At 32.1% G+C, this 58,993-nt stretch overlaps 4 protein-coding genes across 8 annotated transcripts; 2 read left to right on the top strand and 2 right to left on the bottom strand.

The window, feature by feature from the left end:
* Positions 1–1,756: 1,756 nt before the first annotated feature.
* Positions 1,757–16,274, bottom strand: LOC134712143 (thioredoxin-related transmembrane protein 1-like). Of its 2 annotated transcripts, none has more exons than XM_063573327.1 (8): positions 16,085–16,274; positions 14,214–14,329; positions 7,925–7,970; positions 6,966–7,094; positions 6,534–6,579; positions 5,533–5,634; positions 5,180–5,271; positions 1,757–4,355 (listed from the first exon to the last, which is right to left on the bottom strand). In XM_063573327.1, the coding sequence occupies exons 1-8, from the start codon at positions 16,210–16,212 to the stop codon at positions 4,184–4,186; spliced, it is 831 nt and encodes a 276-aa protein (XP_063429397.1). In that variant the 5' UTR covers positions 16,213–16,274; the 3' UTR covers positions 1,757–4,183. The 2 variants fall into 2 exon arrangements, with proteins under 2 accessions (XP_063429397.1, XP_063429396.1); XM_063573326.1 differs by having other exon boundaries at positions 1,757–4,360; positions 5,182–5,271.
* A 198-nt stretch (positions 16,275–16,472) lies between these two features.
* LOC134712141 (protein IWS1 homolog A-like) lies at positions 16,473–22,096 on the top strand. Of its 3 annotated transcripts, none has more exons than XM_063573325.1 (2): positions 16,473–16,510; positions 19,708–22,096. In XM_063573325.1, exon 2 carries the CDS (start codon positions 19,710–19,712, stop codon positions 22,062–22,064), a length of 2,355 nt encoding a protein of 784 aa, XP_063429395.1. In that variant the 5' UTR covers positions 16,473–16,510; positions 19,708–19,709; the 3' UTR covers positions 22,065–22,096. The 3 variants fall into 3 exon arrangements, with proteins under 3 accessions (XP_063429395.1, XP_063429393.1, XP_063429394.1); XM_063573323.1 differs by having other exon boundaries at positions 16,481–16,713; XM_063573324.1 differs by lacking the exon at positions 16,473–16,510 and adding an exon at positions 17,158–17,220.
* Positions 22,097–29,905: 7,809 nt separating this feature from the next.
* On the top strand, positions 29,906–39,903 carry LOC134709644 (uncharacterized). Its single transcript, XM_063569796.1, has 5 exons — positions 29,906–30,034; positions 36,091–36,266; positions 36,685–36,798; positions 37,142–37,300; positions 39,473–39,903. The coding sequence occupies exons 1-5, from the start codon at positions 30,023–30,025 to the stop codon at positions 39,687–39,689; spliced, it is 678 nt and encodes a 225-aa protein (XP_063425866.1). The 5' UTR covers positions 29,906–30,022; the 3' UTR covers positions 39,690–39,903.
* Positions 39,904–41,376: 1,473 nt separating this feature from the next.
* LOC134712140 (beclin 1-associated autophagy-related key regulator-like) lies at positions 41,377–54,959 on the bottom strand. Of its 2 annotated transcripts, XM_063573321.1 has the most exons (9): positions 54,719–54,958; positions 52,121–52,183; positions 51,521–51,563; positions 49,116–49,197; positions 47,549–47,783; positions 46,783–46,955; positions 43,874–44,024; positions 43,526–43,699; positions 41,377–43,006 (listed from the first exon to the last, which is right to left on the bottom strand). In XM_063573321.1, the coding sequence occupies exons 1-9, from the start codon at positions 54,913–54,915 to the stop codon at positions 42,721–42,723; spliced, it is 1,404 nt and encodes a 467-aa protein (XP_063429391.1). In that variant the 5' UTR covers positions 54,916–54,958; the 3' UTR covers positions 41,377–42,720. The 2 variants fall into 2 exon arrangements, with proteins under 2 accessions (XP_063429391.1, XP_063429392.1); XM_063573322.1 differs by lacking the exon at positions 52,121–52,183 and having other exon boundaries at positions 54,719–54,959.
* Between the last annotated feature and the right edge of the window lie 4,034 nt (positions 54,960–58,993).

The raw sequence follows: 58,993 nt of genomic DNA, 5'->3' as shown, positions 1-58,993 counted from the left end.
ATCCAAGTTTTGTAGAAATCCAGGATAGTTAAAAGAAGTTAAAAAAAATTCAGAAACCGTAACCTTTATAAGGGATGTTGACGACAGAATGTAAGATCACTATGTCTTGCATTTGCGACATAATTTGCAGGCTTAACAAAAATGATTTCATGGTTCAGCTTTGGTAATGTTTATGTTCTCTTATGAGTAAAAGTATAACTATATTTGGTATGTGCGTACCTTGCAAGGTCCTCATGCCCTTTGGCAAGTTTTCACTCGACCTCAACCTCATTTCATGGATCAGTGAATAAGGTCAAGCATATCTCAGATACTATAGGCAAAAGGACTAGTATATTTGGTGGATGGAAGGATTATAAGGTGTACATTTTCAACTGGCAGGTGTCATCTGACCTTGACCTCATTTTCATTGTTCATTGGTCAATGTTAAATTTTTTAGTAGTTTTTTTCTCTCTCGAATACTATATGCATAAGGTCAACTGTATTTGGTGTATGGAAATATTTTATGATGTACATGTCAGTCATGCAGGTTATATTTGACATTGACCTCATTTTCACAGTTCATTGCTCACTGTTACTTTTAGTGTTCTTGTCTGTTTTTCTTAAAACTATAAGCAATAGTCCCAACTATATTTGTTGCATGAAAGGATTGTAAGCTGTCTGCCTGGCATGGTTTATCTGACCTTGACCTCATTTTCATGGTTCATTGGTCAATGTTTAGTTTTCGTGGGTTAAGTCTGTTTCTAAGAATCTAAGCAATAGGTCAACTATATGTATTGTATATATTGAATGATTGTAAGGTGTACATATAATTCTCATTTGGTTTATATGACCTTGACCTCATTTTCTTGGATCATGTTAAGTTTATGGGATAGTTGTAGTAAAGCTTTATATTACGGACTATCAATATAATATCGATGGTTGGTAAAGAATGCAAGACGTTTCATTTTAATGACGGTGGATTGTTTTAAGACTAGATGCAAAGATACATAATGTCAGGTAGTAAACATACTTATAAATCTTATATCAACATGGATCCTCCTTTTTATTAAACCAACAATGTTGATTTTGATTATGATGGACAGTTTCTTATTGTCCAGCATAAAAAAATGCACATTCAGGACGAGAAAGTGTAATATAAATATTAACCCTGCTTTGTACAAAACTAACATACTGATTCAGATGATTAGTTTGCTAGTTCACAAGGTAACACTCTACAAAAAGATATGTCACCCTACTTAGACACATTTTTCCGACTGCAAGCTGGCAAGCTTTGCTCTTGTTCCTTAAAGCAAATACCAATTTCAATTTTCAAAGTCCTAAGTTTGATGTGGTTGTGGTTCAAACCCACAACCTCCAACACTCCAGATACACAAGAGACAATAAACTAGTTATGAACCTTATCTAAAAACACACTTTAAAAGTTATTATTCTTCTGACCATGTTTATTTTTGGTTACAATTATAATTTATTGCTTTTACTGACATACAGCCAACAAATCATAAAAGGCATTTGATTAATAACAATTGGAACCATATTTCGTTATTTTTAGAAAATGGTTATGATTGGTATCTTACAACAAAGATATATTTATAGTATGGAGTATCCATGTTGATGATCAAAAGCCAGGTAAATGGATTTTTTTAGAATATAAAATAAAAGGAAAACAAGAAGATTTTCTCAAGAGTTGGGAACTATAATTGCCCAGAATGATAATGCGCACACTTGCCTTTAGCCAGTTGTATAAAAAAAAATACTATTATAAAACAAGCATATCTTTATTCAGTTTTTTCCCAAACATTAATGATAAACTAAAATGTAAAGACACATTCATACAATTTCTGTGATCATAAACTTAAAATAAAAGTTTCTACCACAATTAAGAGCTCAGGTTAAAAATTATCCATCTAAAAACATAAAAATACATCAGCCATATAATTTAAATTTGTGCTTTCCCATTCCATAAACAATAACTTGTAGAAGAGCCCAAATTAGTGCCCTATTATGACACAAACAAACAAAATCAATATTTATAAGACAAATGCATTTTTATCCTATAAAAAAGTTTTCAGAATCATATCAATATATTATTTACATAAAACATCCATTCTTTCACATAACACTTGTGCATCTCACGAACAGCCATAATCCAGCAGTTTTGGGAAACAAAAAGAAAAAATATGACTTAGGCTTCATTGCCATTATAAAATTCATGCTGTTTATAATTCTTGTGATACTGAAGAATGCCAATTTATACAAATAAAACTTTCTTAAAGTTAATTATACTAGAATATTGGATGGACATGTCAGATAAAAACTTTAAAATACTGAAACATTCAACAAATTTTAAGATATTATTTTTCAGAAAACAAGGCAGCAAAATATTCTATGCCATAAAATTCAAAAAGGATAAAAGTTTGGTTAGTTCACTTCATCCATCAATATTAAAAAGTAAAAAATAAAAATACACATTCTGCCGGATAGCTGAATTTAAGACTGACTATGAAACTACAGTAGCACCTCACAACATACAATCACACAAATGCATAATTTAAAGAAATCACTTTACTATTTACATCACCTTTGGTTTTTTATTACAAAAATAAATCATCTCTGATGTAATGCTTAACTGTACAAATAGATAATTCTGAAATAACAATATAAATGGAAAGTCTGTCCATGGACGTAGATGATGCCACTGCTTGCATATAACATTATAAAGAGAACTAGAAAATAATAAAATTGACACCACACAAATTAGTACTTGACCTGGTAATAAGCAGTGTGTATATGTTTCATAACATTTGGTTGAGACAAACTAAAGTTAAGAGAATGGAAACTAATTTTGGGGAATATGGACGGACAAGGATAACACTTAATGCCCCCTCCACACAAAAAAACATAGATCTAAATCTTACTGAAAAAAAATAGAAATTTATAGTGAGAAGTCACAGGCACTTGTCTCAGAAAAAAAAATCCTATATACCTTATTATAACACAAGGTACTTAACTTGCATTTTAGAAAAATGTTAGGTGGTGACGAAGTTTCGTTATATGCCGCTTTATAGGCTGTCAGCCCCACTAAAGCTTGTTATATCGTAAATCTAAATTGATTTATCTATACAATGGTGTATAACATGCCTACATTTGCTGTCGGAATCATCCGTAGCAATCCTACCAAAGTATGTTAATCATAATAATTTTGCAAACCGCTGAAGAATTGGCAATAAACGCGTCATGCTCCTAAATGCAAGTTAAGTACCTTGTGTTATAATAAGGTATATAGGAAATTTTTTTTCTGAGACAAGTGCCTGTGTGAGAAGTACATTAGATGTTTATGATATTTTTTCTGCTTAGTATTATTTTATATCAAATGATATAATAATAGCTGTCATTAAATATTAAAGCCTTACTTTCATACCTATTTTTGTTGATTATCCTCTTCTTGGCTTTAAAATATCAAACATTAATCACTGAAATCCTCTTACATAATTTCATGGATTTAAATTTTTTATTGGAAATATGAAAAACTTAAAAGTTGGGTATTTAGCATAAATTAAGTACAAATAGCTTCATCGAGTCAATCCTTAAACCATTAAACATGTTTAACTAGTAAATCAACCTATTAAACAGGGGGGGGATATCACATTCTGTACAATCCTTAAAACTGAGGTCTAAAATTACACATTGCATAACAGTTGTCATGTGAAAAACTCTTTGATTGTTAAAACTCAATACTTCATTATTACAATGAGCATTTCTTTAAGAAATGTATTTTATAATTGTTGGTGCAAATAAATTATCTCATTGCAAATTGCATTTATTTAAGGATAAAAAAATAAATAAAACAATACTTCTAAAACACATATCTGCTAAAAATAACACAACTGTCCTATCTGGATGCAGTTTTTCTATAAAATAAGGCTAAGCAACAAAAACTCTTTGAACATAAATTCTTAAATAAAAATATTTGGTGTGAAAAAGTTGTTTCCTTCACACCATTTGGTGTAATTACCTGAGAAAGAGTTGTACAGATGGATGTCATGTGTAAGTATGTTGAGAATACTTACTTATTTGGTTGTGCTTATACAGTAAGATATTTACACATAATAAATATATACTATTGGTTGTAAAACTCTCATTTTAAGAAAACTTGATAAAAAGAATATAAATTTAAAAACATGAATCAATCTGCTTTTCTAACATTTCGTTTACGAGTTTGTGACTTTGGACTGTCTACCACTTTAGGTATATCTTCTTCTTTACTTTTTTTACTTTCCTCTGACACCTCTTTAGAAGGTATATTGTTTTGATGAGAATCTTTAGTATCATCTATTATGTCTTGATCATCATCATCATCAACCTGAAATTAAAGTTGAGAAATTCAAAGCAAAAAAATCTAGACATGAAATAATAGTATTAAAACACCTATGCCTAGTTCATTTCGATCTATCTGGATTAGACAGTGCTGTCAGGACAGATTAGTCTCTGTACAATACATCAAACCTAAAATCTAGCAGAGGGCTAATGCAAAAACCTCTACATTTTTGTTATTGATATTTAAAAAAATAATAGTCTTGAATAAATTTCATTATGCAACAGAAAATCTATCACCCAACTATTGGTTGTTAAAAAAACGTGCATTCAAAATGTTTTAAGTATTTAAAATCAAATAAAAGGCTTATTTATCTATAGATCCAGGATTTATAGCTTTATTGGCATGTGGCCTTTTTACAAATTTAACATTACCCTTTTTTCTTATAAATCTTTTTTGCCATACTATACAAATCTTTGATTTAAGTCAAATGTTAAGTCCTATTAAAACTCAAATAAATTATCATTAATCACCCATATCTCACATAACTCTAAAACAGTGAACAAGTGCCAAAAAAGTAATTTCTTATTCATTGAAAACTAAAACATAGCAACATATCATTTTTTTCAAAAGATTTTTGTCCTTGATAAATAAATATATAAAAGAGTTCTTTAAAAAACTTTCCTTCCTTGTAATCTTATTAATGATTTATCTATTTTTCTTTTGATCAGTATTAAAAATGAGAAAAAAATCTTTAATGAAATCCTCAACTTGAAAAGATTGAAATGACAAAATACAGTTCAGTTTTAATAGAAATTGCTGGTCATATTTGACCACAATCATTTTTTTAAATAAATATCATAAAATACCTTAGTTTCTCCCTTTCGTTTGTCATACATGTATGTTGATGGAGGTGATGGTCTGGATGGGAACACAAAATCACACAAAAATACTATAACCTGTAAAAATGTATGAAACAAACATTAAATTATAACATGTAAATATTTTGAAAAGTTTCTTAATTATTTTATCAAGGCCTCTGTTATCAATTAAATACAACTTTGTCAGATTCTCTTTTAATTTTGAAAGGTTAATCTTTAAACAATTAGTTAACTCTTGTGCATTGATATTAGCCTCTTAAAGGCTTCATTCTGCAAACAATAAAAGTACCAACATTGGCTCAACATTTTAACAATAATTTGCTGTTTTTCATAACTTACTAGTCCCAGTATTAATCCAGTCATTATGGTTGCAATAGCAAAAATAACATAACATCCCCACTCAGGTATCCCATATTCTTCTGTCATCATTGTGTACAAGGACTAAAATAAAGAATAATATCATCATTATAAAACCCTCTGTCATCATTGTGTACAAGGACTAAAATAAAGAATAATATTATCATTATAAAACCCAGACTACAAATGTAGCTTCCATAATTAATACTAATAGAAAGTATTTCCACTAATTTATAACAAGCACTTCATATCCCCTGTTTTTTTCTCTATTGAATTGTTTTACAGTTGTCATTTTATGGCCTTTTATAGCTAAATATGTGGTATGGGATTAACTTTTTGATTAAGGTCGTACAGTGACCTATGCTTGTTAATTTCAATATCATTTGGTCTCTTTTGAAGAGTTGTCTCATTGGCAATCATACTACATCTTTTTTTTTATATTTATATACTGATAGAGGAGTCTGTATTTTGTTTGTCCTTCTGTCCAACTCTTGTATTCACCACTGCTTCTTAACAGCTTGACAGACTCAGATGTTCTTTTGCACTTCCTATTTCATATTTTTAGGTCAATTTTGGGATTCACTTTGGCATGATCATGGTCCTTTTTTTACACCACAATACACATATGTATCTACTTCTCCTATTTAACCTCTGATGAAATATTAATGAAAGTTACATTTTTTGGGGTTCCATATTATGCACCTCCTTCCTTTAACCCTTTAAAAAAACTTTCACCATATAATGACATGGTGACAATGGTGAAACGTTTGTTATGTTGTTTCATCAAAACCATAATTCATGAACCTTTTCAATAAAATTGACAGTGAGTGCAAGTTAAATCTAAGAAAAAAAATAACTTCAATTTTTCTATTGTGAACCTCTCCATATAAATGAACAGCAAAAGTAACACTATAATTATTAAATTTACTATTTTTCTAGATAATGGATATACTTAACAGTCATTAAAAGGTACCAATATTTACCCTTATTTTCATAGCCAACTTGAAAAAGAATCCAACAGCTCCCATCCTGCAAAAAATATAAATTTCCTTTTAAACAAACATTTGGAGTATATCTTTTACTCTAATGAACATTTCAATCACCAAATAAAATGTGAATGTTTTACATAGGACTTCCAATTCCAATGAAAATAAAAATAAATAACTTCACTCCTCAGATGTCACACTACAATAAGGACTCTCAAGATATTGTTGTTTACATTGCATCAACTAGTTTTAAAACTCTCTGCTATGAACCTGGTGACCTGTGCATAGTTTTAATTATGTTCTGCTTTAACCTTAATAACCAATAGTTTTCTCTCTGCTACTATGACTGTCAATGAGTTCTCACTGTCTTGATATTTACTAACATGACCTGGAAGATGATTTTATTATGGTTTTTGTTACAATACTTACTGATAGGACCCTGGTGACAGATACCATGACACTGGTTCTACTTCTTGCCATTTTTTGTCATCCACAAAACTCATTAGTTCATCTTCTTTTCTTCCACTTTTGTACTGTCGAAATTCTCCATCTTTTATACTGAAGTTCAAAGTGTAAAACATAACATTATTCTCAAATTAATCAGTTCAGAAAAATGTGATGTATGATAGGAATATTTGTCTAAATTGTCTAATCTAGACACAAATCTTTTTTCACATTATAAAATTGTTTATTGATTAATATCTTTCAACAAGCATTTAGCAGATTTATAACCATAAAAACAAGCTTAAGAATGTGTCCAAAGTACACAGATGCCCCACGCGCACTATCATTTTACATTTGACCAAAAACTTAAACCTGAAACTCACACTTTTATTTTCTATGTTCAGTGGACCGTGAAATTGGGGTCAAAAGTCTAATTTGCCTGTAAAATTAGAAAGATCAGATCATAAGGAACATGTGTACTAAGTTTCAAGTTGATTGGACTTTAGCTTCATCAAAAACTACATTGACCAAAAATTTAACCTGAAGCAGGACAGACGAACAACAGATGGAGGGACGAATGAACGCACACACCAGAAAACATAATGCCCCTCTACTATCGTAGGTTGGGCATAAAAATTCTTTTAGTTTTTTAATAAAACTCAGCCAACTTATAACTTAAAGTAATGTAACAGACTGCTTTGTAACTATCATACACAGAAATTTTAAAACAGATTCAAGAATTATATTGGAGGATATATGAGATAACTTCTTGATATTTTGACATTTTAATATACATTGTAGATACTTGCTTACATACAAAAACTATGTTTTCTAATACTTGAATGAATTACACCATGTACACAGCTTAGAAGTGAGGTAACTTAACACCATATCACATTTATTACATGTTTGTAGGTCATTCAGAATATTCTTTAGTCACTTACTGATAAATGGTGGGCAATGCAGCTACAAGGAATCTGCCACTCAAACCTGGAAAAATATAAATGTTAAATTGTTTAATAAAAAAAAGTTCTTTGCAACAAAGCAATGCTGTTGAAAAATTATGACTGTTACTACTAATTCTTTCAGTAGTGTTGTTCCGATGATCGGAATAAGTCGGAAATCAGTTGGTTGGGCCTTGCGATGTCGATAATCGATTGGGATTTTGTTCAATCGATTGTCGTTTTAAATTTCCGGACCTTTAGCTTGTCAACTTCCGGTCTGTTTTAGGTAGCAATACACAGTTAGGAAAAAAACTTAAAATTGACACTCATAATTTTTAAACACCCCCTTTCCCCTCCTGTCTAACAAAGAAGGCTTTATATGTGTGTTATGCATGTATATACTTGTAGAAAGAGAATCTTCCATAGATTTGATTTCTAATGGTCACAAGGGTGAAATATAATCCCTTTTGGGTGTAACCATGGCAACACTCTGCATTTCTTAGATACAAAATATAGCAAAAAAGGGGGGTGAACATGTCACAAAAGTCTCCAAAATTTGGTCTAAAGGAAAATTTCAATGAATTACAGTGGTACCTTTCCTGAATCCATAGGTTTATATCTATCAAGTGGTCCAAAAAAAATCATATGTCTTCCTGCTCGTTTTTCCATAAAATTGAATTGAAAAGATCGAGCGCAAAATCTTTGTTGATAAACACTACAATAATTTATGGACCTATGAACGGTACGGATAGGAAAATACGGACTGTCAATCATTGAAATGGCCTATAAAACATGTTAAAATCAATCTAAATGTTCATATAAACCCACTAGGAAGGCTATATTATTCTTCAATTACCTAAAAATCAATTTTATTGTACAAAAACTTTCATATTTAAAAAATTCACAGGGGCCATAATGCGAAACTAAACTTCTAACTGTGTATTGCTACCTTAAGGATTAACATTTTTTTTCCCATTCCACTTTAAATGGATTTCTGTTTTCTACTAGTTAAAACGAGCATTTTCGCCTGCTAGTTTTGAAAATCGGTTCAGAAACAAATATTTTATGAAGGTTAGCAGTTGACACTGAAATGCAACAAAAAAGTGATTTTATGAAACATGCCATGTCAAAGTGCATTTTCTCCTTTTTTAGTCAATTTTCTAAAACTATACCTTCTAAGCCTGTCTTTCCTTGTTTAAAAACCTAAATTAACCTTAACAGTAGACAACTTTTACAAGTTAAAGCTATTTTAAAGCTCTAGAATGTCAATTTTGTTGTGTATTACCATACCAAGGCCTTGGTTAAAATATAGTCAACACTGAATTTATTTATAACAGCGGGGAAAAAATTGGGCTTAATTCATGCTAAATTGTGACTTTATACTTGCTAAAATCATAAATTTGATTTACTCGCATGAAAAAATATAAAGCGTTCCCTTCTGAGGTTTCTACATAACGCGCAATCTTCTTTTCCAAGGGGTAGCCAATAAAGTATCAATTAATAACGGAACCAAATCTATGTGTCAAAATGTCTATATTGGTTGCTAAGGACAATAAACAACAAAACTAACATACATTGTCATACTAAAGGTTGTTTCTTCCTTAGAATTGTATCTATAACCTAAATGTCAATAGTTTTGTGGTATGTTTGTCTGAAAAAAAGGCAATTATTTGCTTTGTCAAATGCCATAAGGTAGCAATACACAGTTAGGAAAAAAACTTAAAATTGACACTCATAATTTTTAAACACCCCCTTTCCCCTCCTGTCTAACAAAGAAGGCTTTATATGTGTGTTATGCATGTATATACTTGTAGAAAGAGAATCTTCCATAGATTTGATTTCTAATGGTCACAAGGGTGAAATATAATCCCTTTTGGGTGTAACCATGGCAACACTCTGCATTTCTTAGATACAAAATATAGCAAAAAAGGGGGGTGAACATGTCACAAAAGTCTCCAAAATTTGGTCTAAAGGAAAATTTCAATGAATTACAGTGGTACCTTTCCTGAATCCATAGGTTTATATCTATCAAGTGGTCCAAAAAAAATCATATGTCTTCCTGCTCGTTTTTCCATAAAATTGAATTGAAAAGATCGAGCGCAAAATCTTTGTTGATAAACACTACAATAATTTATGGACCTATGAACGGTACGGATAGGAAAATACGGACTGTCAATCATTGAAATGGCCTATAAAACATGTTAAAATCAATCTAAATGTTCATATAAACCCACTAGGAAGGCTATATTATTCTTCAATTACCTAAAAATCAATTTTATTGTACAAAAACTTTCATATTTAAAAAATTCACAGGGGCCATAATGCGAAACTAAACTTCTAACTGTGTATTGCTACCTTAAGGATTAACATTTTTTTTCCCAATTCCACTTTAAATGGATTTCTGTTTTCTACTAGTTAAAACGAGCATTTTCGCCTGCTAGTTTTGAAAATCGGTTCAGAAACAAATATTTTATGAAGGTTAGCAGTTGACACTGAAATGCAACAAAAAAGTGATTTTATGAAACATGCCATGTCAAAGTGCATTTTCTCCTTTTTTAGTCAATTTTCTAAAACTATACCTTCTAAGCCTGTCTTTCCTTGTTTAAAAACCTAAATTAACCTTAACAGTAGACAACTTTTACAAGTTAAAGCTATTTTAAAGCTCTAGAATGTCAATTTTGTTGTGTATTACCATACCAAGGCCTTGGTTAAAATATAGTCAACACTGAATTTATTTATAACAGCGGGGAAAAAATTGGGCTTAATTCATGCTAAATTGTGACTTTATACTTGCTAAAATCATAAATTTGATTTACTCGCATGAAAAAATATAAAGCGTTCCCTTCTGAGGTTTCTACATAACGCGCAATCTTCTTTTCCAAGGGGTAGCCAATAAAGTATCAATTAATAACGGAACCAAATCTATGTGTCAAAATGTCTATATTGGTTGCTAAGGACAATAAACAACAAAACTAACATACATTGTCATACTAAAGGTTGTTTCTTCCTTAGAATTGTATCTATAACCTAAATGTCAATAGTTTTGTGGTATGTTTGTCTGAAAAAAAGGCAATTGTTTGCTTTGTCAAATGCCATAAGGTAGCAATACACAGTTAGGAAAAAAACTTAAAATTGACACTCATAATTTTTAAACACCCCCTTTCCCCTCCTGTCTAACAAAGAAGGCTTTATATGTGTGTTATGCATGTATATACTTGTAGAAAGAGAATCTTCCATAGATTTGATTTCTAATGGTCACAAGGGTGAAATATAATCCCTTTTGGGTGTAACCATGGCAACACTCTGCATTTCTTAGATACAAAATATAGCAAAAAAGGGGGGTGAACATGTCACAAAAGTCTCCAAAATTTGGTCTAAAGGAAAATTTCAATGAATTACAGTGGTACCTTTCCTGAATCCATAGGTTTATATCTATCAAGTGGTCCAAAAAAAATCATATGTCTTCCTGCTCGTTTTTCCATAAAATTGAATTGAAAAGATCGAGCGCAAAATCTTTGTTGATAAACACTACAATAATTTATGGACCTATGAACGGTACGGATAGGAAAATACGGACTGTCAATCATTGAAATGGCCTATAAAACATGTTAAAATCAATCTAAATGTTCATATAAACCCACTAGGAAGGCTATATTATTCTTCAATTACCTAAAAATCAATTTTATTGTACAAAAACTTTCATATTTAAAAAATTCACAGGGGCCATAATGCGAAACTAAACTTCTAACTGTGTATTGCTACCTTACGGTTTGCATTTTATATGCGCAGTCAAACAATATTAACCAGTCGATGACAGTAACAATGTCAAACATCCAATAATTAAAGAATAAACCAATTTCCTTCTTTATAAACGTGACAAAAGCATTTGCAGATTGATGGAAGGTTATTTAACATTAATAACTTTGTACGAAAGACTTTCTTTCATTACCGGTACTTGTTTATACTTGAGAGCGGTACAAATCATTCTGATTTTAGACAAAATAATTACGTTGCTTCATTAGAACGTGTTGCAAATTGCCTTTTAGAAATGTTTATCCATGTGTTGCATCAAAAACGTCATATTCCTTTCCAAATTGTTTGCCAAACATCGTTTATTGTTCCGAAATTTGTCCGCCATTTATAAAAATATAAGAATCACGAATCGGATACGGTTCAACTATGTAATAATTCCGCATTCTTACAATTATAAGTTCAGACGTACGAATGACACTATTGACAGAAATTAATGATCACAAGAGTGAAAAAAAGCGTTCTTCACGAATTAACAGACAATGGCTTAATACCCTTTGTATACTGTATATCTTATAATGCAAATGCATTATTTTATTTTTTTGTGTTAATTTTAAATTTCTAAAAATTAAAAACTTTATATATCTTTTCCTAATTAGAAGCATTCAAATGTTCATACAGCTATGTTATTGAAATTGTTACACCATTGAAATTTAGAAATGGTAGTGTCACTGTTGGTAATAAATGTTGTAATTATGAGATAAAATATGTTCAATATGAATCTTGATTCTTATCAAGACATTTCATTGTTTTAACTGCTGAATAGATAATTATCAAAGGTACCAGGATTATAATTTAGTACACAAGAATATGAAAAGGAAACAAAAGATCAAATATGAATATATAAACTTTGCAATGATATTGAATGTACACATAAGACATGTACAATGAGACTAATTACAAGATTTCCTTTAAAAAAAAGGGCAAGGTATTATGATCCGATTATAACCGATAGTCGGTTGGTTGCTTTCAACCGATTGTAATAGATAATCGGTTGGTAATTTCAACCGATTATCCAACACTATCTTTCAGATAGAATAAAAATAATATAAAATATGCTACTTAAACATGTTTAAAGAAGGTTGTCTTGCATGTCTTGATTAATGTACTAACACTGACAGGCACCTTTAAAGGCTTTCGGTCTACAGATCTTATTTAAATTTGGGTTTCACCCAAGGGTCCGGAAACGGTCATATTTGCCAGTCATGTCCTAAACTGAAACTATAATGTCCTAAACTTTTAATTGGGATTTAGGTCAAAATTTATTTTTCAACCGTAATAATTTCGGTCATTTCGTTGAGATCCACTTTCAAAATCGTCATTTTGAACATATTCTTGTTTTGTTATCGACTTCCTGTAATTAAGCTGCCACTTCAATAAAGTGTTATAATCCTCCTAATAATTATATTAATGCCTCGGGGAGCTATTGGCTAATGATTGCTAATCTCTTTACCTGTGTTTTTAATTTACAAGCTGCAAACTATTAATATAAAGAAATAAAAAATTCCATCCCAACTGGCTTCGTTATTTAATTACTCAACAGGTCAGACAATTGTCAATTATGATTTAAAATTAAATTAAAACTTGGTTTAATTTACGTAGATTTTTTTTTTTTACTTCTAACACACGTGCATTGTTTACTATGTAATACATACGCATGCTTGAAATTCTCTTCCACAGATTTAGACAATTGTAAATTTAAAATAATTTCATCCTAAATAAAGCTGGTGCAACTATTTTGATTAATATTCTTACACTATTAAAGGTAAAATATTAAAAAGCCGATGATTCCTGTGATATGGATAAACAAAACTAATCCCAGAAATGACTACGGAATTGTTCGTTTTAGTATTGTCGCAGTGCATCCGGTTTAAATTTTTACTTCAGAATCAAAGGAAACGTAAGCGATAACTGAGAATATTATCGTTTTGAGTCATTAAAATCATTTTATTTTTAAACTGTTGCCTTCCCTTAATTGCTCTTAAACGATTTTTTGAAAATGGTAGGACAAATCATGAAGTAAATGCGATGCAACAGTGAAACAAGTTTGTTGATGCTACGAACATGACAATCAAGTATGAGCATACTCATAATGAGTCTCATGCAGTAATGTGATTTTGACAATCATTTTTTGAAAAGGGGTATCACCTTTTACGTTGTATGAAAATGAATGAAATTAGGTGAAAAAATTTCCGGATCCTTGGTTTCACTGTTTTGTCCCGGTAGATTTCAAAGACAGACAAATATACTGACAAACATCAGGTTGTTATATCTTTGATACATTCCTTGTTTCAGTTTTCCATATTATAACATAACATGCACAACACTTGACTATTAAATACATACATTACATCACTTAATCCTTACCAAATTAAGCCTTAATCCTTATGTACATTTGTAGCAGCTGTGGTGCTTAAAGTCCTTTAAGTTTATGAAATGTTCACAAATATCAATGTAATGTATTAGTTATGAGTTATACCTGGATTTTCTGTTACATCCACAACTCCAACACTAATGTCCAGATCACGACTCCAGTCAGCTAATTTACTCCAAGTCTCAGAAAACTGTCTACAAGCAGGACACCATGGAGCCATACTGCATCAAAAGAAAAACAAAAAGTATATTAATACCATGTACATGTAATTGATACCAGACAAGAAGTAAACATCTCAATTGAGTTACTTTTTTGGGGGCGGGGGAGGCATAAAGTTACATGTAATCTAATTGTTCTATTCATTATTTGTCCAAGTAGTCATTAATTGATGTGCATATATTGTGTTCTACAAAAAGCCTATAGGTACAAAATGTATGTGGCATTCAATGTTAACATGGAGATGTTGGTGGTGGGGGGGGGGGGGAATTTTTATTATAAGTTGCAGGATTTTTTCTCTCCATAAATTAATTGTGCAAATTGTAATGCAGTTTATTAAAAATATTATAGGGTTGAGAAGATGATGAAAATATTTCTTCTAATTTGACAGTTCAATTAATATACATGTACATTTTACACTGTATGTTATCCAATGGACCTGTTAATTTAAGTTATTACGACTGTTATTGATAATTTTTAAGTATGCACTGGTCATATATCATCCAACAAATGTCTGAACTTGAAAACAAATAAATGATGACCCAAATAAAACAAATAAATTACATGTATCTACTTTTATTAATTATTCAATAATGTAATTACATGTACATGTATCTTTATAATGTTTAATTAGTATCTAATCAAATACAAGTACATTGTAAATAATTACTAGATCTTTTGCTTTTATCATATATCAATCAATATATTCAACAAAATAATAAAAATACTTTAATTTATACAGCAATTTCCTTTACTTTTACTGTAAAAAAAAATGTACATGTACAATGTAAATGAGTTTAGATATAGCTTATTACAATTTGTAGACTTCCAGTTCACTTTTCAGCACACAAAAAAAAGCGACAATTTACCTAGTATAAAGTTACCATTCATTTTCCAAAGGGAGAGAAGTTTATATTTGCCGGTATACTAAATATCATATAAAAACTCAATTCAAAATAAAAATACAGAGGATAATTGCATTGAATGAGACTACTTTCACCAAAATACAAAATGTAACCATAAGTTCTGTTAATTACAATAAACAAATATTCAAATACAACCTATTAAATGGCTTTTCAGATATAATTTGTACCTTAAACATGTACAATTGAGTTATCTAATTTAAAAATAAATATTTTGAAAATAATTAAAGATGGATAAATTATTTTTGTTGTTGCAAAAACCCATCACAGATTTTGGTTTCAAAATTCTAAACATAAAGCCATTATGTGCTAGCTTTTATTGTATACCAAAAGTCATAAACAACCTTTAAATTCATAAACCTCCTGCTGAGATGCTCAAGTAGACAAATCCTTGAGTAGAGCCAACCTAAAAGGTGTACTTGAATAAGTCATTTTTTATACTTGTTTTTTAATGTAATCAATATCTTTATTTATATATATTTATACTTGTTTTTAGGAAATCATTGATAGAACTGCATGCACATTATTGTCCTTTATCTATTAACCACTGAATTGTCAATTACTGAAAGATAGGAGAACAAGGGAGAAAGCTGCTAATTTGTTTATAAAATGCCCATATGTTTCACATGTACCAACCAAAGGCAAAGGGATTAATAATGGGTTAGTCAAATAGACAGTTTGAAAAACTTAAAAGTGATTCCTTAACAAAAAATCCCTTTCCGTGTCTTCCGTATGACATGTATGTGTATACGTGACATACAAATGCAAAGTGTAAGTAAGTGGTCCAAACCGGTGTAACACGTTTTAGAAATAACATTATTTGCACGTCATACTTACAACTCCAGCATCCATTCCCCTTCTAATACCGTTTGCCAATTTTCATCAGTAATTGTTATTACGGACTTTCCAAGTCCAAGACAAACAGGGAGCACAAATAAAACGCTTAAACATGCAGTTGCTCTCATGGTGCGTATTGGAAATTCTTTAACAGGAAGTAAATTCAGGAAGTCCAAAGCCTAAAATGACATCTACGACCCTTCCTCAGAATCAAATAATATTATTTACCCAACGAATGAAAGTATCATTTCAAAGTAATAATTACAATAAGATATTAATTTTGTAGCGTTTTTATAAAAAATAAAAAGGTTTAATTTGGGATAGTGAATTACAGAATGTTGCATTAAATACGGGACAAACGGACTTATTTTGTCGATTTCTGAGTTGCATCCCTTGCAAGGTTTATTGTGAATTAGTTTATTTGAGGTAAATAGTTATAAAAAGAGTGTTTTTTGGATCAAAGTGACACATATTAACTTCATAAACAGATTAAGACAGATACAGTTAATAAAAAGACTGCCATCCTGTTGCACTATCACATTTTGACAACCATTGTCACTGAATCAGATAATCATGACTATCACTGGTTTAGGAAGATCTTCATAAATGGGTATTATCCCCACTAATAGGTAATATATAATACCTAAACTCAGGTAATATTAAACCGTATCTGTTCTCAGTGATAAAAATCACAATATCACAGCATTTACAATAATATGTCCCGTTTGTATTGACTAAGGATTTGTATAGTAAGACAAATCCTTGTATAGACCTTATTATTATTTGGAATGTGCCACTTGAACCATACATTACACCTTATCACTATTCTTGTCTAAAGCAAGAATCTGTTCGCTTGAACTATTGACGTTTTACAACAATCACTTTTTCATTGTGGCTGCAGATATTTTGTATTATGAAGTGGGTCTCATTGGGGTCTAAGCGTGACGCAGGATTGCCGATTTTTCGTAAGCGTGAAACGTGAAAGTCAAATTATTGTGTTTTTATAAAAAATAAAAAGGTTTAATTTGGGATAGTGAATTACAGAATGTTGCATTAAATACGGGACAAACGGACTTATTTTGTCGATTACTGAGTTGCATCCCTTGCAAGGTTTATTGTTAATTAGTTTATTTGAGGTAAATAGTTATCAAAAGAGTGTTTTTTGGAGCAAAGTGACACATATTAACTTCATAAACAGATTAAGACAGATACAGTTAATAAAAAGACTGCCATCCTGTTGCACTATCACATTTTGACAACCATTGTCACTGAATCAGATAATCATGACTATCACTGGTTTAGGAAGATCTTCATAATATAATACCTAAACTCAGGTAATATTAAACCGTATCTGTTCTCAGTGATAAAAATCACAATATCACTGCATTTACAATAATATGTCCCGTTTGTATTGACTAAGGATTTGTATAGTAAGACAAATCCTTGTATAGACCTTATTATTATTTGGAATGTGCCACTTGAACCATACATTACACCTTATCACTATTCTTGTCTAAAGCAAGAATCTGTTCGCTTGAACTATTGACGTTTTACAACAATCACTTTTCCATTGTGGCTGCAGATATTTTGTATTATGAAGTGGGTCTCATTGGGGTCTAAGCGTGACGCGGGATTGCCGATTTTTCGTAAGCGTGAAACGTGAAAGTCAAATTATTGTGTCGTGAAAACGGGAAATGAGGTCTTACGGGACCAGGGAAATGACAAAACAATGAGAATTGCTTACGTACATAGTGTAAGCGGGATACGGGAATCTGACAAAACAGTAAGCGGGATCCGGGATCGGAACCCCCCAATGAGACCCCCTATGAAGTTGATATTTTACGGGAAATTGTGATAAGGTGTATTGAATTCATACAACAATCACATTTTCTATTGTGGCAACTAATATTTTCTATTGTGTGAACATTTTATGTTTATGAAAATTATCCTTGTTGTAATGAACATTTTATGTTTATGAAAATTATCCTTGTTGTAATGAACATTTTATGTTTATGAAAATTATCCTTGTTGTAATGAACATTTTATGTTTATGAAAATTATCCTTGTTGTAATAAAAGTAAATAAGGATACCCAGGTTAACCCCTAATCTAAAAAATGATACTGCATTTTTTTAGTCCGAGATTACTCTGACGTCCGACGGCTATTTTGCCAGACAAGCTGCGGCCCAAGCTTGTCTGGCAAAACAGCCGTCGGACGTCAGAGTTATCTTGGACTACATTTTTTACAAAGAATATTTCGGTAAGTTGATGATATTGAACCCATACGTCATGTATGTACTGCAAGCACTTATTGTTCCAAGGACAACAATGAGTCGTGAATGAACTGTTTAGCTTAAGTTAAATATATTAGAATAAAGTATGTTGAACCCAATCACCAAATACGTTTAAATTTTATAACATCATGTTATCGCTGTAAATTTACAATGCAAACAAATATTTTGGGGAATTAATGGAAAATATTAAAATCACACAATTGATAACTTTAAAGACAACCAACTTCAAAAATGTATTGTAAACAACTTTTCTCAATACCTGCACAAATCAGATTTGAACCATTGGACATTGTTGGAAAATGCTTTTTAGAGGGATCAATGGTGCAACTATTCTTTTTCTTGGAAAGTTGCTAACCAAAAGTACAAATTTTCATTTGAAAATGTAATTAACAAATGCACTTTTCAAATGTTTTGCTCAAGTCAAAAACAAGTTTTTTTTTATGCCCCACCTTCTATATTAGAGGGGCATTATCTCTTCTGGTCTGTGCCTCCGTCTGTCCCCCTTCAGGTTAAAGTTTTTGGTCAAGGTAGCTAGTCTTTTTGATGAACATGATGAAGCTGAAGTCTAATTGACTTGAAACTTAGTACACATAGATATAGGAAGATGTGGTGTGAGTGCCAATGAGACAACTCTCCATCCAAGTAACAATTTAATAAGTAAACCATTATAGGTTAAAGTACGGCCTTCAACACGGAGCCTTGGCTCACACCGAACAACAAGCTATAAAGGGCCCCAAAATTACTAGTGTAAAACCATTCAAACGGGAAAACCAATGGTCTAATCTATATAAACAAAACGAGAAACGAGAAACACGTATATATTACATAAACAAACTCCAACTACTGTACATCAGATTCCAATCACCAAATATTCTCAATAACATGTTCTCTATGGAATGGTCTTTCTAATTTTAATGCCAAATTAGATTTTTTACCCAATTTCACAGTCCATTGAACATGGTAAATGATAGTGCGAGTGGGGCATACATGTTCTTTTGGCACATTCTTGTTTCACAATAAATTTATATCAAATTTGGGCTATAGTTACATTACCCTAAATAGGTAATTATAACCACTCTCTGGATTCTCACAAAGGATTTTTTTAAACTACTGTTCATTTATCATGTTTATGTCCATTACAAGTCCAAAATTGAGAAGATGATTGTTTTTATATATTTAATTTATTATATCAGCTGTCAATAAAAAGAGTAAGGAAAAGATATAGAATTTAGATTATTTTTTTCAACTTTCAACTGGTGCTTTATTATGTTGTTGTCATTTTGTGTACCTGAAAAATTATGCTTACTTTTATGTATATTTAATTTTCAAGGAATGTCTAGAAACTGGATTGATAGAGGTGAACAGATGAGATATAGTGGTAGATACCCAATCAATGAAATGTGGAATACCAGACAGTCTTTAATGAATGATTTAAGAAGAAACTTAACTCTAAATAAGTATTTAACATCTATTGAAAGAAAATGTTCTGATTTTGTTTTTGAAAAAAGAAACAGTAGATCAAATTGGAAAAGAACGGCTACATGCACAGTTAGTAAAGACCCTGAAGACAAAGTATCAGAAGACAAATCACAAGAAAGAAGGGAACCAGAAGATTCATCTGGTTACTTTAATGATGATCCAAATGTTGACAGATCTTCAGAAATTGAAAATGAAACCTCTACATCAAAACCAACAAATACTGAATTTGTCATTAAAGAAGAACCTTCTTCCGAACAATTTGATATTAATACAGAGTACAGTGAGATAGATATTAACTTGCCAGGAAATTTGGAAAAGAATCAATCAGATCCAATTGAAAGCCTGACAGAAGAATCAAATCTATTGCAGATTCCAAATTTAAACATAGAAATAAAATCTGAAGAAAGTTATGAGACTGAACAATCTATGTATACAAAAGAAGTTGAGGAACGTGTCACAGAAGAAAATCCTTTTGATTTTCAAGATATTTCTCAAACAAAGTGTGATGAAAATGACTCAGGCTTAGATAAAAAGTCTGAAAGTGGTACAAAGACAAAGAATTGCAAAGAAAAATCTATAACATACAAGGATTTTGTTAGGTCAGTTTCAAAACTAGTTAGTGATGGTGAATCATCTAAATCGGAGAAAACAAAACATTCAGATAAAAATTGTGGTAAGCTTAAAAAGACAAAAAAAATGAAATCGCCTAACCCGAAAAAAGATGGTGATGTTGACAAAGCAATAAGGAGTACTCGAAGTTCAATAAAAGGTAAAAAGGTCCAAAATGTAGAAAAGAAAAGAACGAAGAAAGAAGAGGAAAAGAAAGTTAGAGATAAAACTGAAAGGACAACTATTACAAATACTCTCAAACAGAACAAACAGAAAACAAAATCAAAAAGTAGATATTCTACTAGATCACAAAGAAAGGAAAAAGATTCAGAGGAAGAAAGTGTGCATGAGGAACCTTCTGCATCAATATCAAAACAAAAAGAATATCCTAAAAGAAAGATTGTATGTCCTGCAGATGAGGACATTCCACTTGCGAAATACACAAAGTTATTACATCCCAATGAAGAAACTAAAGTCAAAGATACATTTAAAGGATCTGCTGATTTTGACGAGGCTATTCATTACTTTCCTGATAGTTGTGTTCATTCTGATGATAAAACTGAAGAGGACAGTAATAAATCTAAAACAAAACAGATAGATAAGTCTGACTCAGAATCAAAGGATAGAAAGATTAAAAAAGAAAGTCCTCTTCAGACATCTTTGATCTTGATAAATGATTCTGATTCTGATAAACAACAGAGCACCACAAACCAAACTGCTAGTCGTAAGTTAGACAGTTTAAACAATAACACAGATTTAAAACAAGAAAAGTCAAGTAGTCAACATGTTCAAGGTGAGGAATCTTGGTCATCATCACATGAAAACGATCAATTATGGGAATATTTAAAATGTGATTTTTGCGATTTCATGGTCAGTAAGAAAAAGGAACAAAGTTATCAATTGATGGAGGAGCATTTAGAAAGTACAAAGCACAATGCTGCAAGTATTGTTAAAATCAGCATTTCAGATGGTGAATTGAAGCCAGTCTTTGTTAAAAAGGAACATGCCATACTACTGTCTTTAGAGAAAGCTACTATTTTACCGTATTGCCCTACATGTTGTACTGTTATGCCCTCTATCTGGACTGTACAGTTGCATGCTAAATACAAACATGGAGAAAATAGCAATTATGAAAAAGACAAATATTGTCTCGGAAAAATAGAAAATGTGGTCAATATTCCTATTCCAAGGAAAATTAATGTTTGTAAGAAATGTGGACTAAAAAAAAATAATATTCAAGAACACTGGGAAACCCACAACCATTTTCCATATGATTTGCCGTCAACCAATCAAATAGCACAGTTTTCTTGTAGTGCATGCAATCGATATTTTGATTCTTTCTCCTCGGCTCTCAGTCATGCTGTTGCCCATGAAAAACATGATAAACTGCAAAATGATGGTGTTATTATTACTTATATTACAAAATCTGAACAGGTATTAACTTTGCTACCTAGAGAAAAAACACTTTCTAATGGAAGAGCTTTGGAGATCTTAAACCAAGCTAAATTAGCCAACAAACAGGGACAATGGACTAGAGCACAAAGAAAAGAATTTGAAATGATGGCAGTTGATTGGAAACGATGTTTTAAACAGTATTAAGAATTATTTGTTACAACATGATATACAATGTTTTGGTGTTTTATTTCTTGTCTAGCCCAAACTTGGGCCTATATTTATTGCACTCCTCATAATTTTCAACTTTCATTACAAACATACATGTACTGAAATCATGCACACCTACTTATACATCACATTGTGTCAGCTGTTTTCAGTTAATTGTAAACACTTGAAGCTTCTAAAATGTATCCACAAATTACCAAACAAAATGAAACAATATAAAAAAATGAAGATATGGTATTATTGCCAATGAGACAACTCTCAACACAAAACCACACAGAAATTAAAATTAAAGGACGCTGTACAGCCTTAAACAATGAGCAAAGCCCATACAGCATATAGTCGGCTATAAATGTCTATTCTCAAATCTAGAGACGGAAAGGCTTCCTTTGCTTAAAGTAAGGGGGTTGATGAGCAAGATTAATGAACATGAATACAATTGCTGATCATGAGAATAATTTGATAATTTATATTTTTATGCTCCCACTGTAGTGGAGGGGGCATTAAGGTTTACCCTTGTCCATCTATCTGTCTGTCCATCCAAAAATTGATTTCCATTTTCTAACTTTAGTTTGCATCAACCAAATGTTTTGAAACCTATACACAATGGTAATTTTTGTGGCGTCACTTTTGTCATTCTTGAGATATGCCGCTTCATAAATGGATTTTTTTAAAACTTTAGTTTGTCTCAACCCAATGTTATGAAACTTATACACAATGCTTATGACAAAGTTGTCAAGATAATTACATAACTTGTTCAAGGTGCAGGAATCTAATAATGTATCTGTTCAAAAAATATCAATGATATATTTGTTAAAATTAATTGATAAAATTGGAGTTATCTTCCTTTGTCCATTATTGTAGTTGAATCAACTACAACCAAGAAGTAATATAAGTTTATCAAAATGAGATTAAAAAAAAATCGGCATAAGGATCTATGTTTCAGTTATCAGAAAAAAAAATATTACTGCATTAACCAATAAGTTGCTGCTAACCTTTTCAAAATTTTCTGAATTTGCAGTCATATGATTTGGTATGTAGGTGAAGTTTTATGATGGTTTCCTAAAGGACTGTTGTCTTTTGACCTTGACCTTGTTTTTACGCTCCAGAGGTCAAGTAGATTTTTTTTATTACACATGTTCAGTAACTACGATTGCTTATCGATCTAAAACATTTAACTTGGGTGTAAAGTCGAAAGTAAAAGCTTGGCTGTTGTTGCATTCTTTTATGTTTGATAGGTCAGTTAAAATTATTGTCCTCAGTATTTTGTCTTTATAGTGGTTGCACAACAGGTCACTAGAACTGTAAACCAGTCTCACAGAAAGATCAATAGGAAGACAGAAACCCTTACTAGGGAAATTTATATTTAACTCTCAGACAACCAGACCATGACCTAAGTACTCAACGTGGCAAATATCAGATCGAAACAGCCGCTTGTACTCGGACCAGGCCTTGACCTGGTATTGCTGGTTAACAGTTATTCATATTCATCAGACCAAAAGCTGACAAAGCAATAACATAAGCTTTTTCAGCTCTTATAACCAACAAATGCATACATATTCAAAATACTGATTTTCACATCAGGCATCAACAAGATATTGTCTTGGTGTGCGTGTAATATTTGCCACTGGACATTTATCTTTTTTTTTTTTAATTATATTAAGATTGTTTTTCCCTTATTGCACTGAACATTGTTGAAGGCTATCGGATAAGTGTTTTCCCACGTCCATTGTCATTGGGGAAAACACCAATCTATCAATCTTTGGGAATCGAATGATTCCTCTTTTGACACTTTTTTCATAAGTCAAATCAGTCATAATTATATGAATGGTTTTCAATTAGGTGTAGTTGTATAAGGGTTTGTATAAGAGTGAATAAATTAACACAAAACAACTAGAGTAAAACCATCTTTTTGTGTTGCGTATGAGAAATGTTCAGTGCAAAAAATAAAGAAAAAAAACCCAACAATTTAAATCCTGTACTCATGGTCCTGATTGATTAAGCAGTTACAAGCCAATTTGACAGTTAATTATTAGAATGTCTTTCTAAACTAAGACATATCCCAATTTTCTATAAATGGGTTTCGAAATTCCCACCCGGTCGACCACAAGCTTCACAAAATTTAACTATTTGATTTATTTTTACATTTATTCTTGCTCGTCCTTTATCCTTAATATGGACGAATTATTCTACATTGGACTTATAAGCAAACAGCAGCAAATGTCCACATGGCTTAAGTACATGTTGATAGGATATTCAAAATGAATTGTGTGTCCAAAAATGCGTTCGAAACAACCTAAATAATATTTTTTTATAGCTTTAATCTTTGAAATCCATGGTAATATGATGCGCAAAGAGTAATTGTTTCGAAGGAAATTTCATATTCCGTACTCCATAGATGATGAACAAAAGGGGGAGGTGGGGGTTAAAGTAACATAGGGCACATGTACAAACCAACAAACTCAAAATCACTTCTTTTTTTCTAAACTGGCCTTTAACTAAATATTATATATCCTTTCAGTTTGGAGTTCCTATCTTTTTAATTAGGAAACCCATTTGATCTGACAAAATGGGATTATGACATTTTCTTATTAAAAAAAACAACAGTTAAAGATAATACGGTATAAAGAAGAGCAACAGGTGTTTGTGTAAAACGTAAAATACTAAAAAGAACTTGGACTTATTGCGTTCATTAACGAAATAACACCTCTCAAAACGTTTTGAATAGGGCAGGTATATTTGGTTTTCACTGAAACTATAATGTGTTAAAGAAGTATGTCAAATGGAACTTACTTGACTTTGACCATATTTCATGGTTCTGTTTTCGCAATGAGGTCAATTTCTTAGATTCTATTAGTAAAAGATGAAATAAAGAATTATCGGAAAATTGTACAATTTAAAAGTCACTTTTCATCTCAATTGTAGCTAAAAGACTCAGGTGAGCTATTGCCTCAACTATCAGTCGGTCTTCAACAATAAGCAATTGTATATTGTATTAAAAGTGCATGGCAAAATGTGGAACTATTCAAAAGAGAAAACCAACGACTTGATTATGGTAAATCGTTTACCGAAAAACAAACTGCTAGCCGTATGTCAGATATTCACAAAAACTAAATCAAGTGAAAACTGACAGGCACCCGAAGAATGAGGCTATATTGCACATATTTTTAAAGATGCTGGTTACGGTTGTTTTCACTTTATAGTCATTCAAAACGGCGTTTTCTTAATTTATCGATTTCTACTTTTAAAAAAACCAAAGGAGTAAATGCGACATTTGCCGTATAAAATTTTCATATATTTGTGACCATCCTCCCACAGGCACTTGTCTCAGAAAACAATTTCGTATATACCTTACTATAACGGTATATAGGGGAAACAAATTTTGAGACGAGTGTCTGTGCATCCTCCCCTAACTTGGTACAGTGATTTAACAACACACTGTAAGAAGCTTAAAAACTGTAAAATTCAGTTTGAAAGGGCTGGACTCATACGAACTAGAAAGACGACCCAAAGTACTGATCTGAGCGTACTCACAATTACTGTATCATAAGGCTAATTCATAGTCAATTTCAACAAATCATCATTTTTTCTCAATAGAAATTATCTTCTAAACTCTAAACCACTGGAACAAATCCTTGTTTACACTAATCGTGACCTGAAATTACAATGATGCTTGCATTTTTTTCCGGCAATTAATCAACATGGTTCCTATAGTTAAATAATCTGACTCAGGGACAGAATACAATATTTAAAAAAAATACCATAGTAATCTAATGTAGACATAGATAGAGAAAATCTGACATCGGCAAATAAACCAAGAATGTCTATTTGTACAAAACTAGTAAATAACAATTTGTAAACCAATAATAGTAATCAAGTACTGTAGACAGGAACTTGGCAGAATAAAAATTTCAACCAATACTTTTCATTATTCCTAATCGACTGAAATTTTCAGTTAATTTTGAATTTCAGTCTACAAAGACGAAAAAATATTTTTTTTAATCGTGTCGAAGGAACGAAACTCTCAGAAAATCGCGGCTGCGTCAGTTTCCAGTTTATACGTATTTTTTTTAATTAAACGTTTATTCGTTTAGGCAATATGTTGATTCATCATTAGATCACTGTGTGAAATAAAGCATATGGGAACAACCATAAAGCGATGAGCCCATACATAAGGTCCGGTGTTTTCATCATGTTTACGGAACGTATATCCCATAGTCCGGCTTCAACAATTCAAGTAAGGATTTTCTTATTCCAGGCATAGATTACCGTAGCCGTATTTGGCACAACTTTTTGGAATTTTGGATCCTCAATGGTCTTCAACTTTGTAATTGTTTGGCTTTATAAATATTTTGATATGAGCGTCACTGATAAGTCTTATGTAGACGAAACGCGCGTCTGGCGTACTTAATTATAATCCTGGTACCTTTGATACTAGTAACTATATTCGACAGAAGTTGACTGACTCATAAGAAGTTTTGTGTTAAAGCTGTTATCCTACTCCTAGCAAGTTAACGTTTCGTTGACGCTCGCATAAAAATAAAGTTTAAAAGGTAAATTAAGATTGACATCTGCAAATAATATAAGTAGGCGGACTGGAGTTAAACCTGTATAGGTGGATTTGATTATATGATAATGTCCAACAAAATTTAGATAAAATGTATACAAGTTTAACGCCCCCTTTTTATATTGTTTTCAGATGTCATTTTTAATAACAGTGCGTGAGCAAACATTACTACAAATAAAGCAAGCCGAATAAACCTCTTACTTGCTAGCTCTAGGATAACAGCTGTAAAGGTTAATTATTATTCGTTGAATTTATTTACTGGTTTCTTTTAAGTTTTCTGAATTTGTTAAGTTTCTCAATTTCTGCCAGTCATAGGTCAACAATCTTTGGTCTTCGGGGTCATTGTATTAATTTATATAGGTATCGTTAAATACAGCGAACATTATCAATAACTTTGATAGAAAAGGTAACGCATAACTTAGTACTAGTATATGTTTTCGAAGTGAATGACAATGAAAAATAAAGCTATATTTCCATGGGAATGAATAATAATAAAATAGGTTTAATCAAAAGACTAATAGATTATGTTAATTTCTAAAAACCCAACGAAGGTTATACTTTATAAGTAGACCTGAAAGCATATCTAGGACTTTCTCTTTAATAGGATTAGTACTAAACAGCCAGTACACCTAAATTAAATAAATATTTTTTTGTAAGTTTTGATGGGGTGCAAACGTCTGAAGAATAACTGTAAAAAAGTAACGTATTAGGTAATAATATACATCAGTGATTACAGAAATGAAAGGCGTATAAATACTAAACAGAAATCAAACAATAGAAACTAAAGTTAGAAGTAAAATTATTTTAATAAGCGTTTTACAGATGAAGCTAAATGTTGCGTACATCGTTCACACAAGGTCTATTCATATAGATCAATGAATTGTTTTGTTATAATGCACTATATTCTGAATCCGGTTTGATTTGTACCAACTTTAAGATGTACTCCTTGCTTGCTATGACACAATTATCCCCGGTAAGTCTGTTAAGCTACAAGATGCTAGTGTGCAGAAAAATAGACTAGACAACTTAACAATAATATCTAATATTAAAAGCAATGTAAACATTGTATCATTATCCTTTTGTTTGATACATCTTATGTATAATAGATATAGGACGATGTGGTGTTAGTCACGCGGCCAATGAGACAACTCTCCATCCAAATAACTATTTAAAAAAGTACGGAAATGAAGGTCATGGTGTATGTTATGTAACTTTCCCGTATAACCTCGTTTTAATATATCTGCTTCAATTGTTGATATGCTTGTGTATTTTTGATGGAAAAAAATAATTTGAAAGCCGGAACGAAGACTACCTACATGTATATGATCATATTAAGCTACCATGCTGATAAGAACGTTTGTATGTATGCAAGAAACTAGGACCGATATTTCTGTGTTCAACACATAACATTTTTAAAAAGTTCTATCCTGAAAATGTATTGCTATTTACCTTTCTCTACTTTTTAATGCCCCCCCCCCCCCCCCCCCCCCCCGAGTTGAATATATATTGTATCCCTTGTTCTTCTTCCGACCGACAGTAAACATGATTAATTGCAGTCCCCTGATGCCCTCTGGATAATTCAAAATATACAATTATACAATAAGGAAGCTACCATTTGATTTTTAGGGGGGGAGGGGGGGCTAGGGTGAAATTTGAAATCTGTTGTAGGGTTGTCACTGACTCAGACGTACTTATGAATATAATTATTTTCTGTGACTGTATCTTACATTAATTTGTAGGATCCTTTACTATAGATAATTTAGCTGATCTGTAACAGAGACATATATACACATATATATATATGTCTCTGTCTGTAACAATAACATCTTCATGCCTTATATATCATGTACTGTAGTACGCCGCTAGATTAAAACTGACGAGGAAAGGTAACATATGCCCACCGAAAGCTCTTTTTTTGAGAGCCCAGGTGGTCGTGTGGTCTAGCGGGACGGCTGCAGTGCAGGCGATTTGGTGTCACGATATCACAGTAGCATGGGTTCGAATCCCGGCGAGGGAAGAACCAAAAATTTGCGAAAGCAAATTTACAGATCTAACATTGTTGGGTTGATGTTTAGACGAGTTGTATATACATTATGTACACAGCCATGTATCACCATCATTGATGGCGATCCGATGGATACATCTGTTGTAGGGTTGTCACTGACTCAGACGTACTTATATATATATATTTTAGACTCGTATATATATATATATATATATATATATATAAGTCTTAATTTCTGACAACCTTTATTTCCACATTTTTCAGTGACATTCGAAATTTTCTGCAAATCTTTCCAAGTGATTCCAAACTACAGGACCTAACTGTTGAATATTTATTGTTAATCTCGTCATGAACACGCTTCAAATATTTGACACTGGACGTTCAGCAAACGTCAATCAATCTTCTGAGTTATCACAGATTGGATTGAGTTCTTCGCGAGTTATCTCTCTAATCAGGTCTTTGAAAATCTTTGAAAATTTGGTGATTGCTTATCTAGCGGAATAAAACTTTAATATCTTTGAATTTGAGCAATTTTATACAGAATGAACATAAATATCAATTTTTGATTTTTTTGCGAAGTTTCCCTTTAAAAAAACTTTTGGTTAAACAATCCTTAAAGAGAGGCGAATTACACCAAAGTCGAAACTACCTGACTACGCCACGGAAAAAAAACCCGAAAATGACAAAAAGACAGACAACAGTATACAAAACACAACACAGAATATTAAAGACTGAGCAACACGAATCCCACTAATTTGATCTACCAAGGTAATTTTCGTAAATGTGAGAAATACGGATTTTTCAAATTCAAATTATTATACAAATATGTGAGTTTAGTAATGACTTATTGACATAAACATGTCGATGATAAAACGCATAAAACGGAAAAAGAGAAAAATTCTTAAAGCTTGATTTGATTAAATTACTAAATCTTTAAGCTTTCCATATATGGTAATGTGAACCTGGTCAAGAGGTACAAGATGTACATTATTATATTGAATATATCATTACGTCTTATGATCTCAAAAGCTTATCAAGCTGCTACCATTAAAAATATCAAGCAGTTATAGAGAAACCTCTGAATTGAGGTCAATAAAAAAGGACTTTACTTTAACTAAATCATTCTTAACGAAATGAGCTTATACCGCTCCATTAAATAACAGGTTAGCTAATGAGTAAACCATTGTGTTGTTTATAGAAACCTCTCCCTAACATATCATAAAAGTCATCTTTAGCTTTCCAACATAATAAATGATAGATATAGACAAGTTTTTACCAGTTCTCTTCTTATAACCTGGGCTAGTCTGGTCGTATGTGGTATAAATAGGCGTTAATCTGTGGGTAAAACAACACAATTTTCAAATCACCATGAAGACTTTTGTAAGTACACTTAGTTTTTTTTTATTAATTTAGTTGGATTATAATGTAAATTAAATTGGATAGCATTATAAGTCTTTATAGAAAAAAATATGTTGCCATTCTTTCATCTTCTCTATAGCAAAGGTTTAGGATCTGGTTAGGAGTGAACCAGTTTGTACCCTTCGCTAACAAAGATAAAATGTACGTCTCAGTTTGACAAATTTAGGGTTCATTGTTTTCGAGGAAAGGAACCGTCCTGATTACATATTACACTGGATTACACATTACCGTAATGATTACCGGCATTAGTAATTTTTTTTTTAAATAGTGAGGAAAAAAAGGAGCGATAACGCCTTTATCAAAAATCAGGTAAAAAAAATAAAATTATTCGTTACTATGATGTCCCGGGGTTCACGAACATATTTATGCATTATCGTAAGTAATATCTATTGCAAAATTTCGAAATCTCATATTCCTTTTTGTCGGACCTTCGACCTTATTCTAAAAAGCGAGACATAGGGATCCTACATACCGCCGGCGTAGGCGTCCACCAATGTTCACTCGCTGGTTAAAGTTTTTGAAATTTTAATAACTTTCTTAAACTATATATATTTATATCCTGGATTTCTACCAGACTTGGAAAGCCGGAAGCTTGATGGTCATAAGAAAGTACCCCAAAGTATATTTTGTAAAAATAAAATTGCCGTTTTTCTGTAGTTTACTTGTAAATAGACTTAGTTTTTTTTCTGCTGGGCAACATTTATATTCACTCTGCGGTTAAAGTTTTTAGAATTTTAATAAATTTCTTAAACTATCATGGATTTCTAACAAACTTTGACAGAAGCATGTTAATGATCAAAAGCTACTATCTAAATGGAAGTTTTGTTAAAACTTTGTTCCTGCTTATCCGTATTTAACTTATATTAAAATGGACTTAGTTTTTCTTCAAGTTAACATTACATACAGTGTGCAGGTCAAAATTTTAAAACATTTTTTGTCGAGCCTTCGACTTTAGTCGAAAAAGCGAGACTAAGCGATCCTACATTCCGTCGTCGTCGTCGGCGGCGTCGGCGGCGTCCACACATATTCACTCTGTGGTTAAAGTTTTTGAAATTTTAATAACTTTCTTAAACTATACTGGATTTCTACCAAACTTGGACAGAAGCTTGTTAACATACTATATAGTAAAAAATCATTTCTGTAGATCACCGAAAGGGGAAGTGGTCTAGAACACAGTAATATTTTATTTAGGGGGTTCACTATACACGCAAATTTTTATTAGTCTTCACTTCAAGGTTAATCGAGCAAATTTTATTAAATAAGGCTTTTTTAATACAGGTTTTTTAACTTTACTACGGGCTCATGAGGATCTTAAATCTGATTTTATTGCTGTGTCCACAATAGACACAGCAATATTATTCTACGTATTTCACCTGTATCGGTTTGGACAATTCCATGGACTATTCCATACACACACCATTATGCTTAAGGGGTTTTCATATGTCATGTCAAGATGATATAGGCTATTTACCGTTGTTTGCCACAAAAAAAATCTGGTAAAGTCACTTTTCTGAAAAACCAATATAAATATAGTTAACATATTTATATATTTAATCTAACTGTGTTCATTGACCCGAATGTTTTAATGACAACACACACCTACAATTCGTTTTGGTTTATTCCATGACGTTTGCGCGGGAAATATTCATCAGAGACTTAATTTTAATGGACGTTCATTTGGAAAAATTTTCTATTATTTTATATGAACAATTGTCATATGCGTTTGTGTATCGTACATTTAAAGGATCAACGTTATTTAAATTCCGTATATCTTCATTTTACATCAGGTTTGTACGCATTTAGTCTCTTCTCTAGTCTATAATCTAAACTGAAGGCCGCGAAGGGACACATGTTATGATGACACGTGCTGCACAACCCCACATGTACACATTTCAACGAACAAAAAAGTTACTATTGAATAGACTTTATCAGCTGTTTATAGACATCTATATGCATTTCATCCCCTAATGTCATTCGTGATAACACTGGCATTAACAGCGGAAACCGTGTATAATTCGCGAATTCTGTCTTTCGCCTGCTATTTACGTTTCCGTACAACATTGTATGTTGGGGTTTACATTATGGACGATTCCATATAACATTGTAGAACAGGGGTTGTTTACATGTTTAGTCGTATCTGGTATCTTAATGAAAACGATGTACATAATTTCTAAATATATGTTGAAGGAAACAGATAAATTGGTATACAGAAACATGACATTATCATAAGTTTTTTGTATTTTCAGTCATGCAGGGGACTTACTGAAATAAGTGATTTTTAAATAACTTTTTTTAGTAGAAAATTCAATGTTTAGTCACAAATTGGGATTTTGTAGTTTTTCAAAACTTAAAACAAATAGATTTAAATGATATCTTTTATTTAGTACATGTACATTTAAAAGACAAAAACATTTTTGCTACTTTTAAGTAGCAAGGTGTATGCCTTTGATGCTATTATTTAGCTGAAAATTCTATTATAGTTGAAAAAATGCTTTAATAATGGCTTTTCATATTGAACTGATACTTTTTTAAATGATTTTTCCCAGCAATGGGAGTATTTTTCCTGTGAAGTTCAAGGTTTCATCTTTCAGATTATGTAATGAAATTCTACTGTTTGCAATAAAAAAATATTCACTGTTTAGGGGTGTTGAAATTAGGTCTTACATAGTTGATGCGTATCCCATCCGTGATTTGTATATATTTCAATGGTGCTCTCAGTAAGGCCAAAAAATTATGTTTGTTTACGGGTACCTGACCGATCCTATTTTGAGCACCCACCCTAAGCCATTTTATTGCCATCGTAAGAAATAATCCAATCATTATAAATAGGGGAACTCTCGCCCCATGGACATTACTCGGAACATGCAAGACGGACCACACAATTCAAAATCATGGCGCAAAAAATAAAATGGACAAAATAATAAAAAGAAAATACCGACCTACCTACCTACCCTACATATTTTGATGATGTAACCTTAATCAGACATGTACATGTAAGTTTTCTCGTTTGAATTGTTTTACATTGTCTTATCAGGGCCTTTTATAGCTGACTGCGGTATGGGCTTTGCTCATTGTAACATGTACAACAATCAAACATCAACCCACACATAAACTGAATGTAATTGAAAGACATCTAGAGGTTGATATCAGAGGCAGATTTAGGGGGGGGCCCTGCTTTTTGAGAAAAAATTTGGTTGCTTATATAGGGAATCACTGAATCGTGACTGGAGCGAGCCCCCTCTTAGGTCAGTCAGTGGGCCCCCACTTAAGAAAATTTCTGGATCCGCCACTGGATATACAGTATCGAACAGAAGATAAAAAAGGGAACAATATGGTCAATTTTAGAGATTAATATTATTTCATGTACATGCATTTGAAATATTTAAGATATATTGTTTCGATTTTTTATAAAACCGCAAAATTTGAAAAAAAAATTCTTCGTATATTGCTATCACGTTGGCGTCGTCGTCTGCGTCGTCGTCGTCGTCTGAATACTTTTAGTTTTCGCACTCTAACTTTAGTAAAAGTGAATAGAAATCTATGAAATTTTAACACAAGGTTTATGACCACAAAAGGAAGGTTGGTATTGATTTTGGGAGTTTTGGTCCCAACATTTTAGGAATTAGGGGCCAAAAAGGGCTTAAATAAGCATTTTCTTGGTTTTCGCACTATAACTTTAGTTTAAGTTAATAGAAATCTATGAAATTTTGACACAAGGTTTATGACCACAATAGAAAGGTTGGGATTGATTTTGGGAGTTTTGGTTTCAACAGTTTAGGAATAAGGGGCCAAAAAGGGCCCAAATAAGCATAATCCTTGGTTTTCGCACAATAACTATAGTTTAAGTTAATAGAAATCAATGAAATTTAAACACAATGTTTATGACCACAAAAGGAAGGTTGGTTGCGATTTTGGGAGTTTAGGTCTCAACAGTTTAGGAATAAGGGGCCAAAAAGGGACCCAAATAAGCATTTTCCTTGGTTTTTGCACCATAACGTTAGTATAAGTAAATAGAAATCTATGAAATTTAAACACAAGGTTTATGACCATAAAAGGAAGGTTGGTATAGATTTTGGGAGTTTTGGTCCCAACAGAATAAGGGGACCAAAGGGTCCAAAATTAAACTTTGTTTGATTTCATCAAATTGAATAATTGGGGTTCTTTGATATGCCGAACCAACTGTGTATGTAGATTCTTAACTTTTGGTCCCGTTTTCAAATTGGTCTACATTAAGGTCCAAAGGGTCCAAAATTAAAGTTAAACTTAGTTTGATTTTTGACAAAAAATGAATAGGTTGGGTTCTTTGATATGCTGAATCTAAAAATGTACTTAGATTCTTGATTATTGGCCCAGTTTTCAAGTTGGTCCAAATCGGGGTCCAAAATTAAACTTTGTTTGATTTCATCAAAAATTGAATAAATGGGGTTCTTTGATATACCAAATCTAACTGTGTATGTAGATTCTTCATTTTTGGTCCTGTTTTCAAATTGGTCTACATTAAAGTCCAAAGGGTCCAAAATTAAACTTCGTTTGATTTTAACAAAAATTGAAATCTTGGGGTTCTGTGATATGCTGAATCCAAACATGTACTTATATTTTTGATTATGAGCCCAGTTTTCAAGTTGGTCCAAATCAGGATCTAAAATTATTATATGAAGTATTGTACAATAGCAAGTCTTTTCAATTGCACAGTATTGCGCAATGGCAAGAAATATCTAATTGCACAATATTGTGAAATAGCAATTTTTTTTTAATTAGAGTTATCTTTCTTTGTTCAGAATAGTAAGCAAGAAATATCTAATTGCACAATATTGGATTTATCTTTCTTTGTCCAGAATCAACTTAAATCTTTGTTATATACAATATACAATGTATATTCACTTTTTACTACCAACTGATAAATTAATTTAATCTTTACCATTCAGTGATAACAAGCAGTTTTTTTACTTCTTAATATTTTATGATGTATTTAAATTAGAATTTATTGTTGCAAACTCCATTAGAAATTTTAATTGAGATGAGTTTTGGAATAAGGGAAAGGGGGATGTGATTAAAAAAATTGGGTTCAATTTTTCTCATTTGAAATTTCATAAATTTCTTCAAACATTTTTTTGAGAGGTTTAATATTCAACAGCATAGTGAATAGCTCTAAGAGAAAACAAAAATTTTAAGTTCATTAGAACACATTCATTCTGTGTCAGAAACCTATGCTGTGTCAACTATTTAATCACAATCCAAATTTAGAGCTGAATCCAGCTTGAATGTTGTGTCCATACTTGCCCCAACCGTTCAGGGTTCAACCTCTACGGTCGTATAAAGCTACGCCCTGCACAGCATCTGGTTTAGTTCTAGGTTCCACGGTGACCTAGCTTCCATTTTCGAAAACTGTGATTTAAATGCTAGTCTATTAGAGGGATATTTCCTTTTCATTGCATTGGTTGTAGATATGGAATTTTATTTTACCATGAAGTCAAATTTGAAAATGACTTTGGGAATGAAGATATCGTAAAGACTGAATGTCAGTTTTAGTCTTATATATGTACTTTATAATTTTAGTCTTGCATGTATATAATTATGTGTACATATATTCAGTGACAATGGTAAATAGACACTGACAAGTCTTAGATAATATTTTATATTTTTGAATCTTTTGTCCGTTGACTAAAATTAGGTGATGGTTTGTGTGTTGTTATTTCCAACAGAGGTAATAAACTCAACACATATCAATATGTGCATGTTGCTAGGTACGGAATGATTGTACCACAAGAAAGTTTTAACCTGTGTATCTATACTTAAAAAAAATATGATTAAAAAAAATCATGTCTTTTTCAGGACTTCTGAATCCAACCATGTAGTTTATGATAATAAAATAGTATCCAGAATTAAATTTTGTAAAAATAAAATTCCATTTTTTCCATATTTTACTTATAAATGGACTTAGTTTTTTCTTCAAAGGTTCAAACAATACGTTTTTTTTCTCTTCAAACTATGTCTATCGGTGAATTATCTTATTGTAGTTCTTCTCCCTGTGTTTTGTTGCATTTGTGGTGATAGGCTGTGATGCGGCCAATGAAACAGCAGCGGCGGCTGCAACAGCACCTGCTCCAGCAGACGTGTGTGTTGTTCACATACCTCACCCAGTCAAACACAGAATCAAACAGCATTACACAACATATAACTTAGCTGATAAAAAGTAGGTTTATTTATTTTTGTTCTATAAATTATTTTCGTTTCCAGATAGCTATTTAAAGTCATATCGACTATCACAGAGAGAAGCTCTACTGTGATAGTCGACTTTGGTTTATTTTTACCCCCTTATTGATAGGATTTCAAACTCCTGTGGTTTTAACGTATTTTCAAATCCCATTATTTTCTGTTAATTTTTTTTAATAATCAAACAATTTTCGTTTGCGATTTTATATTTTATAAAGTTATTAATTTAGATATACTAGTAGCATCCCAAAACTTCCCAAAACTTCCCAAAATTTCATGAAAATATTAATCTCGATAACATAACATAATCTTTGTTGACATTCCTATTCAGTTGATGAACGCGAAACTCACTGTAACAAAGATCTTTGTGACATTATAGTAGCTTATTCTTACTTCAGGAATCTAGAGGTAGACGAAAAACTATACATCAAGAGCTTAAAGGAACCACTCAAGGGACACCTCACGAAGAAGATAGAGCATGCACGTACAGTTGCAAAAGAACTTAAACACAAGTAAGCAAATCATTGTACAGAGCTAAATTCACAATGTAATGAATTATATAATGAACGAACAAATTGTTTTTTTTTTTAAATAAGATCGGTGAAAATTGATTCACATCATATTTTTTCGGGGGGTGGGGGCGTTGATTGATATTGGTAAATGTGGCCCATGTGTGGTCTTACAGCCAATTGCATTGAGTGTGTAGGTAAAGATAATATCTATGGTTAGCTTGTTTGCTTGCTTGTAAACGTCTCCGCTCCAGCCTATTTTAGCAGTCAATAAAAACATACGCAGATACCAGTTTGTATGCAAATTAAATAATTTTACATTTAAAATGTTAACATGTGTATTTAGGTATCACTTGTCGAAGAACGGGACATCAGCCGAGAAAGCAGAAGCCTATTTGAGAACTTTAGAAGGTGTAAGGTGGCATCGTCATCACAATCGTACTGATGTGTGTCAACTCTTACATGGACTTCATCACGTGCACATACCACATAAAAAATGTCATCCGTAAGTATTACATGAACTAATGTCTACTAGTATTATTATATGCATACCGACCAAGCCGAAGAGCATTACAGTTTTACAACAGACTGAGAGACATATATGTCTTTGGGTAAATAGAATAGAGAATCAGGAGTAAAAAAGAATAAAGAATAGTGTGTATGTTCCAGACCATATGAGTATTTGGACCATACGCGTATGGTCATGACTCTGTATGTCTCTGTTCGCATGTACATGTCATACATTATATGTAAATATGTCTCTGAGAGAACTAACGACGTAGAAGTTAGTAATTATACAAGTTTACCGAGCCATACTAACTCTGATTTTATTACTCAGTGGACTCTTTACTGGAAACCAGTTACGATTCAGCAGGACCTTTAGGAAATATTTGCCGTGTTTCCACCACAGACACTTGTTTCTGTGGTTTCCACCTCAACATTAAATTTAAATGTAACCAACATGAAAACCGTATAAGGTTTCAGAGGCTATAAACGATAATTGAACCTACTTTCATATACAAAACATATGCATTTTGTGGTTCAGAAAATTGAAATAGTTCAGGATTTTTAGATTAATTTTTGTAAAGATTGGAACATTTGTTGCAAGTCTTTTTTAAGACATCATTGTATCAGCCATGCATGATGTTGTCGTGTTGGCATTCAAATATACATGAACTGAAATATGATTGTCATATTGAAGGTATGGAATACACGTATAGAACCAGGTGCTCCACAGGGCGCAGCTTTATACGACCGCTGAGGTCGAACCCTGAACAGTTGGGGCAAGTATGGACACACCATTCAAGCTTGATACAGCAATGATTTGGATTGTGATCAAATTTTTGATATAATATGGGGTTCTGACACAAAACAAATGTCAAGATCTTATACATCTATCGCACAATATTGTGCAATTAAATATTTCTTCAAACTTTTCAAAAATTTGGAATTTGAGAAATTTGGAGATTTTTTTAAAAAAACTACTACCACTCCCCTTTTTTGCAATAAGTCTAAAACCTGACACTCTTTATACATAATTTACAAGTAGTAAAAGGGAGGTAAATCCGAACATACCCAATATTTTATGTTAAATGATTCTGAATTACCTCCCTTAGACTGCTTTTAAATTGTCTTGCATGTAATTGTCCATTTACCAGAAAAATCTAGTTTTTCCCCTTTTTTTGCCCCCAATTCCAATACATTTTGAGCCATAACCCTCAAAAGTCAATACTTACCATCTCTCAATGGAATGGGAACTTGCGGTATAATTTCAGTGAGATTCATACACTTAAACACAAGTTATTGTTTGAAAACTACAAACATGCTTTTTTGTGCCCCCTAATTCCTAAACTATTGGAACCATAACCCCCAAAATCAATCCAAACCTTCCATAATTAGTAATGAACCTTCTGGTGAAAATTTATAGAGATCCATTCATGATCATTCACTAAAACTAAAGTTATTGTCCAGACACTAAATGCATCTTTGGACAACAACACAGACGACGACGACATGATAGCATTATATGATGGAAATTTTTTTTGCGATCGTATAAAAATTGTGTTAAAATTTGAATTATAATTGAACTGTAATATCAGTGGCTGATCTAACCATTTTTAAAAAGAGGTTTCCAACCATATGTCCCAATTCAAAAGCAACACCAGAACCCCCCTCTCAACCTATCATACAATATCAGTGTGATAATCACCAAAAGAAAGACAAGTTTGAGTTTTAATTGGAATTCTCATTTTTCTGATTATTGTGAAGACACTTATAACAAAACAGTACACACTGACAGCTTTTGGCACCAATAGTTTGTTAGAAGTTTGACATATAAACATATATATCTAATTGTTTGGTTATTACTTTTCATCTACATTACTAGAGTATATGAAAATCATTCTGTAAATTATCTTTCAAAGATGAATGTTTGGGGTAAATAAAATTAACATTAAAAATGCAAGTTCTCTTGTAAAAGGAGTGCTACATTGATCTCTAATAGATCAAAAATTTATTATGTGACAAATGAGAGATTTGATAGTTAGACAAGTTGTGTAACTCTAACTTAGAAAATGGAGTATTTGCTATTAATTTCTCATGGATCCATACTTGTATCTACTTCCAAAGCAAGCTTGTCTACTCTCCAAACTTAACATTTATTCCATTCTTTTTTCAGTGACACTGGAGATAAAGCATGTACAGGAGTAGAAGCAGGCTTAAGAAGTGTTTGGGGAGTGAAAACTTACAAGGTATACCACTTGTATGCATTATGTCCAGTTCAAAGTACTCCAGATGCCATCAGTAAACTCAAGAGGAAAATTGATGCCATTAAAGTTGAAGTGGCAGAAACATGTGGATGTTTGAAACTCAAATGCATAACAAAGAAGAGATAAACATACATTAACTCAAATGGAATTTAATGATTACACATTCCATTAAATTATTTTTTGTATTCTTACTTTCTAACAGTGTATAAATACAGGTCAGGTCACTTATGCTCCTTTACTTAGCTATAGGTTTTTGATTGAATTTAAAAGTAAAGACAATATGATCTTATGACAAATAAATCCTGCAAATTAACGTCAATAAAAGTTGTGTTTTTCTTGAGTGTGTTATTATCAATTATTAGATTCTTAATCTACTTGCCATATGCTATGTATTCCGTTAGTTTCTTGGATATTAATTTTCATGAATAGAGGAACACTTGCATTTTCATGGATATTTAATTTCAAGGTTTTGCCAAAGTCTGAATATATCCAGGAACAGAACAGATATATCCTAACAGAAAATTTCAAAACACAACATGTGGTACACCTCTGCCCTTGATATCCACAGAAATTGATATTTAACAAATAATAATGAATCCACATTACAAGTTTTACTGGGCCTTGCATTAAGTTTACTTTAAGCGGTTGCAGTCCACTCTTATATAATGATCACAAATTGAATGGTCAAAACCACAGGAAACTTTTACTAGATAAAATTTTCATACCATCATATATTTATAGATTTCAACCATATGACACCATGCCCCACTCTCTCTGTTACAGCTCCAAGTTTAAAGATACCTGAAATCTGTGTCAAAATTCTTATTTGGCAAATGATTTATCTTGATGGAACAAAAAAAACAACTCAAACTAAAAATTATAGCTGACTATGCCGTATGAGCTTTGCTCATTGTTGGAGGCCGTACAGTGACCTATAGTTGTTAATTTCTGTGTCATTTTTGTCTTTTGTGAGACAGTTGTCTCATTCACAATCATACCACATCTTCTTTTTTATATTGGCCAACATTAAACTAACATTTTAACCAGATAAGCACTATCACAATATAATGTTCAATGAACTACTAATGCTGGAAAATCCCTGTTTACATACTTAGAGAGCATAACAAATTGAAACAGTGCCAATTTCAACAAACAGGGCATTATTATGAGGTCTTAATAAAAAATGGTCATTATCTGCTTTTTCCATTCAAATATTCAAACTAAATATTTTCACACATTAATGGACAACGATGATGGATGCTTAGGTCAAGCAAGCTTAAAGTCTGACAAATGTTGCAAGTTATAAGAGACAAGTAAAGAGAGAGCCATATCTCTTGCACGTTAAAGACACCCTTGTAGATATCGAAAAAGAGCAGGCTAATGCCGCTACAGCAGAAATCACACCTGTAAAATGGAAAGGGATTAATATAAGTTGCAAAAATTGTTTCCCAATCCACTGTAAATAAATATGTTTAAACTAAGAGACAAGTAATAAGAGAAAATTAACATTTATTTTGCAATGACTAACAAATCATAAATTATAGGGTCATAAATAAACATGATGTAGTAAGGCCAAATAAAAAAGCATGTGTGTTTCCTGTTTCCCTACCTACCCTATATTTTAAGCTTAGAAATAGCCTACCCTAAAGTTTTTTTAGTCATTTTTCAATAAGCACTGTTAAAGTCAGGATTTCTCTCCCATAGACTCAATGTAAAAAAAAATGGTAAAATAAAAAAAAATCCCTACCTACCTACCCTATTTTTTTCAAAGAGGAAACAGGAAACACACATATTATTTTATTTGGCCTAATGATACACAAATTATTCATTCAACATTCTTCATATCTCTTAGTTGTGATACTAAAAAAGGCACCAGAAATCCATGTTTTACAAATCCATGAACATGCAACTTTTGTATAAACAAACACAAATTGGTACCAACAATTAAAAAAATTTTCACAGTCCATGCCACATTGCCTTAAAGCTAAGCACCTACACTAAACTTCATATTAATGTGAACATGGTCTATATGTTGAGTAGAAGTGTTAGGTCTATTTTTCACTTGACCTTTTAGTTAGACCCCACCCTCCCCCTAAGCAACTATTCTAAACATTAAAATTTCAAAGACATCTAACCATGACTTAAGATACCAAATAATCTCCATGAAAATGAAAATAACAATGCTAATAAAATAGCATACCAAATGCCATTGACTTATCATAAGAGGTTCCTTTTAAAAAAGCTTACCTTAACCAGTCAATGAACCTTGATCAGAGGTGGGGCAAAATGATCTCCATGGAAAAGAAGATTTACAATGTAAACTGATCTAATCACAAACTTTTACATGTAAACTATGCAAAATGTTCAAAGTCAATTGACCACGACTAAGGAATTGGGACAAATAATCTGCATGGAAATGCTAATACACCTGCATATTGTATATTATTGACCTGCCACTTGTGGTTCTCTTTAAACGGACCATATCAAACTAATACATATTGATTAAGCAGAAGTTTTAAAGTCAAGACCATGACAGCAAATAATAAATCAGACTGAGGTGGCTCAAGAGTCTCCATGGAAATGAATACACCTAATCGCTATTTATTCCATTGCGGATAAGTTCTAAAATTACACTTTTTTGTCCAGTTGAAGTTATCTGGGACTCTGTTTAAACAATTCACAATGCATGATACTTTTTAATGAGACCTGTTTAAACTACCGTATATACTTCAAACAAAATATTTTTTTACTTCAATTTTAATTTCGAAAAAAGTGAATCATACTTTATCAAAGTTTCTTAATGATCACTTTCTAAAGTTTTTTCTCCCTCAGCTCACTACTGATGACCTCCATTTTTCTGCCGGTGACCGAAACAGATAGTTGTATAGTTGACTGTTTTTCCTGGAATGGACTAAATAGCGATAAGGTGAATTGTATAAATGCTCATACTGCTAGCACAACTGCATACCAAATAGCATTGACCTATATAGCTACCGCTAGTGGTTCCCTTTATTCTGACCTAATCACAAACTGATACATTGTTGACACCAACGTCACCAGAAACAACATACTGTAGTCTTGCTTTTGTGATTCCCTAAAGGAGAGATGCATGCATTTTCCATTGTATCATGAAAGACTTGACTTGTTAAAACAAATATTATCTCTTATTGGACTTAAATATAGAGAAAACAGAAGCCGCCGCAGAAGAAACAATGCCAATGGCGGATTCTGATTGTCTTCCTGTGTACATCATTGAGGGAACATCTGATGTCATACTATAAAATGCACGTGAAGGTATTTCCATATCTGCTAGATCTTCGTTCACCTGTTCCCATTCTCCATCCTGATCATTTTCATGGTTCGCTAAAGATTTGCATTCCTCGGTAACAGTTACCTCCTCAAAAGAATGTAAGAGTTCTTCATTTATTAATACTGGTATACTTCTGCAAGAGAAATGGTCAAAGTGAATTAGGTTAATAGAAAAACAGTTTGAAAGTAGGATAATTTTATATGGACCAATAAACACTTTAGTATCTCCATTTGTATGATAACTTTTGCATTTTAACCAACAACATGAAATAGTTGACGTCACAACTGGAAATGTAGCTATTATTTGTTCATTTGATAAGACTGTATAATACAAGGATCTTTTTTTAAGGTTTAAAACAACTAAAAAGTCAGCAGTGTGGTTCAAAAGATAATTTTAGCAGAGATTAAACAAGAATGTGTCCATATTACATGGATGCCCCTCATGCAGTATCATATTCTATGTTCAGTGGAACTTGAAATTGGGGTCAAAATTAGCATTTTTTAACATGCTTATAAATAATAGACTAATGTCAGGATTTTTGATTTCAAAGAACTAAAAAATTTCTTATATATATTTTACTTTATTTTTATATGTTTTATAAGACAAAGATGTTTAAATGAATAACTTTTCTAAGGTTTTTAATTATTCTTACCTGCCAAAGGTAGGACACTGCAATAAGTAGAGTATATTTTGTAAGGTATTCTTGGTATCTAACTGATGATATTCCTGAACACCTTGTGAAAAACATAGGTATAAAATATTCTGGTTTAATCTGGCCACATCATTCTTAAAATGTTTTTCTGTCATTTCACCACTACAAAACACACTGTAAATGAAAGAAATAAATGTTAACAATATCTTTCAAAAGTAGGCATTCTTTTTATTTTATTTGCCTAAAAAATATAACGAAATATTGTGTCTTGAAGGCCAATTTTTTAAATTTTTTATAAATCCATTTATCCCTCAGTAAATGCTGTGACTGTCATTATTCAAAACTTGCCTGTAATTTTGTTTCCATGGTAAATTCACATCAAGAATGTAAGATAATACAGTTAGGAGTTGGCTAGTTAATGATAAACCTCCACTTATAGTATGACCTGGATTCTGTAAACTGTTGTCTGGATTTCCACCATTTTCTCTGCTGGTTGCAACTACAAAAAAAAGATTAAATGGACATAAAAAATGGAGAAAAAAATATAGTATTAAAGCTTATTGTGACCTAAAAGGGTAGAGAAAGGGACATCTCTTTGATTGGTCTTCATATTGAACTAACAACCAAATCATTAAATTGTATCAATAATTATACAGATAGATAGACAATTGGGCAACAGATACACAGTCTATTGCATCAGAGGTAGATTTAGGGGGGGGCCTTTGATAGACAATTTTGGTTGGTTGTATAGGGAATCACTGAAGCATGATGGGATCAGGTCCCCTCTTAGGTAGTCAATGTGCCCCACCTTACAAAATTTCTGGATATAGCACTGAGCATGATATTTTATTTTATGAATATGAGGCACTTGACAAACCAATAAGAATTTTCTAAATTTGTTTTATACATTTCTTAAAGGAGTAGGTCCGGTAAGGACCGATTTTGGCCTCAAATTTCAGGTTCATCTGAAGAAAGATTCTGACCACTTTTTAAACACTGAAAGTGTCTATTTCATTTGATTCAATTTATTTATGTGACAATTTTAAGTAATTTATTCAATAAAAGTCGATCCGATTCAAGCTCAAATATGAACCAGTTGCTTCGCAGGGCGCAGCATTATACGACCGCAGATGTAGAACCCTGAACAGATGGGACAAGTATGGACACAACTTTTATGTTTGATACAGCTTTAAATGTGGATTGTGATTAAATAGTTGACACAACATAGGTTTATGTCCTATTATGATTTTGGACCCTTTGGACCTTAATGTAAACCAATTTGAAAACTGGACCAAAAATTAAGAATCTACATATACAGTTAGATTTGGAATATCAAAGAACCCCATTTATTCAATTTTTTATGAAATCAAACAAAGTTTAATTTTGGACCCTTTGGGCCCCAAATTCCTAAACTGTTGGGACCTAACCTCCCAAAATCAATACCAACCTTCCTTTTATGGTCATAAACCTTGTGTTTAAATTTCATAGAATTCTATTCACTTATACTAAAGTTATAATGTACTGATTTCAATTCAAATTTCTAATGAAGTTTGCAACAATAACGGCTCATTTAAATACATCATACAATATTAAAATGTAATAAAAAGTGCTTGTTATCACTGAATGGTAAAGATTGTTTTAATTTATCAGTTGGTAGTAAAAATGAAAATACATTGTACAGTATATTATATAAAACAATGATTAAAGTTGATTCAACTACTATTCTATACAAAGAAAGATAACTCCAATTGAAAAAAATAATTGCTATTTCACAATATTGTGCAATTAGATATTTCTTGCTATTGTGCAATACTGTGTAATTGAAAATTTCTTGCTATTGCACAATACTTAATATGATAATTTTGAATCCTGATTTGGACCAACTTGAAAACTGGGCCCATAATCAAAAATCAAAGTACATGTTTAGATAAAGCATATCAAAGAAGCCCAAGAATTTAAGTTTTGTTAAAATCAAACTTAGTTTAATTTTGGACCCTTTGGACCTTAATGTAGACCAATTTGAAAACTGGACCAAAAATTAAGAATCTACATACACAGTTAGATTTGGAATATCAAAGAACCCCATTTATTCAATTTTTATGAAATCAAACAAAGTTTAATTTTGGACCCCAATTTGGACCAACTTGAAAACTGGGCCAATAAGTAAAAATCTAGGTACAATTTTAGATTCAGCATATCAACGAACCCCAAGGATTCAATTTTTGTCAAAATCAAACAAAGTTTAAGTTTGGACCCTTTGGACCTTAATGTAAACCAATTTGAAAACGGGACCAAAAATTAAGAATCTACATACACAGTTAGATTAGGCATATCAAAGAACCTCAATTCTTCAATTCTTGATGAAATCAAACAAAGTTTAATTTTGGACCCTTTGGGCCCCTTATTCCTAAACTGTTAGGACCAAAACTCCCAAAATCGATACAAACCTTCCTTTTATGGTCATAAACCTAGTGTTTAAATTTCATAGATTTCTATTTACTTATACTAATGAAATGGTGTGAAAACCAAGAAAAATGCTTATTTGGGTCCCTTTTTGGCCCCTTATTCCTAAACTGTTGGGACCAAAACTCCCAAAATCAATCCCAACCTTCCTTTTGTGGTCATAAACCTTGTGTTAAAATTTCATAGATTTCTATTCACTTTTACTAAAGTAAGAGTGCGAAAACTAAAAGTATTCGGACAACGACGACGCCAATGTGATAGCAATATACGACGAAATTTTTTTTCAAATTTTGCAGTCGTATAAAAATCTATATACAATTTGACTTCTATTTTGTAATCAGTAACAACATATCAAAATTTGAAAAGCTTTGGTTAAACGGCTCATGACTTAAAGCATAGACACGAATAGAAACATCATTTTTTCAATCTTTCAAGAACTATAACTCCTGAATGTTGAAAGTGAAAAACAATCAAAATGAATTTGACCTCCATTTTATCGTCAGTAACAACATATTAAAACTTTAAAAGATTTGGTTGAAGGGGTCATGAGTTGTTGCACTGACACTGTTTTGCAGCCGCCAGCCCTCTGTACATCTTCAAATCAATTACAAATTTTTTTTCCTTCTGAAATCTGGTTAAAATACAACCCAGAAAGGTTGTATAAAAAGAACCAGAAGAATAAAAGAAGAAACACTATTAAAACTTTGTGTCTTCCTTTGACAAAGGGAAACATAATTATCACGCTTACTCTATCATGAAGCCTAAATGATACAGACAAATGGTATGGAACATACCCCATAAATTATAAGGTGAATAATCTCCACTACTGGGTAAGGTTGGTACAATTATACGGTAGTTGCCATCTTCCAGACTATTAGTATATGCCCATTTCCCACTAATGTATGTCATATGACTTGCATCTCTAATAGCACTCACTGTACTAACAGCCATATTGGCTTCCAAAGCACTGAAATGAAAACAAAATAGGATGAAGTAAAGTTGTTTCATTATATATAATCAACATTATGGTATTAGATTACAAACAATCATTAAAGAAACATGAGCTGTAATGGATAGATATCAACCTTATACATATACATATCAATACATCAAATTCTCTATGTCATTTCTACCTTTTAGATTTCATTATTTGGTGTTTACACGTTTCAGTGTTTTTAACATTCATGTTTGGTGAATGTACCTTTGACTAGTTCTTCAATTTATATACCGGTATTTAATCCCTTTAATCTGTTACAGTTACGTATAATTTATTTAATTTTTTTTTATTATTTTTTGTTACCCATATATTAAATTTCTTAGTGATTTCTTTTATCTATTACTCATAAAGACTTAGTTCCATGTGTTTCCAGTCAGGAATATTTACAAGTGACAATGTGTGCACAGAAATAACTTATTGACCTTAATAACTCAAATAATTTCCTCATTTGGAATTCATTTTATTGGCATGTTTTTGAATTCCTCTTTGACATTTAATTTGAACTGATAAATGCCTATGTATCATCACTGTCATCAGTACACATGTTCTATGTTTGTATTTACCTTGGTAGTGTAACTTCTTCAACAGAAAAAATATATTTCTGTAAAACAGCTATATGAAACAGTCTAATGTCTGCCAATGTATCTACTTGGAACTTAATATTCTCATTCTTATCACTAATATCCTGATATTTTTGTTTAATAAATTTCTGAATAAGAACTTTCTTTTCTTTATGAGTTTTTGATTTGACACTTTTATTTGCATTGATTCTTCTCATGTTTTCTAACTGCTGTCTATCTGAAAAGGAGAAAAAAAATGTGCATAAATTAGGAATTAGAAAAAATGCTACTTAGAAGATGTTTACACTGGAAGATGTTTTTTGGTACATTTTTTTTTATCATAACCCTATAGATATAGCCCTACACAGAGGAGGATATCAGGGAGGGGCAGCACCCCCCCCCCCCTTTTGGGAAAAAAATTGGTTGCTTATATAGGGAAGCACTGAAGCGGGCCCCCTCTTAGGCAGTCAGTAGGCCCCACTTACGAAAATTCCTGGATCTCTACTGCTACATATTATGCTATATACAGTATAACACATTTATTCTTGAACCTTTGAAGAAATCAAAAATTTTCAGAATCTGTTATCCACAAACACAACAATGAACTTAGTTGTCTTTGATCTTGGTATAACAGTGTCCTAAAACTATGACAATGTCATTTTATAGATTACATTTTTCAAAGCACTTCAAACATGTGATGGAATACTAGTGACAGTTTGACATCCCTTATGAACTGATGTATAATCACAGCATATTGATGCATTAGAGTCAACAGAAAATGTTTTTGCAAGCCTGAATCAACATACATTGTGTATTACTACATGTATTAGAACAAATCTAAAAATATTGTTTTTTAATTTTTTCTTTCCATGCAATTTTCCATTTTTGAATATGAAAAAAACTTCTTGGATGGTTCCAAGTTAATTCAAAAAGTCAATTTTATTTTATAAAATTCTGAATTTTTATTTCACTTCTCAAAATTTTTCAAATCATTAAAACCAATTTAATTGGGAATTAACTCTAAACATCAATAAATACATCAATGTTTCACGAAATTTCAAATTCTAAAATTTATTTTTTAGTCACTTCAATCGTCTGCTGCATTCTCCTGCGAAAATGCTTGGTGGTTATCTTAAATTGGATAAGTTACAATTTCAATTGTTATCAAAAAGTTACACTGATATAGCTACGTTAGATTAATCAAACCTATGAAAAAAAAATTCTGATTAGTAAAATACTTATACTTAATTAGGGTTGTAACGGAGGTACCTTCATGACAAATAACAGTCAAAATGCTTGGCAAATGACGTTGACTGTAAAAAAAAATGCATGACAATAACACGTACACTTTCTTTTAGACAATAAAAAAACCGACTGATTTTGACAAATCACATTAAATTTTTTCCAAAAAATAACATTACTGTAATATTTTAGACCTCTAATGAATCAAGAAAGGGATATTTTAAGAATCATAATAAAATTTTAAGTAATTTGAAGATAATGGTAGTGGTAAAGTACTGTTTGAAGCCTGATGGTATAGGGTATTCCTACTGTCTGTAATTTATCTTACCTTTGACAATCTTTTCTTTGGCAGTTTGTAAAGCTATTTTTAGCAAGTCTATCTTTCTATGACATTCATTTATTTCTTGAAGCTGAAGGAATATCAAAACATGTAAGTAGCAAAAATTACATTTAACATGCTCCAGTACAATGCAAATGTGAAACTTTAGGAGCATCTAAATTAACAGGATGCTGGGAGTCTCTGACAAACATTGAACATGTAACTAAAACATAGTTTATGAATGTCAGTGTTGCATAGAATTGTAACTTTTTGGTATTTTTGCTGCTTTGTGTAAAAAATATTTAACTTTTTTGTAGTTTGGTGTAAAATTGGGTGTTTTTTCTTCATACTCTTTGGCATTTACCAGTATGTTTAAGTATAATTTTTGTGAGGTATCATTTTCTTCTTTCTTTCTAAAAGAGCACTATTCCATTATCTGTCAGGTTTTAGCATTATTGCTGTAATAGACAACTTTCGAGTTGGATACATTTCCATCAAAAACTCTGGTCTTAGTGAACGTCATTTGTGCGTTTAGGGGCGTCGTCACTTCCATTCCAATGTTGAGCGAGTGGTTAGAAAACGATAATTCTATATTCTACAAATTATTCCGCAAATTGAATTTTCAAAATTGACAATCAACACACAGCTGTCATTAGGGAATTGTCATTAAGTACCTACAGAACAATCATTATTTCTAGTTTATCTTGCACAATGACGATCACTAAGACGCTTGATGAATGTTAATAGTGCAGGGATATAGGCGACCCCCTCTATCTGGTAAATGAAGTCATAAAGGCGCGCATAATTGACGATTTTTTTTCAAGTGACGGATGAACTCTAAAGTGGTCAAAAATGTGACAAAAATTTTCAACTTGGCTATCATGTGTAAAATCATACAAGTGTCGGTAAACAGGAAGTTGTCAAGTGATCAATCTGAAAACGCATCACACGGTATAGCTGACTTAGATAAACCCTGAAACCAAATTTCAGAAATCCTTGTATTGTAGTTCCTGAGAAAAATGTGACGAAAATTTTCAACTTGGCTGTCAAGTGTAAAATCATACAAGTGTTCGGTTAACAGGAAGTTGTCAAGTGATCAATCTGAAAACGCATCACACGGTATAGCTGACTTAGATAAACCCTGAAACCAAATTTCAGAAATCCTTGTATTGTAGTTCCTGAGAAAAATGTGACGAAAATTTTCAACTTGGCTATCATGTGTAAAATCATACAAGTGTTCGGTAAACAGAAAGTCTATGAATGATGAATCTGAAAACGCATCACACGGTATGGCTGACATATATAAATGTTGAAACCAAATTACAGAAAGGGTGGATGTGTAGTTCCTGAGAAAAATGTGACGAAAGTTTCATGGGACGGACTGACGGACTGAAGGACTGACAGACGGACTGACAGACCGAGGTAAAACAGTATACCCCCCCTTTTTTAAAGCGGAGGTAATAAATCAAAATTGAGCTTACGACAATAGAAATAGACAATTCACCAAAGTTTCATGCAAATTGGTTAAAAAGATTTTAAGATATTGTCTAACTCTAACTTGTAGACAATGGACAGATATTCAACGGTATAATAAAATGCATTCCATAAAACAGGCTCATAAAAAAAATACAAAAGATTTTAAAAATCTTATTATCTATTAAATATCTTATATAGTGGTATCTATAGACAAAAGATTAATTTAAAAGCAATTAAAATGATGTTATTCTATTTATCATTCAAAAGAACATTTCACTGGGTTAAAAAACTGTTCCTACGAAATAACATTGGCTAATACATGATACGCAGCAAATAATTACACAGGAGTGGACATTATATTCTAATGCAATGATTTTGTAAAAATTGTTCTGATTGGATGACAGCAAGCGTAAAATTATCTATCTCCTTGTCTGTAACTAGGGAAGCCGACATTTTGAATTTCGGAATGTATTGGCATGCTATTTCTACAATAATAAACAAATAACTCACTTGTTGCGCCTAAAAATCTTCTTTTTATCAAAATTTATTACATTTTGAAGCGGCACAGAAGCCATAAAACGCCCGGTGTTTATGTTTGACGCCGGAAGCATAACTATAACGTCACCTAGTGTAGGGACCAAAGAAGATAACATTTTTTCGCGGAATTTTCTTTAATGAAGATTTTACACTGAAATAATGATTGAAATTTAATAATGAACTTGTTTTGCATTAGAATAGAGATAACTGTATTGTATTTGAAGCTTTGCGGACGTCCATCGGTAGTTTTACTGTCGCAAATACCCGTTTACCTGTCTCCAATCCGCGTCGCCAGGTAAACTAAATTTGCAACAGTAAAACTACCGATGGACGTCCTTAAAGCTTCAAATACAATACAGTTATCTCTTAATTCATTAGACATGTTCGAATATATTACTTACCCTTATATCTGTTTGAAGAATAGGTTCTACCTTCTTCTGACATCTAAAACAAGAAAATCCACACATATAGACATAATCAGTAGTTAAAAAAGTGTGAAGTTGACAAGTCCTACAGATCATCATCATTAGACATCAGGTTTCAAGGTTGAAATTTTCAAAAAGCAGAAGATTTCAAATTCTAACTGGCAGGACAACAGAGGGTCTGGAATGCTTGAGATTTTGACTCCTACCGGAAGAACCATGTGTATGGCAGATGAGCTGCTAACTCAAGAATCATTTATTGATAGAAAATAAAAATAAACTCCATACTTTCATATGGTCTGTTTTGTATAAATTTAGAGTTACATTTTGAGGAAATTAACTTTTTCCAAATGTTACCATTTTCAGTAACCATGGTAACAGTGATGACCCAAAGAGGATAGGTTTCTTCTTTAATACTATTCTTCATATTAACAATAGAGTGTATTGCCACATTAGTGAGTGAGAACCCAACTGTCAATAACTAAACATCTCTATAAAATAGAATGAAGAAAGACTTTTAACATGGATAAATATATCATCAGTGGTATTGGTGAAGGTAAATTTGTTATAAACACTTACTTTTCAAGAGTTTTATCTCTCTCTATCTTTGTAAAATCAAGTTTATATAGTAATTCAGTGTATCTGAAAATAAAACCATAACAATTAATAAATATTAATAATGAGATATTATTAAAAATCAAAGCTAAATTAAAAATAAAAATTTATCCAGTTTATGTCAGCTGATAAACATAATTCCTGTGAAACCATCAAAGCTTAAAGGCCATTTGTTACATCTTGTAATGGACCTTTACAAGATAATATGCAAGAATACTCATATATAGCTGCCTTATTGTAATTCTACGGTTATATTATGTTTTCAGATTTGTCCAGATCTAAGATTTGCTTATTTTCCATAATTTACCTCCAGGACTACAAATGTATATCAAGATGCATACATGTACAAATGTACATGTAGGTCCACAGCAATCTTATAAGTTATGAATGTCAAAAGTAAAAAAATCCTGTTCATTCAAAGTTTTCTCTAAACTGTAACACTTGCCATCAATAGCATGTCCTAAGCATCACCTGAAATAGTGATCAAATTTTGCAGGAGGGATGACACTATAAAAATCCATGAAGGCTGCAGCATTGTAGCCAAAAATCATAATTTGTATTGCAATGTCCAAAAAAATTAAAATATGAGCAAAGGGTTTAAGACAATATTTTCTCTTAAATAAAGGCTGAAATGGCTGTGTTTAGAAAGTCCATAAATAAAAACTGTCAATAAATTAAAAAAAAAACTGACCACATACCCATCTTCAATATAACTCGTCTAAACATCAACCCAACAATGTTAGATCTGTAAATTTGCTTTCGCAAATTTTTGGTTCTTCCCTCGCTGGGATTCGAACCCATGCTACTGTGATATCGTGACACCAAATCGCCTGCACTGCAGCCCTCCCACTAGACCACACGACCACCTGGGCTCTGATATATATACAACTCGTCTAAACATCAACCCAACAATGTTAGATCTTTTGTTCTTCCTTCGCCGGGATTTGAACCCATGCTACTGTGATATCGTGACACCAAATTGCCTGCACTGCAGCTGTCCCGCTAGACCACAGGACCACCTGGGCCATACAAAAATAAAGCTTTCAGTGGCCGTGTGTTACCTTTCCTCGTCAGTTTTAATCTAGCGGCGTACTACAGTATATGATATATAAGGCATGGAGATGTTATTGTTACAGATCAGCTCAATTATCTATAGTAAAGGATCCTACAAATTAATGTAAGATACAGTCACAGAAAATAGTTATATCTATAAGTACGTCGGAGTCAGTGACAACTCTACAACATATATATATATATATTATATTGAAGGTGGGTATGTGGTCAGTTTTTTTGCAGGAAGGATGACACTATAAAAATCCATGAAGGCTGCAGAATTGTAGCCAAAAATCATAATTTGTATTGCAATTGTATTTACAGTGATTGTATGCTTCTAAAAATAGATTAGCATTTTGCAATTATACTGAAGAGATGAGTAGATGATCATTTCTGTACACTAAAAATAAATACTTTGTGTATTGTATCAGAGATCTTTGTTTAATTCCTACAAGCAGGTAACACCTCCCGAAACGAAAGCTTATCTTAATAAGCTAGAGTTAGAGGAGAAGATAAGGTCCCTGCACAATGCTAGGCAGTGTTGTCGTAGAAGTTAGAAAAAAAGTACAGGTTCCAGCCACGGCGCCAGGGATGAAGTTACGAATCAAATCTACTCTTACATCGTTAGGTTGATTTTCTAGGCACTATATATAATGTCTAAAAATAGCAACAATCAACATTCAACAGGTTGGGGACAACCCACCAAATGGGGAACTGTTCCCCAAATGAGTAACACTCCCTCATTTGAGTAATCATTTTGTAGTGCTAAAAAACAATTTTTTCTTAACGGAGTCTTATTTTTTAAAATGGCATATACACCGTATTCATAAAAAATGCAGCAACTTTTCCCAAGATGATTATCCTTAATATCTTGATTTACTGAGAAGATACAAGCCTATGAAAAATCAGAAAATTTGACTATTTTCTAGGCTTCTAACTTTTTTTAAGCCCATAATAGAAATATAGTTCTTTTGGAGAAGTTGTTCCATTTTCAATAAATTTGTGCCATTTTACCTTAAAAGACCCATTTTTAGAAAATTTAGTTTTTAGCACTATGAAATGATTACTCAAATGAGGGATTGTTACTCATTTGAGGAATAGCTCGAGCCTCATTTGGCGGGTTATCCCCAACCTGTTCAATCTATTTAAGCGTGGATCATGATCCCTACATCCGGATATTCAAATATAGAATTCCCAGATCCTGAAAGGGTCAATCCAGAAATCCAAAGCTTAAAAACGCCACTGATCCTGGTGTCCTGATAAAGGTCTTATCCCCCAGGTCCTATCCCTCCTCTCATGTGTAACTTCCTGATGTTTGGGAATATATAAACTCTTTAGGCTGCCCTTTGATATCAACATGACAACAATGGATTAAATATTTCATACACATTAACAAAATATTTGACCCTTTTGCTAATATTTAAATACGTGATGATCTTTTACATTAAAAAAAAATTACATGTCAAAAACTGAACGAGTACTACTACTAACTATAGACAAATTTTATACCTCTGACACACAGTGGCTTTTGAGTGAATAAAGAGTCCTTGCTTCACACATGATTGACAATAATATTTTCTTCTAGTACCATCACATAAAGGACAGCGTTCTACTGCTACAGTCAATCCAGTGGAACTTTCTATTGACGAAGTACATAAAAATTCTGTAGGTGCCAGATTTTCACTTTCAGTGCCCGACGATTCCATCACATTCGGCTCTTCTTAACTTTTTACTTACTGATGTATGTTGAGATCCGATACCTTCCGAATTTGGGTGGTGCTAATTTATGGCGACAGGTACGCACTTGTTTGTTCTCTTGTGAATGAGACTGAATATAAATGAATTGTTTTTAGATCAATGTTTAACTCAGTTATTTTAAATTTTGCTCTATATTTATATTTTTTAATGTGTTTATTGCATTTTTTAGTTAGTCTTTTAATAGTATTGGTCGATTTCCCCCGACGGATATAAATAACAACAAGCAAGTATTCGAGTACACCTATTTTCATGTCACTGGTTAAATAAACTTCATTCGAATACTTCTAAGCTTTCAAATTTGGACAATCATAAGAAGGCCCATGCAATCTGTACATAATCAAATATTTTTTTTAAAACATGTAGAGATAAAAGATTAAATTCACATTAAAATACTATTTTTAGCAAGTAAAAAGTACTCCAGACATGAAAACATGTAATTCCGATCACAGCGGCACTTGGATATATGATACATCAGTCTAAAGATTTGCACAACGGTACTGATATAATTAAGGTGTTATTAAACGAAAATGTTGTTAAAAAATCGTGTTGACAAATATTTCGGCTCAACAAATGTCCTTCTTCTTGTGTCACAAGTTTTAACAATATATATATATTTTTTTAATGATTAAAATATTCAATTTTCTGTATTTATAATGCATATCTATCACTTCTGTGCATGTCTCACCTAGTTTCAAGTGATTTAAAAAGTAAAATCACAAAAATACTGAACTCAGCGAAAAATCAATTAGGAAAGTCCATAATCACATGGCAAAATCAAATAACAAAACGCATCAAAAACGAATGGACAAGAACTGTCATATTCCTGACTTTGTACAGGCATTTTCAAATGTAGAAAATGGTGGATTAAACCTGGTTCTATAGCGCTAACCCTCTCACTTTAATAACAGTCTCATCAAATTCCGTTATATTTACATGATGCGTTAAATAAACAGTCACAATTAATAAAATAGTCAAAATATGGGTACATCAGTCATCATCGTATAACAATTTTAAAAGGGGACAATTTAACCGAACACAAAAACATCTTCTATCTACGAACACATTAATTGATTTGAGTGTCAGACAGAGAAAATATTCCGAATTGAAAAAAAAATGCTATCCATACTTTGTTTCTTCGTATAGATAGTAAAATTGAATATTGTGATGCCGATCTGCTGTCTATCTGTTTTCTTTTTTTTATAGCCCACTCTTTTTCTCAAATCCGTTATTTTTTTTAATTCTATTAATTTCAATTATTTCATATATAATATGAACATGTTGCACTATTGTTTCCGGTAAGGATGAAGGTTGGTACCTATTAAAACGTTTAAAATCGCTTCATTTGTTTGTACTTGTCCTTAGTCAGGAACCTGATGTTCAAAAGTTGTCGTTTTCAATGTGGTTCATTAGTGTTTCTCGTTTTTTTATAGATTATACCGTTGGGTTTCCAGTTAGAATGCTCAGTTTATTAGCCGTTAATGAGGCCCGTTATAGCCTGCTGTTCACTGTGAGCCATTCCTCCATGTTGAAGGCCGTACTTTAACCTATAAAGGCAACAGTAGTATACAGCTGTTCAAAACTCATAAATCCATGGACAAAAAACAAAATCGGGGTTTTCCTCTTACTAATTATAACTTGGATGGATAGTTGTCTCATTGGCACTCATTTCACAGTCTCTTATATCTATAGATATACTAAAATAACTTGTATTGACTATTTACTATCAATTCCAACTTTGCTATCCATTTCAGTTACCGATTTGGTTATTTGTGTAAGAGAACGGGAGTCAATCTAATCAAAATTAAATCTCAGCACTCGCTCATATGTTTATGCTTGGTCGATGGGTGGGAGCTACTCAGCGACCTGCATTAAAAAATGAGCGAGTATAAATACGGATTTTTGATTTTAATTAGATTGGAACGGGGCAGAAATTTTAGTGTTCTCTTGCAAAAGATTTTGGTCCAATGAAACTGACTAGTTTTATAATTTTCGTAGAGCATTCTAACGGATGTTTGAACAACTTTTGTTGATGTACTATTCTGTTATTACCAAAGCGTCCTCGTAGATAAATATTTATGAATTCAGTTTTGATAGAACAGTGTTTTTCTGATACTACAATTCCCTTCAGATGATTATAAAACCTTCCACGCAACCGCATAGAACTTCATTTAAACATTTGTACTGAGAATATTTTTTAAACAAATCAACAAAGACTGTTGTGGATACAAAAAGACAGACACCTTAGGCACATTGGCTGAATATTAGGGATGTGTTACCAAAAGACGCTCTGGTTACCAAAAGGGACATGCAGTCAAACTCTTAAGCCGAAAATAAACTGAAAACGCCATGACTAGTCGAAAATAATAAAAAAAAAAATACCATTAGACAAACAGCAATACACAGAAAAAAATTAAAGACTGAGCAAGACGACCCCCTCCCCCCCAAAAAAAACTCGGGTGATCTCATGTGCTCCGGACGGGTAAGCAGCTCCTGCTTTAAATGTGCCAACCATTACGTGTCTCATGTTTGTACACACACGGTATAGTACGGTGAACGAGTAAGGAAAATTCGCTTATTTAAGGAGTTTAAATTGTCGTCGAAAAATCGTACGGTGCAAATTTTTGTTAAATGGGATTTGAAGAACGTTAGTCTAAATAAACGAATAAATCGACTCAGAAAAGGTCGACAGCGTAAAATAACATTCGTAATATGATTATATGTTATAATATACCATGTCAGGCGCGTATCCGGGGGTGGGGTCCGGACTATCAATGCATTTGAATGGGGACATGTAGTTGGACCCCTCTTTTTGTTCTGGGTTAGGATCCCCCCTTTTTTAAATGGCTGGATTCGCCCCTGCTTGTTGTCACACCTTATTTTAACGATTTCAAATAAAGTTTAGCAAAATTAATCCGTTATTTAAGAGTTCATATATTAAAGATTAACACAAGGAATATTTTGCATTCAATAGAGTACGTTTCAATTTAATTTCATCATTTTTTTTAACGCAAAATGTAAAATAATTAACATTTATATGATATTTCATACAATTATCAATCAATGATATCAAATTCATCTATATCAGAAACATTATTTCAATATTTCAAGCCGCACTCACAAGTCCTAGCGCTTATATGACGAAGCTATTAGAAGCTCATATACAGCCTTTTATAGCTACATATAAGCAATGGGTGTGTGCTGTATCACTTACATTCAAATACTGGGATGTGCTCCTTGAATTAGTAGACATTTTGCTGTCTAATATAAGGACACTTTTTTGTAAACTATTGCCTGTTTTACATGCACTTACTGGATGCGACATAACTTCGTCTCAGTTTGGAGTACGAAAACAAACTGTCTGCAAGACTTTGAAGGAAACCCACGACTATTTCAATAGTTTTTAGAGTTCCGGAAATATAGACAAAGATGAAGCCCTTGCTTGGGCTTGAAAGTTAATTTCAAAGCTTTATGACCAGAAAAATATCGTCAAAATCATTCAATCAATTATCCCATGCGCATCAAGCTTGCCTCCAGTAAAGATGTAAGTTTAGTCAGTCAGATTACCTCACTCTGAGGCGTCACTGAAACAGCATATTTTGCGTAATTCGTTTCAAACTAAAAATTTGGAGCACATTACACATTGCTTACCCCCTTTTCCGTCGATTTTACAATGTGGCTGGCGAGTGTTAAATGATTCATTACAACCCGTGTATTTTAAAGGGCATATGTCAGCAGAATTCTTGCAAGATCTTGTGTTTCATTGAAGGAGAAAATTTCCATGTAAAGAGTTATGTGTTTGTCCACAACAAAACCCTACATGTCCGGAGCTTTGCTCCTGTAAAATCAAGTTTTGACAGATGAACCAGAAGATACTCGGCCTGGCATTATTCTGTAGAGTCACGGTGGATCTCTTGGATTTTTGAATTGTAACCATTTTCGATGTTTTGGGTGCTTTTTAGGTTAAATGAATTACATGAATTAGTTTACGCAAAAAACGCTTTCATGATAGTATAGGCTTCAGATAAA

The sequence above is a fragment of the Mytilus trossulus genome, chromosome 3 (assembly GCF_036588685.1).
Source record: "Mytilus trossulus isolate FHL-02 chromosome 3, PNRI_Mtr1.1.1.hap1, whole genome shotgun sequence".
NCBI classification, from domain to species: domain Eukaryota; kingdom Metazoa; phylum Mollusca; class Bivalvia; order Mytilida; family Mytilidae; genus Mytilus; species Mytilus trossulus.
The sequence above is the reverse complement of the archived record's forward strand: the minus strand, read 5'-3'. Positions and strand labels throughout refer to the sequence as shown.

Bases quoted from the DNA above. Each gene is read 5' to 3' on its own strand.
- LOC134712140 (XM_063573321.1), bottom strand. From the start codon at position 54,915: ATGGAATCGTCGGGCACTGAAAGTGAAAATCTGGCACCTACAGAATTT. The intron at 49,198-51,520 runs GTAAGTAATATA...ATATTCCTTCAG, and splicing joins TTCTTCAAACAGATATAAGG to CTTCAAGAAATAAATGAATG. The intron at 43,700-43,873 runs GCAAGTTTTGAA...TTTCATTTACAG, and splicing joins CCATGGAAACAAAATTACAG to TGTGTTTTGTAGTGGTGAAA.
- LOC134712141 (XM_063573325.1), top strand. From the start codon at position 19,710: ATGTCTAGAAACTGGATTGATAGAGGTGAACAGATGAGATATAGTGGT.
- LOC134712143 (XM_063573326.1), bottom strand. From the start codon at position 16,212: ATGAGAGCAACTGCATGTTTAAGCGTTTTATTTGTGCTCCCTGTTTGT. The intron at 14,330-16,084 runs GTAAGTATGACG...CTTTTGATGCAG, and splicing joins GGGGAATGGATGCTGGAGTT to TATGGCTCCATGGTGTCCTG. The intron at 4,361-5,181 runs GTATTTTATGAT...CTTTAATTTCAG, and splicing joins AACGAAAGGGAGAAACTAAG to GTTGATGATGATGATGATCA.
- LOC134709644 (XM_063569796.1), top strand. The intron at 36,267-36,684 runs GTAGGTTTATTT...TTCTTACTTCAG, and splicing joins TATAACTTAGCTGATAAAAA to GAATCTAGAGGTAGACGAAA. The intron at 36,799-37,141 runs GTAAGCAAATCA...ATGTGTATTTAG, and splicing joins GCAAAAGAACTTAAACACAA to GTATCACTTGTCGAAGAACG.